This window comes from Henckelia pumila, chromosome 1, assembly GCF_033568475.1.
Source record: "Henckelia pumila isolate YLH828 chromosome 1, ASM3356847v2, whole genome shotgun sequence".
NCBI lineage: Eukaryota > Viridiplantae > Streptophyta > Magnoliopsida > Lamiales > Gesneriaceae > Henckelia > Henckelia pumila.
The window spans coordinates 117,447,745-117,519,833 of NC_133120.1; the positions used below are offsets into that span (position 1 = coordinate 117,447,745).

Here is a 72,089-nt window from a genome sequence, read left to right on the forward strand (position 1 = left end):
ATTCCTGATTATTCGAGCTGCTGACACAAAAATCCCTTTATGTCTATACTCATTTTGGGACTTCCACAGGAACCAAATAATAATGAATGGCATTCTTTCCCTAACGTGACCATTCTTTCTCCAATTTTCTTTGATCTAATTACGGAATGGATGAGGGATATGCACTCCAAAAATAGTAACAAAATAATTCCACACCGTTGCGGCCACCGGACCCGAAATAAATAAATGATCAAAAGTCTCTTGATTCCGACAACAGTGACAGGCAGATGCAAGAGACGGACCTCTCGACTGCATAACATCATCCACTGGCAATCTACGATAAACCATCTCCAACATAAGAAGGAAATTGAAGCTCTATGTAGCTTTGAACAGCCCCCACAAAACCATTCAATGACAGGTTTCTTGCTTCTAATCGACTCCCATGCAGATTTAGACGAGAATTTTCCATTAGAAGAGTGTTTCCACACCGGACAATCTCTGGACGATGGATGAAAACCAACCCCTAAAATTATAAGCAATATCTCCGGAGAAACCACTGAAGACAGTCGATCCATATCTGTAAGGCCCGGGATTAATTATATTAATCCGAACTTATTTAATTTTAATTCGAGTATATTTAATTTCTGAAATTTAGAGTTTCAATTTAAATTCTAATATTTTTAAATTATTTAGGATTGAAATTGAATTAAAATAAGGGTCGAGGACCAAATTGCAATTATTGAAGAGTTGAGGGACTAAATTATAATTATTATATAACTTATCAGATTTTAAGTTTATTACTCAGCATGAAACGTGTACATGCCTTAGAAATTTCAGAATTTTTGAAGCAGAGATCTCGTTCTCCTTCATTTTCCTTTGAAATGTTGAGATTCAATTTGCCGTAACTTTTGAACCGGTTGTCCGATTTCGATTCTGTGAATTGTTCTGGAATCCTTACGACGAGGGCTTCGATTTTGTATAAGTTTTATGATATGTTATATGGATTTCGAAATCAATTAAGGGCAGATATCAGATTTTGAATCATTGATCATGTTTTTGAGTTTATATCGCTTCTATTTTCGAAACCGGATGAAGAGCTTATGTTATTATGTTAAATCTTGATTCTATCATGTTATATGATTGTTATGGATATTTTTGATGAGGTTTTGAAGATTATATCAGCTGGTTTTCTTGATTGAGAGCACGTGCACATGGTTTGAATAAAAGAAATGATTTCGGGATTACGTCGGTTACCGATTTTGAATCGCTACGTCGTTTAATCGAGTTTTGGAACTGTTTTGATAGTCGATATCTGAGTTGAAGTTGTTGTTGAGATGTTATGAATGTTATAGTATTTTTCTTATTAAGTTTCAGTTGAGTTTGAAGGCTAAATGACACAAGACGCCGACTTGAACTAACGAAGAAAGAGTTGAGGTTTGAAATGCGATTGATTGATGAATTCTTGATGGTTTTGATTCGTTTCTGAAATAATAATCTTGAATGAAGTTTGATATGAGTATTTTGGTTGTTATATTTTAGATTGAAGAGTTCAGAACCGAGATATTAAAAGGTATAATGACGACATCGCGAAGTAGGGACTTTGAAACTCAAAAACGACTATTTTGAGTTTGCCCGCAAAAACCACATACTTGTTTATGTTTTTGACTTGATTGTGATGTTGTCGATCCATCTCAGGTAGTGGATCTTTAAATTTGATTTGATATGATGCTATACGGAATTGATTCTATGCCAAGGTTGATGTTAACCTTATTTGCGAGTCGGTTACGAATTCGTTAGATGGATATCCATGTCAAGATCAGTTATGAATCTTGATGGCCTCGAAGTTATGTGAATCAATTTGTATTTGAAGCGTTAATTTACTCTATTGTTGAGTCGAGTTAAATAGAGTCAATATGATGTATTTAACGCTTTTTATATGTTGGTTATACTGAAAATCATTTCTCATAGGAGTTTATCCGGTTGTTGTCTTGTTTTGTATGTGTGCATGACAACAGATGGGGCAGAAGCTAGTCATCGACATCATTGACAGCTGGGAGAGAGTCCAGCATGTGAGGACTCGGGTTATAGATGAGGTCTTGAACTTTAGAAGTATGAAACCTTAGTTATGTTGTTTTTGGAATACCTGTATGAAACTCGAGATAGTTGTTGTCGTTTACCAATCTTTAACGACTTGTTTGATGTAATAAAATGCATGTATAAATGCTTGAGACCTTGTTTATATGTAGATGCAAGTTTTGGAACTTTGAAACCATGCCTTGTATTGATTATGGTGATGAGATTTGATAGTGTATGGTTTTGACAGCAACAATAATCATGCAGAGTTTTCTGGAATTTGGGGCCGCTCGATCCGCAAGACTTCACCGATCGAGCGAGGCCTATATTTTGCAAACAGAACTTTTGAAGTTTCTTGGCCGCTCGATCGGCAGAAATTGGCGGATCGAGCGAGGCCAAGTTATGCTCAAACCCAAGAATTTTGATTCCTAGCCCGCTCGATCGGTAGAAGATTACTGATCGAGCGAGGTCCAAGTTTTAAAAAAAAAATTTATTTGGTCTGAGTATTCTTTAATGACATGATTAATTGTAATTAATCGTTAATTTCCCTAAGATGAGGTTAGAAACCCGAGGTCCCCACAACAGGTGGTATCAGAGCATAAGTTCTCGGACTGAGAATAGATGAGCAGGGGTAGATCGAGTATTTTATTCTGATTTAGTTATTCTTGAAGCATGTTTATTATTTGACTTGATTTACAGCTTTAATAATTGCATGTTATCTGTTATCTGATATGATTGGAAGCATGTATGATTACGACTGAATCAGATTCGATCTTTTGAGAAGGCATTGTGGATTGAAACAGAATGGTTTTATCTAAGATTGAATTGTACACTAATCTGTTTGATTATCAGATATGCCTCCCCGACCAGCACCAAGGGTTAGACAGACATTGACTATGAATGAGCCTGAACAGACGAATGCTGCACAGGTCCCAGTGACAGCAACTGAACATGGACAGGGTAGTACTTTTACTGATGAGTTTAGTGATGCTAATCCGATGGAGAAACTTCTGAAACGATTCCAGTCATTCCAACCACCGAAGTTGCAAGGAACTGAGAATGCTGTGGAATGTGAGAATTGGCTGGAAGATATTGAGCATTTATATGAGTCTATTGACTATGCAGATGATCGTCATGTGAGACTGATTATTCATCAACTGCATGGCCTTGACAAGAGTTGGTGGATAGCGACGAAGAAAGCATTGGAAAATCAAGGTACTGTTATTACCTGGTCTGTATTTCAAACTGCTTTCTATCAGCGTTTCTTTCCTGTGTCTTATCGTAAGGACAAAGGAGCAGAGTTTGCAAGTCTGCAACAGGGGCAGTTAAATATCGAAGAATATGTTGCCAAATTCACCAGCTTGTTGAAGTTTGCTCCACATATTGCTGTTAGTGATGAAGCTCAAGCCAATCAATTTATCAATGTCTTGAATCCTGATGTGTTTACACTTGTGAATTCGGGAAGACCGAATACATTTGCTGATGCTCTGAATCGAGCAAAGGGTGCAGAAGTAGGGATACTGAAATAACGAGGAGCACAGTTTATGCCACAGCCAGTGAGACAGTCCCAAGAACAGTCACAGATTCCACTGCCACCTCGATTTGAAGCTGGAGGTAGCAGTAGTGGAAAGAAGAACTTCTTCAAGGGCAAGAGTAAACAGTTCAAGAGATCTGGTGGTAGTAGCTCTTCGAGTTCAGGTAGTTCCCGACAGTCTAGGGCTGGACAGAAGTCTGATGTGTATTGCACCAAGTGTGGTGGACTCCATACCAATGAAAAAATGCCGAGGTGTATTTGGAAGCTGCCACATTTGCAACAAGATGGGACATTTTGCACGGGTGTGTCCACAACGAGGTTTTGAAGGTGCACAGGATGCGGGATCATCGAGACCAGTAGGTCAATCTACATCTTCTGTTCACTCTTTTCAACCACAGCCTACAGCACCAAGTAGAGGAGGAGGTCAGACGGTGAATCAACCTCCAAGGCAACAAGCACGAGTGTTTGCATTGACAGAAGAGCAAGCACAAGCAGCACCGGACGATGTGATTGCAGGTAACTGTTTTCTTTCTGGTTATCCTGCCTATGTCTTATTCGATATTGGTGTGTCGCATACCTTCATATATGAACAATTTGTTACGTTTTATTCATTGCATGTTGAGTCATTAGCTACTGTAGTGTCTATATCTTCACCGTTGGGAAAAGGTATAGTATCAGTGAAGTCTGTTGGAAACTGTGTACTACAGTACGAAGGTAATAAAGCTGAGCTTGACTGTATCGTTCTTGGTTTATCTGATTTTGATTGTATAATCGGTATCGATATGTTAACCAAGTACAGAGCAACAGTTGACTGTTTTCAGAAGATTGTGCAGTTCAGACCTGATATGACTGATGAATGGAAATTCTATGGTAAGGGATCACGAGCCAGAATTCCTTTGATATCTGTTATTGCTATGACTGATTTGTTACAGAAGGGAGCAGAGGGATTTTTTATCTATGCAGTTGATATACTGAAGTCTAGTTTGAAATTGACTGATATACCGGTGGTGAGTGAGTATGCAGATGTATTCCCTGATGAGATTCCAGGATTGCCACCGTACAGAGAGGTAGATTTCGGTATTGAATTGATGTCAGGTACACAGCCGATATCGAAAGCACCTTACCGAATGGCACCGATTGAACTGAAAGAATTGAAAGACCAACTTGAAGATTTGTTGTCCAAGGGATATATCAGACCGAGTGTTTCCCCATGGGGTGCTCCGGTATTATTTGTTCGAAAGAAGGACGGATCGATGAGATTATGTATTGACTACCGGCAATTGAACAAGGCAACGGTAAAGAATCGATATCCTTTACCTCATATCGATGATTTATTTGATCAATTGCAGGGTTCGTCGGTATATTCAAAGATTGATCTCCGATCCGGATATCATCAACTGAGGGTTAGAGACGAAGACATTCCTAAGACTGCGTTTAGAACCAGGTATGGTCATTATGAATTCATAGTTATGCCTTTTGGTCTAACAAATGCACCAGCAGTTTTTATGGGATTGATGAATAGAGTATTTCAAAGATATCTAGACGACTTTGTGATTATCTTTATCGATGATATTTTGATATACTCTAAGAGTCTGTGTGAACATGCTGATCATCTTCGAATTGTATTGAGAACATTAAGAGAAGAGAAATTGTATGTCAAGTTATCCAAATGTGAGTTTTGGTTGCAGAGAGTTGTTTTTCTTGGTCATATAATTTCAGGAGATGGCATTTCAGTTGATTCAAGTAAGGTTGAAGCTGTGATCAGTTGGCAAAGACCGACATCTGTGCTAGAAATTCAAAGTTTTATGGGCTTAGCTGGTTATTACCGTCGATTCATTCGAGATTTTTCATCGATAGTGAAGCCTATTACACAGCTTACACAGAAGAATGCGCCATTTATATGGTCTGAGGCGTGTGAGAGAAGTTTTATCGAACTCAAGAAGAGATTGACTACAACGCCGATTTTGAAAATCCCTACAAGTACTGGTGATTTTGTTGTTTATTGTGATGCTTCTCACCAGGGTTTGGGATGTATTTTAATGCAGAAAGGACATGTTGTCGCTTATGCTTCTCGGCAACTGAAACCACATGAAGTCAGGTATCCGATTCATGATCTTGAATTGGCTGCAATTGTCTTTGCATTGAAGATCTGGAGACATTTCTTATATGGCGAGAAGTTTGAAATCTTTTCTGATCACAAAAGTCTGAAGTATATGTTATCACAATCTGAATTGAATATGAGACAACGACGATGGCTTGATTTATTGAAGGATTTTGATTGTGAAATCAAATATTATCCAGGAAAATCTAATGCAGCAGCGGATGCCCTGAGTAGAAAGGTGTGTGCTTTATCCTTGTCTACGGTAGGTGTATCTAATTTGATTGAATATTGTTGTATTTTTGGGTATGTATTTGAGACAGATAGAAGGCCGATGAGAGTGTATGCAATCAGTGTTGAGCCAAAATTATTGATTCGAATCAAAGAAGCACAAAAAGCCGATCAGAATGTGCAGAAATCGATTGAAATGATCCGATCAGGACATCAGTCTGAGTACAAGATTAGTGACGATGATATTTTGTATGTGAATGACCGAATAGTTGTTCCCAATATTGCAGACTTGAGACAGAATATTTTGAAAGAAGCCCATTGCAGTCGCTATAGTGTTCACCCTGGAGGCAGAAAGATGTACAACGACTTGAAGGGTCAGTATTGGTGGAAACAAATGAAGTCTGATGTGACTGAATTTGTATCTACATGTTTGAATTTCCAACAGGTGAAAGCTGAAAAAAGAAACCAGGTGGCTTATTACAGAGTTTATCGATTCCTGAATGGAAATGAGACCATATTTCCATGGACTTTGACGAAGTTGCCACGATCATCTCGAGGATGCGATGGTGTTTGGGTGATCATCGACAAATTGACGAAATCTGCGTGCTTTATTCCTTACCGAATGACTTATCGTCATGATCAAATGGCGGATCTATATATTCGAGAAGTGGTAAGACTGCACGGTGTGCCAAAGTCGATTGTATCTGATCGAGATCCGAGATTTACTTCACACTTTTGGCATAGCCTACAGGAAGCTCTAGGTACGCGTTTACATTTGAGTACCGCTTATCATCCTCAAACCGACGGTCAATCTGAACGAACTACTCAGACACTTGAGGATATGCTCAGAGCTGTAGTACTTGATTTTGGCGTTACACGGCAAAATTCTATACCACTTGTGGAATTTTCTTATAACAACAGTTATCAGACGAGTATAGAGATGACACCATTCGAAGCATTATATGGAAAAAAAATGTCGATCGTCTTTGTATTGGGATGATGTTTCTGAAGTACCTGAGTTAGGACTAGATATGATTAGACAGATGACTGAGAAAGTGAAATTGATACAGCAGAGAATGAGAACAGCGCAGCATAGACAGACGAGATATGCAATGTACAACGACGGCCGTTATCTTTTGATCAGGGAGATAAAGTGTTTCTGAAGATTCCACCGTTCAGGGGCACAGTTCGATTTGGCAAACGAGGAAAATTTCTCCGAGGTATATTGGGCCGTATGAGATTCTCGAAAAGATAGGCAATCTAGCTTATCGACTCGCTCTTCCTATGTCTTTATCTGGAATACATGATGTCTTTCATGTATCGATGTTGAGGAAGTATATATCTGATGCGTCTCATGTGATTCGATCTGATAAAGCTGAGTTGGATGATACTCTTTGCTACTTCGAGCGACCTATTCAGATTCTTGATAGGAAGACGAAGCAACTCCGAACGAAGATTATTCCATTGGTGAAGATTCAATGGAGTAGACATGGAGTTGAAGAGGCAACGTGGGAAGTCGAAGAAGATATGAAGCAACGATTTCCTTATCTATTCCACTGATGTGAGTTCTTATTCAGTTTTCAGTTATTCTTTATTCTTATGAGCTTGCGGTTTGCATATCTATACTGTTTATGAATTCGAGGACGAACTCATGTCTTAGTTGGGGGAGAAATGTAAGGCTCGGGATTAATTATATTAATCCGAACTTATTTAATTTTAATCCGATTATTTAATTTGGGAATATTTAGAGTTTCGATTTAAATTCTAATATTCTTAAATAATTTAGGATTGAAATTGAATTAAAATAAGGGTCGAGGACCAAATTGCAATTATTGAAGAGTTGAGGGACTAAATTGCAATTATTATATAACTTATCAGATTTTAAGTTTATTACTCAGCATGAAACGTGTACATGCCTTAGACATTTCAGAAGTTTTGAAGCAGAGAGCCCGTTCTCCTTCATTTTCCTTTGAAACGTTGAGATTCAATTTGCCGTAACTTTTGAACCGGTTGTCCGATTTCGATTCTGTAAATTGTTCTGGAATCCTTACGACGAGGGCTTCGATTTTGTGTAAGTGTTATGATATGTTATATGTATTTCGAAATCAATGAAGGGCAGATATCAGATTTTGAATCATTGATCATGTTTTTGAGTTTGTATCGCTTCTATTTTCGAAACCGGATGAAGAGCTTATGTTATTATGTTAAATCTTGATTCTAGCATGTTATATGATTTTTATGGCTATTTGTGATGAGGTTTTGAAGATTATATCAGCTGGTTTTCTTGATTGAGAGCACGTGCACATGGTTTGAATAAAAGAAATGATTTCGGGATTACGTCGGTTACCGATTTTGAATCGCTACGTCGTTTAATCGAGTTTTGGAACTGTTTTTATAGTCGATATCTGAGTTGAATTTGTTGTTGAGATGTTATGAATGTTATAGTATTTTTCTTATTCAGTTTCAGTTGAGTTTGAAGGCTAAACGACACAAGACGCCGACTTGAACTAACGAAGAAAGAGTTGAGGTTTGAAATGCGATTGATTGATGAATTCTTGATGGTTTTGATTCGTTTCTAAAATAATAATCTTGAATGAAGTTTGATATGAGTATTTTTGTTGTTATATTTCAGATTGAAGAGTTCAGAACCGAGATATTAAAAGGTATAATGACGACATCGCGAAGTAGGGACTTTGAAACTCAAAAAAAACTATTTTGAGTTTGCCCGCAAAAACCACATACTTGTTTATGTTTTTGACTTGATTGTGATGTTGTCGATCCATCTCAGGTAGTGGATCTTTAAATTTGAGTTGATATGATGCTATACGGAATTGATTCTATGCCAAGGTTGATGTTAACCTTATTTGCGAGTCGGTTACGAATTCGTTAGATGGATATCCATGTCAAGATCAGTTATGAATCTTGATGGCCTCGAAGTTATGTGAATCAATTCGTATTTGAAGCGTTAATTTACTCTATTGTTGAGTCGAGTTAAATAGAGTCAATATGATGTATTTAACGCTTTCTATATGTTGGTTATACTGAGAATCGTTTCTCACCGGAGTTTATTCGGTTGTTGTCTTGTTTTGTATGTGTGCATGAAAACAGATGGGGCAGGAGCTAGTCATCGACATCATTGACAGCTGGGAGAGAGTCCAGCACGTGAGGACTCGGGTTGTAGATGAGGTCTTGAACTTTAGAAGTATGAAACCTTAGTTATGTTGGTTTTGGAATACCTGTATGAAACTCGAGATATTTGTTGTCGTTTACCAATCTTTAGCGACTTGTTTGATGTAATAAAATGCATGTATAAATGCTTGAGACCTTGTTTATATGTAGATGCAAGTTTTGGAACTTTGAAACCATGCCTTGTATTGATTATGGTAATGAGATTTGATAGTGTATGGTTTTGACAGCAACAATAATCATGCAGAGTTTTTTGGAATTTGGGGCCGCTCGATCCGCAAGACTTCACCGATCGAGCGAGGCCTATATTTTGCAAACAGAACTTTTGAAGTTTCTTGGCCGCTCGATCGGCAGAAGTTGGCGGATCGAGCGAGGCCAAGTTATGCTCAGACCCGAGAATTTTGATTCCTAGCCCTCTCGATCGGTAGAAGATTACCGATCGAGCGAGGTCCAAGTTTTAAAAAAAAAATTTATTTGGTCTGAGTATTCTTTAATGACATGATTAATTGTAATTAATCGTTAATTGCCCTAAGATGAGGTTGGCAACCCGAGGTCCCCACAATATCCCATCTTCCATCAATAAAGAACCATTTAACACGCCTGTAAGGATTCCCCTGGATATCGACAAAGGATGCTAACGGGCCTTCAGAGAGCCAAGAATCAAACCAGAAGATCAGATCCCCAGAGCCAATCCATCATATGCCATTTTCAGCTAATGTCCGAATTTTAGTCATTCTTCTCCAAGTTGGAGAGACTGCTTGCTTTAGATTAACCACATCATGCAACTCTGTATGGCAATATCTTGAATGAAGAAATCTGCTCCATATAAAATCGACCGTCTTGAACCGAACTAGAAATATTAAACCTAGCATATCGTATTGTGTCTAGGAATACAAAATACAAGGAATAAGTCTAATCAAATTATGGAAGGAATCGACAAGGAATTGATATTTCTTTCAAAGGTGTTGGTAATGAAAATCGAATTCTTGGCATCTGACCAAGTGCTCATCTACTTTATCAACTAGGACACCACTCGGTGACATATACACTATTTTCTTGATAAGTTCCAGGGTTTCATTGATTTATTTTTCTTTTTTTCGTACGTTTCTCTAATAATAAGATACATGTCAATACGTGTATACTTCCACGAATTTCTACAAACAAGCGGAAAAATATACAAAATTGGACAAGAGCTCGTCCCGAGGTTTTTACATGAAATATATATATATATATATATATATATATATATATATTATAAACTTATGATTGTGCAATAACTTAGACCAGACACAAATACATGACGCCGATAAAGTTTAAGTACTAGCTTCTTGTACAAAATTTAATGTTGGCCATTCATTATCTATAATTTGTAAATAATCTTTTAGGGAAAATTGTATTTTTATGCTGCCAATTTTCAGTCATAGATTGTTATCTTTGTTTTGTGTTTTAATTATTTTTGCAATTTTAATCGTAATTTTTTTATCTCACATATGTGACATCATCACATCAATGCAACACTAATATCAGGGGCGGATTTATGGTATTATATAAATTTTTTGTTTAGTATATATATTATTTGGCCCTTCCAATATGTCATATCTATGTCTAGACTAAAGGCTAAACACTTCCAAACATTGCATTGACTCAGGTTCGATTCGTGCACACACCTCACATTTTTTTAAATCTTCCTCTCGGCTTTGTTTTTTTTGCAACCATTTATTGGGCTTTTACATTACAAAAGACTCAAGTTAAAATATCGTAAACTTTTTTTTTAAAGATAAAATACCATAAACTTAAAACCATTTATTGGGCTTTTACATTACAAAAGGCCCAAGTTAAAATACCGTAAACTTTTTTTTAAAAGATAAAATACCATAAACTTAAAATCAGATATTATATTTTATAAAACAAATAAATAACAATCATCATCGTATTCAATCGACTTTCGAGTTTTTGACAGAAAAGAGGGGAGAAGAAAATTGGGGAAGAAGGACTCTCAGTCGTTTCTTGGTAGTTGGTTCTAACTTATATCACACTTAGGGTAAGAATAATTAATTAATATTCAAATATCATAATTTAATTTATTGAAATTTGGTTGGATACTTGGATTACAGACATTTTGTATTAGTTTTTTTTTTTAAGTCGAAGCTTGTAGGTAGGTCATGATTTAATTTATTGAGATTTGGTTGGATACTTGGATTACAGACCTTTTGTAATAGTTTTTTTTTTATTCGGAGCTTATAAGCCTTTTGTATACAGATTCGGAGCTTACATGCCTATTGTATTAAGTTTTTATTTTTTGAATTCATGTCCATTTTTTTAAATGGTGTGGTTTGGATTGCAAGGTTGAATTTTAGATGAGCTTGGAATTTGAAAATATTTGAATAGATAAATTCGATTGTTTTCATGGTCACAGGATTTGTATACTTTTCGTAATACTGGTATATATTGAAAAAGAAATTGCTAGAAATGTGAGCATAGAAGCTATCATTGAAGACTTTGAAAATATAAAAGAACGTCGAATTACTTTTAGTTAGGTAATTGTAATCGATACTTAATTGAATACATCATTCAAGGAACTTTTGGCTTCTTTTTTTTTTTTTTGTAATATATGAATATTACCTTTAAGTATTCTATTTTTTTATTATTGTATTTTTGTTATTGAAATTTATATGCAAACATATAATAATTATTTTTCTGACTTTGTGTGTATGTGCGGGGTCGGCCCCCAGACATATGATCCTGGATCCGCCCCTGACTAATATCACATTGACATGTATATCACATCAACACTCTTCATGCAAAATGATCACAATTTCAAAAAAGATAGGAAAATATGAGACAAAAGTTGAAATTTGTTAGCATAAATAATCATTAAAATAGCTAAAAAAACAGATATACAGAACCATAAATACAATTTCTCCTTATATTACGTTGTATAACATTTGAGGAATTAATTTAAATAATGTTTCCCAATATGAAAATCAATCAAAAAATATTAAAAATAATTTTTATTTGATATAGCATCTAAAAATATTGTTTGACCGGGCCCTGTCAACATAATTAACTAACAACGTTAGTTGGCTCCCTTCTATAAATTGAGATGCAAAACCTCAAAAGCCCCCCAAACACACACACACACACAACATAGAAATGAATTCAAAAGTAGCATCTCTCGCAATGCTTCTTGTAATGTTTCTTGCGGAAGTTGAGCTCGCGAGTGCCGCGGTGACATGCAACCCACGCAGCTGAGCCCATGCGCGGCCGCTATCACATCGTCCAGCAAACCGAGCGTCACCTGCTGCAACAAGTTGAAAGAACAGAAGCCTTGCCTCTGCCAATACATGAACAATCCCAATCTCCAGAAGTTCATCAATTCGATCTCCTGGAGCCAAGAAAGTTGCCGACTTCTGCGACGCCCCTTTTCCCACTTGCTAGTATGTATGTGTTTAAAATACGAGTAAATCTTCGATATGATCGAAATTCGAACGATATATCTCAAGCATTTCCCGGTGAGTGTATTCAGTTTAGTCATTAGTGATATAGTTTTATTGATATTGTGTTGCATTTATTTTTACCATATGAGATGTGTGTCAGTACAGGGAATTGCTAGCTGTGTGGTTTATATATGTGTGGTTGGACTTTGAAGAAGTGAAATTTTTTTATCTTTTTACTTTCCATTCAAAACATTGGCAACACAGTTCTTTTGATCAGCATTCCAGAACCAAAATCATCGAGTAAAAAACCCTTGACTAGCTTAGATATGTGGAAAGAGCACTTTAGATATATGGAAAGAGCAGGTGCGATGTGCGTAAAAATTTTATAATTAAATATATGTTTATTAATATCTGATATATAATAGAGAATATGTAGGACCGAGTATTTGTCACTTTAATAAAAACTATAGTTGGTGGTAATTGTGTAACTCAAATTTTTTAAATCGCACACCAGCCCAAGCAGAATATATATTTGATTGACAAACTTAATTAAGATACAATATGATTAAAATTAATGATCAGATAATAAAGTAGAAAATAAAAGATACAAAAAGAAATCTACAATTCAAAGTGTATATAAAATTCAAAATGTACATATATTTAGAGTAATATTCCTGTGAGATGGTCTTATTCGTGAAACGGATCAACCCTACTCATATTTATAATAATAAATTATATTTTTGACATAAAATGTAATACTTTTTAATGAATAACCCAAAATCGTCTCAAAAAATAATCTTTAAGACGGTCTCATTGGGATTTTTGTCATATATAAGCATGAACTCAAACTCAATTTATACTTCTTATTGTCTTAAAATTTGACATACCAAGATTTTACACATATTTTAATTATCTAACTATTCCCAGCTCAAACTGGGGTATGATGTTTTTTTCAAAAAAAATGTATATCAAGCTCGAAGTTGATCGATGACAAAACAATATTTCGAGCTTAGCTCGAGTTGAACTCAACTCGATTGCATGATGAAGAAATCCCCAGAGAATTATAAAACAGGGTTGATCATATCTGATGCTACGAATTCCAAAATGCCAAAGAAAAAGAGATGAAAACCATGAAAAAGGATAACCATTGCAACCACCTTGTCACCAACTTAGCTTTATACAAGAACTTGGTTTTGATATCAACACAGAGACACTGGACAACTTAATATTAGGTGTTTGCTTTTACAGACATACAACCAATATACGACACATCTATAATTTCAAACGCGAAACCAATCACTCGATTGCTGAGCTGAAAGGATGACCATTTAACTTGAGTTCACATCATACAAAAACGTTCCCAAAATTTTTAGCAGCAATATTCCAATTACGCAAAATCAGACCTTTTCGAAATCACCAGCCTTCCGTTGATGCTGATCATTTTCTGCAAAATGTGAAGAGGTCATCCCGAGTCCTTCATTTTGGTGCTTTTCCCATCCACCAGTGTCGGCCTTGGAATGAGCCCAGTAATACAAGGAGGAAGCCATCATCGACAATAATATTAGAGAAGCACCAGCAGCAAATACACCCTTCCTAAGAGTGGTACAGGACAACTGCTCGACGTGAAAGGTTGCACGGTATTTAGTGTGGTAAGCATTTCTAGCTGATCCAGCCAACAGACATGCCTCTGCTGCCAGAAAGCTGACCCTGTTCGTTTCAATTACCTTTTGTTTAGAAAGATTCAACTCTGTGACATCAATTATGTGCAACGTAGATAAAGAAATCAAAATTCTTCAAAAGGAGTGAAACAAAGAGAAGGATAACATACAGACAGTAATAACCTATATATCCCACTTGGGCCAATATTTATGCGTTTATAAGGTATGATGAACCGTTCTATCAATTTGGGCTTAATATGATTCGCAAAACAAGATCGGATATGAAGTAGTTAGTAGAACATGGTATCTCATGTGCACAGGCCCCACCATCGGGGCCCGGTCCTGTGTTTAGAACCGTCAAATGGAGCTGGACACCTCAGGTCGGCCTCCCCCGCCCTGCCTCGCCAAGTAGGTGGGTTGGGTTGACAATTTCTCAGACTGCTCCAACCCGCCAAATATAACTAAAAATTATGGTCCGACCTGTCCACTCCCGTTTGATGGCTCTAAATGTGATTCTTAAACTGTCAGATGCAATCCATAAATAGTAAATGCTACAGTATAGAGGAAAGAGATAAAGAGACATTGTTCCGAAGATTTAATGACTATAACAAAATTCATGAAAGGAGGCAAATTGAACAATAGTCTGGGACTCTGGATAAATTATAATTTCAAGCTATCAGTGAGGATGTTAAAAACACTACCCCACACACTGAAATTGTATCTTGCATTTGATGTCCCTCATCTATGATACATGCACCACAGCCAAATTTTAATATCTGATCATCTATGAGATGCATTTAAAAGATGATAGTGGAATGATAACATGAGCCCTTTTCTCGCTTATGATATACATAACAATCTGTGTGAGGTACTGTACCCCCTTTGTGCTCAGTAAATAAGCTTTTACTTCTACTGTAGTTCCCCCTTTTGGCCTGGAGAACTAGTTAACTATTTTCATACACTTGCTTCCGATAAAGAATTAAATTCTCCTAATTCCACAACTTTTATCATGCAGTATTAAGGTCCTTTCTTTCCGTTCTGTGATCTATTGATGAAGACCCATGGAACCAATGTACTAGAGTAACTGATAGTAACTGTTTAAAGAAAGCAGGTACAAGCCATTTTATGCATGAAGTTGAAATGAAGAATGAAAGATATACTGAAAAAGTTCTCACGGTTTTGTATGTATTTTAACATTTTCGTACTTAGAAGGGTAATGCAATTTTCTCGTGGAGAACAAATGCTACAATTGGAATTTTCAAGAAACATACCCCATCACAAATGTAAGCAAATCCAAGAACAGTATCACAAGTGAAATAGCAGCGTAAAAGCTCGGCTGAATAAGAATCTTGCAAAAACTCTTTGTACCATCATGTTTTCGTGTATTCACGGTGTAAATGGGCGTCTATCCATGTTGGGTCATGTTTCTTGGGCTTAAGTCTTATTGGATCTCCGTAAGCAACAAGATGCTATTGGACTTGAGCACTCAATCTTGGTATATAGTCCAGTTCGGTAGTTGAGAGTCGGTTGAACGGTTGAGGATATAAACAGCAGCTCAGAGAGTCAGTTGGAGGGTGAGACAATTAGACTGAGAGACTCGAGATTACAGAGAGGGAGGATCTCGAATCAAGAAGCACTGGGATTTGGAGGTGTTCATCCAGAAGCACAGATCGAGCAGGAGAAAGGTGTAAAACTTCATGTTCTTTGTAGAACTCAAGGATTCAATCTTGAGCTGTATTTTTTTCTTCTGGTATTGGTTGTAATCGGATTTCTACTGAAGTTTATCAATAAAATTGGTGGCTGGTTTCCCGTGGATGTAGACCTTGTTAAGAGGTCGAACCACGTAATTGAATTGTTCTTGTGTGACTGGTGCTGCGTGTGTTCTTCATTCTGATTGCTGCTATATTGCTGTTGGTTATACATTATCTTTACTCTGTGTAGAAAATATCTAAATATCTTCTATTTATTGTAAATTATTGAACATAATCAATTAGAGATATTTGATAGAATAGAATAGAATCATTTAGAATAAGTTATTTTAGCATAATAGTTTTCTTTCTTTATTTAGCTCTCTATTGTAATTATAAATTGATTGTCTTGTTTCATTAATAAAATAAGAGATTATTTTCTCCACATCTTTTTCTATATGGCATCAGAGACAGAGAACTCAACGTTCAATATGTCTGACTCAACCAAATCTGTCCCCATCGCTTCCCTCTCCAGCAGCGATGCTTACTCACTTCACATCACAGCCCATAAATTGGATGGTCGAAACTACCTACAGTGGGCACAGTCCGTAAAGATCGTCATCTGTGGAAGAGGAAAATTAGGCTATCTCACGGGTGAACTTCCTTCGCCTGACTCTAAGGATCCAGCAGCATGTTCAACCTGGTTGGCCGAGAACTCCATTGTCCTAGCATGGCTTATTAATTCGATGGAGCCCCACATTAGTCGGCGTTATCTCTGGTTCAAGACAGCCAAGGAGGTGTGGGACGCTGCCCGAAAGATGTATTCTGATCTGGGCAATGCTTCCCAAATTTTCAAGCTGCGGTCGAAGCTCAAAGAATTGAAACAGGGTTCAAAGTCAGTAACCCAGTATTTTTCTGATCCTCAAGATCTTTGGCAGGAACTTGACTTATTCCTTGACGAAAATCCGATGTGCGCAACATGTAGTATCAAGGCAAGCCACAACATAGAAAAGGAACGTGTCTTTGATTTTTTGGCAGGCCTCAATCGTAATCTGGACGAGGTGCGAGGACGTGTTGTTGCACGTGATCCATTCCCTTCTACCGAGGAAGCTTTTGCTGATGTTCGACGAGAAGAAGCTCGTCGCAAGGTTATGCTTACTGATGAGATAATTGCCCCAGAAGTTTCAGCTTTGGTCTCAAACAAAATAACCTCAACCGGGCATCGTCAAAATAGGCGCCCTTGGTGTGAACATTGCAATCGACCGGGCCACACCAAAGATAAATGTTGGGAAATCTATGGGAAGCCGGCGAATTGGCAGCCACGTAAAAAGAATGAAGGACGTGGATATCATGCTCAATCTAGCCAAGAAAACGCTCTTGCCTCTGGTATTTCTGCTCCATTCACGAAAGAGCAGATTGAACAAATTGAACAATACTGCAAGCTCATAAACCAGTCATGTCTCAATGCTCCTTCCAGCCCCAACATTGGCTCTGCTCTATGACGCAATCTGGTAATCCATATCCTTTTCTTCTCAATATTCGACAGCCCCTTGGATCATTGATTCCGGGGCATCAGACCATATGACAGGTGATCAAAGTTTTTTCTGCTCTTATTATCCTTGTTCTCGTCGAACCACTGTTAGAATCGCTGATGGTTCATTAACCGTAGTTGCTGGAATTGGTAACATCAAATTATCTCAGCACCTCACTTTGAAATCTGTCTTTCATGTACCTGCACTCAAATGCAATCTGATTTCAGTCAGTAAATTAACCCTCGATAATCATTGTGTTGCTAAATTTCTGCCTTTGTCGTGTCAATTTCAGGACCTACCATCGGGGAAGACGATTGACAATGCTAGGCTTCACGAAGGTCTTTATTACTTTGAGGATACCCATCTGAATGCTCATCAACATATGCTGTCTCATGCTGTTTTGAATTCTGTTTCTAGTGATAGGGAAATAATGACTTGGCATTATCGCCTTGGTCATCCTAGTTTGTCATATTTAAGACGGTTGTTTCCACCTTTATTTCATAATAAAAACTCTTTGCTTTTTCAGTGTGAAGCATGCCAGTTAGCTAAACATACTCGCATATTTTTCCCTCCAAAACAGTATAAACCATCTACCCCATTCTCTTTGATACACAGTGACATTTGGGGACCTTCACCGGTAAAAACATCTCATGGAAAACGATGGTTTGTTACATTCATTGATGATCACACTCGTGTTTCATGGGTTTACCTTCTCACTGACAAATCTGAAACAAGCACTACATTCAAAGCCTTTCACAAAATGATTCAAACACAATTTCACACCAACATCCAAATTCTTAGAACCGATAATGGTAAAGAATATTTCAATACCATTCTAGGTGATTATTTGTTGGAAAATGGGATACTTCACCAAAGTTCATGTGTTGAGACCCCACAACAAAACGGAGTCTCCGAAAGAAAAAACCGTCATTTGTTGGAAGTAGCCCGAGCTCTCATGTTTACTATGAATGTTCCCAAATACCTCTGGGGAGATGCGATTCTTACCGCTACATATCTCATAAATCGACTACCTAGCCGTCCCATTAACTTTGTCACACCTTTGTCCCTTCTGAAAAAAAAATACCCCCAAGTTTCCAGCTCGGATAATCTGCCCCTAAAAACCTTTGGGTGCACTGCCTTTGTGCATATCCATGCTCATAAACGTGGCAAATTTGATCCTCGAGCTAAAAAAACAGTCTTTGTCGGGTATTCACCTACTCAAAAGGGTTATCGTTGTTACTGTCCATACACGAAAAAAACATATGTGAGTTGTGATGTTTCTTTTTTTAAGGACACCTCTTATTTTTCGCTTCAAGGGGGGGAAAAGGATGAAGCTCGTCACTCTTGGGATACTCTACCTATACTTGGTGTTAGTTTGGATACCACAAATGTTTCCAATCCTACTCCGGTCAGTGTTTCTGTTCCTAGTCAACCAAGTCAAGGTGTTTCCAATCCTAGTCAAGTCCATGTTTCTGATCCTGTTCAAGTCAGCCCGCAAATCAATGAAATTAGTGATCAAAAAATGTTGGAAACAAGGGAAGTTCAACGACAGTGGGATATTGTCTATTCACGAAGGAAAAATCCCAAAGTTAATCAAGAGATTGTGACGCCTAGTCAAAGCCAAGAAGATGACTCGATGGTAGCACCCTCAAACAAGTCAGGTACATTTCTTGATCTTAACGTACCTATAGCAGTAAGAAAGGGTACTCGATCTTGTACCAAACATCCCATTTCCCAGTTTGTCTCCTACTCTAAATTGTCTCCCACATTTCATGCTTTTACCACAAAAATATCCAGTGATTTGATTCCCAGGTCTATCATGGACGCATTGGCTATTCCTGAATGGAAAGCTGCTGTTCTTGAAGAAATGCAGGGGCTGAAACAAAATAACACCTGGAATCTGGTTGAATTACCACAAGGGAAGAGTACTGTTGATTGCAAATGGGTGTTTACAATCAAATACAAGGCTGATTGCTCCATTGAAAGGCATAAAGCACGTCTAGTGGCAAAAGGTTTTACTCAAACCTATGGAATTGACTACACTGAAACTTTTGCCCCAGTTGCCAAACTGAACACTGTCAGAATTCTGTTGTCGTTGGCAGTAAACCTCGATTGGCCATTGCATCAGCTCGATATAAAAAATGCATTCCTCAATGGAGACCTTCAAGAAGAAGTTTATATGTGTCAACCTCCTGGTTTTGAAAAACATGTAGGAGGTAAGCTTGTGTGCAAGCTCAATAAATCTCTCTACGGGCTGAAGCAGTCTCCTCGTGCTTGGTTTGATCGTTTCTCCAAGGTAATAAAAAACCTAGGATATACTCAGGGACAAGCTGATCATACATTGTTTGTCAAACACTCTGACGAAGCAAAAATCGTCATTCTTATCGTGTACGTTGATGATATCATTATTACTGGGGACGACACTAAAGAATTGGCAGAAATAAAGCAAAGGATGACACGAGAGTTTGAAGTAAAGGACCTAGGACCTTTGAGGTACTTTCTGGGAATGGAGATTGCTAGAAACAAAAAGGGTATTTCAGTCTCTCAAAGGAAATACACTTTAGACCTGTTGACAGAAACTGGCATGTTGGGATGCAAGCCAAGCAGCACACCTATCGAACTCGGCAGTAAGGGAAAAATGTTTGAAGGGAAACCAGTTGATAAAGGCAGTTATCAGCGCCTTGTTGGAAAACTCATCTACCTTTCACATACGCGACCAGATATTGCATTTGCAATAAGCCTGGTAAGCCAATACATGCACTCACCATGTCAAGGTCACCTCAATGCAGTCTACAAAATCTTGAGATACCTGAAACAAACTCCGGGTAAAGGCTTATTTCTTGCCAAGACAAACGATCGTGGTGTGCGTGTGTACACTGATGCAGATTGGGCAGGGTCAATCAATGATAGAAAATCGACCTCTGGGTACTGTACTGTAGTTTGGGAAATTTGGTAACATGGCGTAGCAAAAAACAATCAGTGGTTGCAAGGAGTAGTGCCGAAGCAGAATACAGGGCCATGGCTTATGGAGTATGTGAACTCATTTGTATAAGAAGAGTGATGAAAGAGTTAAAAATCAATTTTGAAGACCCTATGGTTCTCTACTGTGATAATAAGTCAGCTATCAGCATAGCTCACAATCCTGTTCAGCATGATAGGACTAAACATGTCGAGGTGGACCGTCATTTCATTAGAGAAAAGGTGGATGAAGGCAGCATCAATATTGAATATATTCCCACATCTCACCAATTGGCCGATATCCTCACAAAAGGACTATCTGAACAATCTCATGAGTTTCTTGTTGGCAAGCTTGGTCTACTCAATATCTACGGCCAAGCTTGAGGGGGAATGTAGAAAATATCTAAATATCTTCTATTTATTGTAAATTATTGAACATAATCAATTAGAGATATTTGATAGAATAGAATAGAATCATTTAGAATAAGTTATTTTAGCATAATAGTTTTCTTTCTTTATTTAGCTCTCTATTGTAATTATAAATTGATTGTCTTGTTTCATTAATAAAATAAGAGATTATTTTCTCCTCATCTTTTTCTATACTCTGTGAATTGGAGATTGGAGTGTATTGGTTGTTGTAGTTTTGTTTCTATATTCATTATTAACAACTGGCGCCGTCCGTGGGAAACAAGGAGAAACAAAACAGATGGGAATCATGAAGTTCGACATTGAGAAATTCACAGGCAGCAATTATTTTGGGTTATATGGAGAATCAAGATGCGTGCAATCTTGATTCAGACTTCTCGAAGCACTGGAAGGAGAGGATGCACTGAAAGGAGAAGGTAAGGATAAAGCCCAGATCATGTTGAAAGCTCAGAGTGCAATCATACTTTGTTTGGGAGATAAACCACTCAGGGAAATCTCGAAGGAAACATCGGCTGCAGGGATCTGGTCTAAGTTGGAAAATCTGTATATGACAAAATCTTTGGCAAATAGACTTTACATGAAACAAAGATTGTATTCATTCAAGATTTATGATGACAAAGGGATCATTGAGCAGATTGATGAGTTTGTCAAGATCCTAGATGATCTAGAGAACATTGAAATCAAGTTGGAAGAGGAGGATAAGGCCCTGATCCTACTTAACTCACTGTCTCACTCTTATAAGGATTTTCGTGATGCTTTGCTCTATGGCAGGGATCAAACTATAACTTTAGATGAAGTTCAATCTGCTATCAAGGCCAAAGAGTTACAAAGAAAGCTTCAGTCACACTCTCAACCCCAAGGTGAGAGCCTTATGACAAGAGGCAGACAGGAGAAGAGATTTCATAAGGGAAATAGGGGTAAGACTAGATCCAAAAACAAGTCAAGACCACCTTTTAAGCTAAGGTGCTTCATCTGCCATAAGGAAGGGCATTTTAAAAGGAACTGCCCTGAGAGGAAGCAAAACTCATCAGAAAAGAGTAAAGAAATTGCAAAGGCTTCACTAATATCTGATGCATATGACTCAGCAGAAGCATTGACCATTACAAATCAAAACTCAGTAAATGAATGGATACTTGACTCAGGATGTTCCTTCCACATGTCTCCAAATAAGTCATGGTTTGAACACCTTCAAGAAACTGATCAAGGAGTGGTTATCTTGGGCAATGATAAATCATGCAAAGTCAAGGGAATAGGCTCAATAAGACTGAGAATGCACGATGGCATTGACAGAGTTCTGCATCAAGTGAGATATGTTCCTGAATTGGAGAGAAACTTAATCTCTTTGGGAACTCTGGACACTGATGGCTATTCCTTTAAATCAGAAATTGGAAACTTGAGGGTATTAAAGGGATCTCTTGTGATAATGAAAGCAGTAAAAAGAAATTCATTATGCATCCTACTTGGAAGCACTATCTTGGGAGATAGCTCATTGGCATTAAACTCAACAGAAATCACCAAGCTATGGCATTTAAGGCTTGGTCATGTCACTGAAAAGGGACTAATTGAGTTGTCTAACAAAATCTACTCAGTGGTGATGATATTCAGAACCTGGACACTTGTGAGTACTGCATACTGGGAAAATCTAAAAGGGCACACTTCAAAGGTGGAAACCACAACACTACAAGACCTTTTGAATATGTTCACTCAGATTTGTGGGAACTTTCGAAGACCACAACTCATGGTGGTGGCAGATATTTTATGTCTATATTAGATAGGGATGTAAATGAGCCGAACAGTTCGCGAGCTATTCGGGTCTCGGCTCGTTAAAAGCTCATTCGAGCTCGTTTAATGAGGCTCGTTAAGGCAAACGAACCAAGCTCGAACTTTACAATATTCGGCTCGTTAGCTCGTGAACATGCTCGTTAACAAGCTCGTAAGTCATCTCTTAGACGAAAAAATAATAGTATTGATATTTAATTTATAAATTTACACTTTACTTATGAAAAATATTGAAAAATTTATAAAAATTAATTTATTAGAATAAAATTACAAATTTTAATAATAATATTATATTTTTTTCAAATATATAATTTAGTTTTTAATTAATTTAATGAATATTTAAATTTATAATTTAAATATATTAAACTTGTTTAGGCTCGATAAAAGCTCGAATAAGCTCGTGAGCCATGAATATATTCGTTAAATAAGCTCGGGCTCGGCTCGGTTATAAATGAACCGAGCTTGAATATTCAAAAGCTCAGCTCGGCTCGGCTCGGCTCGGCTCATTTACATCCCTAATATTAGATTACTATTCCAGAAGACTTTGGGTCTTTATACTCAGGAGCAAAGATGAAGCTTATGAGAGGTTCAAGGAATGGTTAACATTGATGGAGAATACACTGGATAGGAAGCTAAAGTACTTAAGGACTGGCAATGGTCTTGAGTACTTCTCTGATAAATTAAATAACCTATGCAAGCTTAAAGGCATCACAAGGCATAGGACTAATCCAGGAACTCCTCAACAAAACGGAGTGACTGAGTTAGATGCATGTTACTAAATGCAAATTTACAAAGACATTCTGGGGAGAAGCAGTTGTCACAGCATCCTACCTGATAAATAGGTGTTCTAACAGTGCTCTAAAGTTTAAAACTCCAATGGAAATGTGGAATGGTTCTCCAGCAGATTATTCAGGTCTTAAGGTGTTTGGATGCCTTGCTTATGCTCATTTCAAGCAAGACAAACTGTAACCAAGGGCTCTGAAATGTGTATTTGTAGGTTACCCTGAAGGGGTTAAAGGCTACAAGGTGTGGAATCTGAAATCAAAGGGGCCTAGATGTTTTCACAGCAGAGATATAGTGTTTGATGAAGGAAAGATGGGCTTCAGTCAGTCCAGAACCTCTGATACTTCCATACCAAAAGCTCCAAATCATAAAGTTGAGGTGGAGCATGACTCCTATGTTGAACCTCGAAAGGAGGTTGAGGACAGCAACCAAAACAAAGACTCTCATGACAGTATGGAAGAGCCTCATCATGAAAGACGGGAAGACACATATATGTTAGCCAGGGACAGAGTAAGAAGACATACATCCACCCAAGAAGTTCGGAGAAGCTGATCTAGTGTCTTATGCTCTTAATGTAGCAAAACAGGTGGAGCTACATGAACCACTGTCATACCAAGAAGCTGTGTCATCAAAGCAAAGTACTAACTGGAAACAAGCCATGAAAGATAAAATCAGTGCCTTAGAAAAGAACAGAACTTGGGAATTGGTTGATAAGCCAAGAAATCGTTATAAAGTGTAAGTGGATCTACAAATTGAAGGAAGCAAATGAAGATCATGGAAAGGTGAGGTACAAGGCCAGACTTGTAGCAAAAGGCTTTACACAAGTTGAAGGGATTGACTACCATGAGATTTACTCTCCAGTGGTTAAACATACTTCAATAAGATTGATGCTAGCACTGGTGGCTCATCTGGACTTGGAATTAGAGCAGTTAGATGTCACCACTGCCTTCCTTCATGGTGAGTTAGAGGAAACCATATACATGGATCAACCTGAGCGCTTTACTGAATCTAAGAACAGCAATGAGGTGTGCCTACTCAGAAAGTCACTCTATGGCCTAAAACAAAGCCCAAGGCAATGGTACAAGCGGTTTGATGATTACATGATATACATACACTTTGGAAGAAGTGCCTTTGACAATTGTGTATATTTCCGAAGGTATGGTGAAGCAGTTAGAATTTTCTTGTTACTATATGTTGATGATATGCTCATAGGCAGCATGAGCAAGAGTGACTTAAATGGTCTCAAAGCAAAGTTGAGATCAGAATTTGAAATGAAAGAGTTAGGGAAGCAAAGAAGATTTTGGGGATGCACATAATCAAAAATAGAAAGGTAAAGTCTCTATTCTTAAATCAAAGTTCCTACATCAACAAAGTACTACAGAGATTCAATATGCATGAGTCCAAGGCTACTGGTACTCCGTTGGGACAGCACCTAATACTCTCATCTGATCCGTCACCTAAAACTCCAGATGAAAGGAATGGAATGGAAAGCACACCTTATGCCAGTGGAGTAAAGAGCATTATGTATGGCATGGTATGCTACCAACCTGATCTAGCATATGCTTTTAGTGTTGTCTCAAGATTCATGGCAGATCCAGGACAAGCTCACTGGGAAGTTTTGAAATGGATTCTAAGATACCTAAGAGGATGCTCAAGTCTTGGACTAATGTTTGACAGACAGGAAGCCGATACACAACCAATTGTGGGCTATGTAGACTCAGACTTTGGTGGAAATCTAGACACCAGAAAGTCAATTTCAGGGATGGTTTTCACAGTGTTTGGAACAGCTGTGAGCTGGAAAGCAACACTTCAGTCAGTGTTGGCTCTCTCCACTGAGGCGGAGTATATAGCCCTCACTGAAGGGATCAAAGAGGCTATATGGATTAAAGGAATCATGAAAGAGTTTGGGATTGAACAAGAACAAGTAGTGGTACATTGTGATAATCACGAGTGCAATCCACCTCACAAAGAACCAAACTTTTCATGAGAGATGTAAACATATTGACGTGAAACTCCATTTTATAAGGGACATCATATCAAAGGGGGAGATAGCCGTGGCAAAGGTATCTACACTTGATAACCCTGCTGATATGTGGACAAAACCAGAACCACAGGGAACATTCAGGCACTGCCTGAGCTTAATCAAGGCCGTGGAAGAGAACTGATCCCACTTGGTGAGGAATTGGAAGCCAGCCAACCTTGATAGACAAGGTGGAGATTGTAAATGGATGTCTATCCATGTTGGGCCATGTTTCTTGGGCTTAAGTCTTATTGGATCTCCATAAGCAACAAGATGCTATTGGACTTGAGCACTCAATCTTGGTATATAGTCCAGCTCGGTATTTGAGAGTTGATTGAACGGTTGAGGATATATACAGCAGCTAAGGGAGTCAGTTGGAGGGTGAAACAATTAGACTGACAGACTCGAGATTACAGAGAGGGAGGATCTCGAATCAAGAAGCACAAGTAACACTGGGATTTGGAGGTGTTCATCCAGAAGCACTGAACGAGCAGGAGAAAGGTGTAAGACTTCATGTTCTTTGTAGAACTCAAGGATTCAATCTTGAGTTGTATTCTTTCCTGGTATTGGTTGTAATCGGATTTCTACTGAAGTTTATCAATAAAAGCGGTGGCTGGTTTACCGTGGATGTAGACTTTGTTAAAGAGGTCGAATCACGTAATTGAATTGTGTTCTTGTGTGACTGGTGCTGCGTGTGTTCTTCATTCTGATTGCAGCTATATTGCTGTTGGTTATACATTGTCTTTACTCTGCGAATTGGAGATTGGAGTGTATTGGTGGTTGTGGTTTCGTTTCTGTATCCATTATTAACACACAGAATTGGGATCAGCTGATACAGGCTCATTGACAGTGGTCGCCTATACTATTCATTACTCAATTCACAGAAGTTTAAATGAGACCCTCGTTACTCAATTTACAGAAGTTAAAAGTACTCAACGAAGCTTCAGCTTTAAGGTGAATATTGGGAGTTGGCGCATTGTGGATGTGAAAGGGAAAGGCATAGCTTAGGTTAAAAACTTCAATGGGCGTCAAAATTTGAGCATTCACTTGAGCTCAAAGACATGCAATATCAATGACTGTGTCATGGAGCAAGTTAATGTGCATTAAAAACGGAGTTCTGTTGTTGACGAAGCTTCCATTTTCAACCTTTGGAAAGCTCGTCTAAAGTTGCAACTTGTACATGCTAATGTTGAGGAATTTCGAAAATAGTATAAGGATTTTAATTGAATCTGTATGGCACGTTATATAACGCTATCTTTTAAGAGATGTTTCTCGATCTCTCTCAGGATACAATGGAGTAAACAAAACTGATTCAAGACATCACATTGAATCTGACGATGCACATATTTATAGCATTTAGGAGTCGATTCCGAATAGTTAAGTATTTTTTCTGAATGGGCATGCATCCGTTCATGAAACAAGGAGTCCACAGAATGTTTGCTCAGAAGACGAAAGTTTGAATGCTAAAAACTCGAGAGATGTCAAATTCAATGATAAATATTGGTGTGTCATTGATGCCCTAGGATACATCCCGGGGTATCATCTGATGATATCTCGGGATGTATCTATTTTTTACATTAACTTAGGCCGGGATTTGTGAGCAATATAAAGATTGTCGGTGGTGGTTGTGTCAGATGATTATTATTGGATACGAGCTTGTCATATATTCAATATCTAAATTTAGCCCGGGATTTGTCAGAGTTATCATCAAGAGTATGGGTAACATCTCATCAGCTCGTGGGTCCTGTCCTCTCAGGTATGTACCAACATCATGGGACAGACGGTTTCAACAACCTAAATAAGAGGGAAGTTTCTAATATATATAAATATATATTGTTTTCTTCCTGATAACTCACACAACACTCACACAACACAGACAACATGAGAAGAGAGGTTTTTGCACTCTCTTCCCGAGCCGTTTTTCCCCACGCTTTCTTCTATTTTTCTCCCATGTTTTCTATGTCTGACTTACACATCGGAAAGGTCATGCACCGGGAGGAATTCCGGTGCCCCTACCTGTTTATTCGTGGTTGTCGGAAGAATCACAAAGACAAAGGAAGAAAATTTTGGGAACGCATCAGGCATAAAAATGCCACGGAAAAGGTTGAAAATACTGGCAGTTCCATTTTCATCCGGGAACTGATGTTTTTTCACTCAAAGGTCTATTTTCAACATGCAGACCAATAGTAAATCTCAGAAGACATAGGCATTAGTATTCGAACTTAAATATGAAATAAATTTGAAATTAGCAGCAACGATTTCTCAAAGAAATCGAAATTAACACAATCTTTCAAGATCAAAACTTCTCAGTTCTCCCGAGCTCATCAAAGTTCACAAAATATTATCAAATCGAATCAAAGTTTCCGAATAGCTCCCAGAATATCCAATTCAATGGCTTTCACTCAAATATGAGCTTACCTCTGAATCACTCACCAATAAATATCAAGGTCGCCCACCTCAAAATATATCAGCAGCTAAAAATATGAGAAGAAATGGAAGTGACCCAACTCAACAAGAAGAAAAACAGTAGCAAGATCACCATTACCATGAGAAAACGAAGAAGAAAACAGCACAAGTAGAAAACCTCCCACCCATCATCCCTCTCCCAAAGCACAGGCACTTGGTGACGCCGTTAACCAAAGACTGGCTGATCAAAAGCAGCCCAAACGCCGTTAATCCGTACACCGTCGACGCATCGGTCCCGTACACGCAGTAGCTCTTCTCATCGTACTTATCCGGCACCACCCGGGCCTGCACAAAATCAAAACAACCCAGAAACAAGAAAAGAAAACGAAGAGGAAAAAAAATCAAAACTTCGGAAATCCACCCAAGAAACAACAGATGAGCTTCGAAAATGCAGAAAAATCACCGTGCTGCGGCGTCGTTCAGCACCGACAGCGAATACAAAGGCAATGAGGTGCAGAGAGATGGCGAGTACAAGAATGGGAACCGAAACTCCCATTGCTTAAACTTGATTCTTTATTTGCTTTGGAATGATTGAGGTTGCAAATGGTAGTGTGCAAGAAATCAAGCTTTTTGTTGGTTCTTGGAAGAAGAAAACAGCAAAGCAAAGCTGAGCAGTGAGAGAGTGGCTTTTTGCGTTTTCACATTTGCTTTTCTGAAAACGACACAATTCTTTTTATTTTTAATCATTAATTATAATAAGTTATTAATCACAGACAACTTATAGATAACTCCCTAAATCAAACATATTTTTTAATTTAATCCTTATATTTGTCTTTCTGAAAATACCCTTGTCGTTAATTTAATCATTATTATTTCTTGAATTATCAAATGTGAAATCGGATTCAAAATCTGATTCACTTGATTCATCAAGATAATAAATATTTTCATCATCGGATGAAAATTCAATTGTTTCTACGGGATAGAATCAAATAGTATATATTTCTTCAAAAAGTTTAATTTTATTTTTCTTTTCGTTTCGTTTCGTTTTGGACATTCATTCGCATAATGGCCTTCTTCATTGCACAACCAACATGTGCAATTCTTTCCTTTATCCTTTGGGCAAGGTGGTTTTTTGTTATCAAACTTTTTATAAAAATTTTTTTTATAAGGTTTTTTGAAGAAATTCTTTTTAAATTTCTTTTTCTTATAGGGAATAAATTTCTTATTAAAAGATTTATAAGGTTTATTAAATTTATTCTGTTTCTGTCGTTTTAAATATTTGTATGACATGTTTGTTTTGCAACCGTATTCTTTTACTGTGAATTCCATTTTGTCACAACAAAGTTTATTGTTTTGTTTGTAGGATTTAGAGATTCTTTTATTTAGTGTTACTTCATGACATTTCTTTGTTATTATGTCTTTGATGAATTTAATAGCTCCTCCTAAAGTTTTAGCATAAGGACTAGTTAAGAATTCATCTTTACTGTGTATAGGTATATTAGGTATCTTATTAAAGATACTTAGTTTATAATCTTCCTTTTTATCAGCATCTATTAATTGATAATAGTTTGTTTCATAATCACAAATAAATTCTTCTAAGTAACATAAATTGCATAATTTAATATTATCTAATGTAAAGATTGCTCTATTTTGTTCTATATTCTTAGCTACCAAATTAGCATCATTATTAGAAACTCCTAAAAATTCTTGGTACAAGGCATCAAAAAATAGTTCGAAATATCGATGTCCTGTCATTCCTTGTGGTAGATTAGTAATTATTAGGTTTTCAGCCCAAGTTCTTACTGCTCCTACAAGTGTCATTTTTATCATCCCATGAGTTAAAACTTGAATATTCTCACTTTTGTCTAATAATGGTGTTAATTAAATTTGTACTGATAGTTCATTTTCCCAATGATCTATCTTTGATTTTCTTTCTTTGGCTATTGAACATCCTAAATCTAAGATATTTTGTTTCACAAATCCTGATGTTTTTGATTCTCTAAGAATATCTCTAACATCTTTATAAGATCCAGAGTATTGGTCTCTGTTATATTTAAATTCTTCATCATCTCTTCCACCACTACCTTCTACATTCGTTCGTAGATTTAATCGTGGTCTAGAATCATCTTCATATTCTGATTTTGAAATATTCATATCTCTGTATTGTTCTGAGTCCTGATGTGAATGATATAATTCTGAATGATATTTACTCCTATTTGTTTAAAATCAGATGAGTCGGTTTCACTAAACATCTTCATACTTATGTTTGCCATAACTAAGGGGATTTCTATACCATGATTCAATTTTGAATGATGGTTCTTCTTCCATTTTTCTTTTTCCTTTATCTATTGGAAGCACTTCGTTAAGATAGTTTAATATTTCATTACTATGTCTTTCTTGTTCAATTATTAATCTAGTCGTTGCTAAATCAATATATTCTTTGAAATTCTTCTCTAATTCTTGTATTGATAGATTGATCTTATTAATATTATTTTCTAAATCTCCTAGATCTTTTTCTAATTTTATTAAGGACGTCATTGCGATGAGGTTGACTCATTAACAATAGCTTGTTTAATTTTAAGAATATTTTGATTCATGGTTCCAATCTTATCAAGAATATCTTCATCATTTCTAGCAAATGATAATAATCTTCTTGGTACAGACTGTTTTGTGATTTGGAGGTCATCTGAACTCCATCTTTTATAGGGATTTATTTCTTCAATAAATGCTTTTCGAGGGTGTTCAATTCTTGTAATATTTTCAAACATTCTTTCAACAGAAATAGTTGGTTTTGTTGAAATTATTCCTGTTTGAGAATTATTACTTATTGCTAAACCGACAACATAGTTTATATTGATCGGATGGTTTTCTGTTAACATAAGATTATTTCTATAAAAGTAATAATCTAATGTTAAAACGTCATTTATGTTTTTATCAAAAAGAGATATATTGTATTGTGGATAAATACAAAATTTCATCTTTTTGTAACATAAATTTCCTTCAATTTTTCCAAGGATAGAATCCTTGAAATTACGTATTCTTTTGTCACGAACTGTTATTTCAATTGGTGTATCTATTTCTTCTCGGTAGTGAGCTGATATTATTATTTCAATTCCTCCGATATGAACATATTTCAGTTCAAATCGTTCTTTTTCACTGACTTTTGCCATGATGGTATTAATATCTTGAGTTGTTAATAACTTCAGAGTATTGGACCTTGATTCGTTATTTATTTTACAAGATCGTTCTTTTGTACGAATCGAATAATAAATTAAATTTTTTCTGGGATTAATAAAATTTGAAATCTTACTTAGTATTCCTGGTTGGTCTATTAGATTTGTTTTTGAATTAGAAAACTCTGTTTTCTGTATTTCAGCAAACTTGCTTTGATTGAATATAATATTCAAATTATACTCTTGGTTTTCTTCAGATTTTTCAGATTCATCGACCAGGTTGTTTTGATTTGGAATTGTTATTTCTGTCATTTTAACAGATGATAGAACTTCTTAATTTTCTTAAGGCTATTAAAAGCTTTTTTGTCGAATCTATCTGTTCTAATAAATTCTGAAAATCTTCGAAACTATCAATTGAAGATTGACAATTTTTAAGATGTTTCAAATTGTTTTCACAATTTTCTATATCAAAATTTATATTTTGAGAATATAAATTAAAGATATTCATTTTTGTATTTTCATACATTTTCCATTTAGTAAAAATTGTTACTTTTATTATTTTGTTTTTGTTGATCGGATTTCGATAACAAAATTTGTTCTTATTCATAACATATTGTTATGTCTTCAATTTCATCGTTTTCAGAAATTTGAATTATCATTTTCCAGTTGCTTAAAAAATGTTCTTTTTTATGATTTTTGAAATAAAAAATTTGGAGATCTTTTATTTTATTTCATAATTGATCTATTTGACGTAAATCTTTTAGTAAGATTATTTTATCAAATAAATTTTTAATCTCAATATCTAAAGTTAATCCAGGCATTAATAATTTGCTTTATTTAAGCTCTGATACCAGGTTGCGGAATTCTTCAAATTCTTATGAATTTTCTTATTCATGGATTTACAGATCTGATTCATGGATTTTCAGATCTGATTCATTTATAACAGATAAATGTTTTCATATTAGTTTGGTTCCATTCATGGATTATTAATACAAATTTTAGTTGATAAATTGATTCAAATATGGTTAAATCAGAAGTATTTAAACGATATTCACGAAATGTATCATATTCATGATCATCTTCTATTTCGAACTAGTTTTTTATTATTAATCTTCCATTTCTTATAAAGGATGATGACATGATTAATGTATTTTGACTATTTCTTTGAATTAAGGGCTGCAGGAGGTTTAGGAAGGTTACCTTGTTTGAATGAATCTTGGTTTTGAGCAGAGGCCAAATCCTTGCTTTCCCTTAACGATCACTTGATCAACTGGTACTTGCTCTATGGATCTCCAGGTTTACTCTTAACCATGAATATTCAATGATTGGTTTCCAAGCTTATCCTCCTTATGCCCTGCTTGTTTAGTTATTAGCCATAAGGCTTATTTTGTTTCTGATTTTATGTTTCTTAGTTTCTGATAGTTTTCATACGTCTTGTATGAACCAGATTATAAGAAACTTTAAGAAGAGAGAAATACTCAAACTTTACTTACTTTTTTACAGCACAAAACATCTCCTTTTATAGGCATGGAGAAACACATACATAATTAAAAATAAAAGAAAAGAGGGGGACCACCCGACACTACATAATGAAAACAACTCATTTTACATCTGAGTGGATGCCTTTAACATGTGGTGTGGTCCACGATTTCATTTGTTTTTACATTGTGTCACTTTCTGAATCACTGGTGCATTCGGACCATTTCTTTATTGGTTTGTCTTCTTTGACAGCTGGTTTGTCCTCTTTGACATCTGCTTCTTCTGTCTGAATGGGTTGGCAATGTCCACATTTGTGAGTGGATATCATTGTTCTTAGTTTTTGACATAACATTTGTTGGGTTTCTCGGGTCATATCAACTCTTGCTTCATAGATTGGAGCTTCGAATTGAGCTAACATGGTTTGTTCTTTCTTTTGGATTGTCTCCTTGTGTCCAGTGGTTAATAAAATTTTACTGGTTGCAAAATTTATTTTAACCTTTGAGTTTCCATCAATCTTTCCTGTCTTTGAGATCATATCAATCAATGTCTTTATTCTTATCTCAGGAAGTGTTGAGATATCCATTACTGGTTTCTCTTCATTTGATCCTTCGAATAAGAACTTGTCTTTTTGTTTTCGACATTGAATATATACCATTGGTTGATAGAATTTGTTATCATCCCAATCTGGAAGGGTTGAGTGAATACTCAATGTTAATACTGGATCGTCCTTAAAGACTGCTTTCTTGAACTGGATGATACTATTTCTCAACTGATATGAAAATAGTTCTATTTCTTGATTGTTGGGACTGACTTCCAATCCACTTAATAATCCATTTGAAAAGAATCTTGCTACTTCATGCGCTGGAGCACCTTGCAGTGTTCTTGCTCTTGATATTCTCTGTGTGTCACAAGTTTGTAGCCAAGATTCTGCAGATGGTTTGGCTATTCTCAAATAGTTTAGTGTTTCAAAGAATTCAGTCTTGAGTTTTTCTGAAAAATTTGTTTTCTCAAAAATTGGTTTTTGTGGTCACAGATTGACCATCTTTCTTTCTTTCTTTTCAAGGGCACTTTTAAACGTCCTTTCTTCTTTTTTATTTTTCTCGGTGCTGGCTGTGTCCATCGGTTCTTTTTTCTTTTCTTTTTCTTTGTCAGTGTTGGCTGTGACCACTGACTGTTTCTCTTTTATCTCCATTATTTTGTCAAATGGAGTTGCCATTTTGATTGGTGTTCTTGGTGAGATGATGATGATGAAGTTATCATCTTTTCTTCTGTCCTTTGAATTTTTCTACTCAAATTCCTTTCTTTTAGTTGAAGAATTTGAATTTCTTCCTGCAATTCAATCAATTGTTCTTTTAATTGACTTAGTTGCTCCATCTTGATTATACTATGCACAAGAAAACATATTTATATATATAATGGTTAGTAAAATAACTCTTTTCGTGAGTAATTCGGATAGTTTTATTATGCGTATCATTGCATTTATAAATTCTTTTGCAAGAATTGAATCAATCTTAAATTGATTATTTTACTCAAAGAGTAATTTATGTTTCTGAATATAAATCTCATTTCATCAATTTATATTCTCCATGCTTTCTGAGGCATGTTTGGATGACTAAAAGTCATAAAATAATTCATGTTTCTGAATATAAATCTCATTTAATCAATTTATATTCCACATGCTTTCTGAGGCATGTTCGGATGACTCACAGTCATTTTCTGGATCACTTAGGATCTCCTTTATTATTCCGTTACTACGGATAGTATAGTTTGGATGAAGTTCTCTGGTTAATGCGTCGGGTAATGAATTATCCGTTCCTTTGACATGTTGGATCTCGAACTGATAATGGTTCAATTCCAATTGCCATCTAATTATCCTTGCCGCATTTCTCCCTGCATTTTTTGATATTTTCCTTGTTTTGAAATATGTTAAATTTATATTATCTGTTCTTACTAAAAACAGTTTAGAAATAAGATAAATTTCATAAGTTCTAATTGTGAATATTAAAGCTAATAATTCTTTTTCATTCGAATGATAATTTAATTGTGCACCTTGAAAAGTTCCTGATGTATAGTTTCATAATTCTTCATTATTTCTAGTAGCTATTTTAGTAAGTTCTTCTAAATTTCTTTCTCCAGTATAGGCTTTTAAACATGCTCCCCAGTATTCATCTGAAGCGTTTGTTTCAATTATTATTATATCTTTATTTGAAGAAAAATATAATTCAGGAAGATTACTAATTATTTTCTTTTTAATAGTGTCTATGTAATTAGTATCTTCTTTCGACCATTTCCACTTATAGTCCTGTTTAAGTTTTACCTGAAGAGGTTTTCTGATTTCTGCAAGTTTCTTAATGTAATTTCTAGAATAAGTTAATAATCCTAAAAATCTTCTTAATTGATCTTTATCCTTGATTTCACTAGGAAAATCATGAATTTTCTTAAGTATATGCAGTTATAAACAATGTTTTTCATCTTCTATTTGTAATCCTAAATAATTTATTTTTGATTTGAATAATTGTGCTCTCTTTTCAGAAAGTATAATTCCATCTTTATGACAAATATCTAAAATTGTCATGAGATCTTTATAATGTTGATCTAGTGTTTTTGAATAAATTAATATGTCATCTATATAAACGCAACAAAAATCTATATATGATTTAAAAGATTCATCCATATATCTTTGAAAGATATCTGGTGCTTGTTTAAGTCCGAAAGGTAATACAGTCCATTGATACTGTCCTTTTGGACAACTGAATGCTGTAAGTAATTGTGTTTGTGGTTCTAGTTGAATTTGCCAGAATCCTGATTTACAATCTAAACTGGAAAAATATTTTATTTCTCCTATATAAGATAGTAAATCATTCTTATTTGGGATATAATATCCATCCATAATTGTTGCTTTATTCATCTTTCGATAATCAATTACCATTCTTTTCTTATCAGTATCTTTCTTACTGACATAAAAGGCTGGTGAAGAGTGTGGACTTTTACTAGGGATGATTATCTTAAGTTTTAATAATTCTTGAACTTCTTTTTCAAATATTTTTGCATCATCCATGTTACATCTTCTTGGTGCTTCACGGATTTTGATATTAGGGTCTTTGAGTTTTATTGAAGCAATAAATTGTTTTCTTTTCTTAATTTTGTCCTGAGGATTTTCAGAACATATATCATGAAATTTGCTCATGATTTCTTTTTCAGGATTAATCGTTAAAATATTTTCTATTTTTTGTTCTATTGGATTTGTATTTCGTTTATGAAAATTCTTTGTAAATCCTTCATTTCCTACGCGAAATGCTGTTCGTATTTTGGGAATGTAAATCATTGATGATCCTTTGTTTAAAGTTATGTGATCTTCAAATTGTGTAAAGGAAAGATATTCTCTTAAAAAGTTATTTTCTATTATAATGTCTATTCCTGATTCTATTTGATATATAATGGGTATTACAAATTTTGTTTCTTCTATTTCTATTTTTAATTTTTCTGCTACTGTATTAAACATGATTATTGATCCATCTCCTATTCGAACTTTTAATCCTTTATTATATTTCTTTCAATAATGATTTGGAAGTATATGTTTGCTTCCTAAATACATATTTGCTCCTTTATCAACATAAGCATGTATATGATATGATTTATATTCTTTGATTTTAATTTGAATTTTTATATATATACTATTTGGATTAGTTTTGTTTTTATTATCCATTCTCTTATTTTCTTTTTTTTTTATTTTTTTATTTTTTTTAAGAGAGAAGGGTAAAATTGGTATTTAGAAACAAAAGTTTCTCTCTCCAGGGAGTTGAAAGTAAGTTTTATTTATGTAGGGATTTATAAATAAGTTATAAAGTGTTTTAGGGAGTGATTGACAATTAACCCATAATCAAATATATTTTTGGACTCTATGAAATCCAAACTTGTCGAGTTTATTTTCTAATAATAAAGTAGAATATTAAAATTTGATAATTTTTGTAATGTATCAGTTAGAAGAATTATTTGCCATTTTTGAGCTGGTTGGTTACTGCTTCTTTAAAGATTCATTTTAAAACATGGGCAATATGCCGACGTCTACTAATGAATTTTGTTGCAAAAAAATACATAATAGAAAAGGGGGGTCCGTCGTTTTATGTTATACACTTATAATTTGACTACTTGAATAAAAATTTGAAAAAAAGAAAAAGAAAAAGGAATCAGAATACATTATTACATGGTTTTTTTAATAGAAAATCATCTGGTACACAGATTATTGATAAATTAAATTACTTTTAAGTTCAATTATTCTTGTTAAATTTAATTAGTTACATATTTTTATTTTGAAGATTATTTTCTTGGTTAATTCTTTTTAGAAAAATTTATTTATTTAAAAATATTATGATGATAAATAAGATCATATTCGTTGTAATGAAATATAGTTTGTAAGGCCCGAAAATATTAAGTTCTTAATGACGGGATTTAAGAGTTAAATTCCAAATAAGAGTGAAAAGATGAATTTAAGAATTTATGAAAATTAGATATTTCAATTTCGGGTCAAAAATATGTAATTTGAGGATTTTCGGATTTTAAGATTTTAATATCCAAAATACTTAAATTAAAAGATTAAAAATATTTGAATTGATATTTATGGAATTTAAGATATAAATTCCAAGATTATAAATATCAAGTATTTAATTTGAGGATGAAATCCGAGCAAGGGCCAATTTGCAAATATTGAGAAATTCAAGGACTAATATGCGATAAGGTTCGAAAGTATTTAATTTTAATCTGAGAATATTTAATTTGAAAATATTTAGAGTTTATAATAAATTCTAATATTTTAAATTATTTAGAATTGAAATTGAATTAAATCGCTTGTCCGGGGACTAGTTTGCAATTAGGCCAAAGTTCAGGGGCCAAAATGCAATTTTCTTGCAACTTGGCCATAAAAACGTGTAATAAGGATGAAAAGGGATCAGATTCCCAGCCAAGAAACCGAGAGAGATGAGAGAAAGGGTTCCAAGCCATTTTTGATATTTTAAGCTCCGATAAAAATCGATCCGCCCGATAGAATTTTTGATTGAGCATATATTTGCGATCACGGCTCCGAGTGCTACGTTTTGACGTAAGTTTTAAGAAGTTCTACCATGTTTGAACTTTATGATGTTCTTAGAATTAAGATTTGATTGTATAAACATGTTCTAGCATATACGACGATAGAATATCTAAGACGGATCGAGAAAAGATCGTCGTTTGAACATGATTTCGATTTTTGAAAGAATTTTTGAAATTCTGAATTTTTAGGGCTGATGATTTCGAGATTGTGCTGCTAATTTGGTGATGCTATCATGTTGAGATTATAGTATTGATGATGTTCATGTTTTAGAATTTCCGGTTTTGATCTGTTACGCCGTCGGTTTGAATTCCGGTCACGGGATCAAGTTATTAGATTGTTTGATCCTACATAAGAATGAAATGATATTGAAAGCTCATATTAAATTAGATATCAATGCATTTCAGATTTGAATTGCAAGAGATCGAGTTCGAGTCGGCGAGCTCGAGAAGTTAGCCTTTGAACCGAGAAAGACTGAAGAAGGTTTGAAGCTAGTTTGCCTTGAAGGATTGTAATGATTTGAGCAGATTTTGATAGAAGTTCTTTGATGTTATTTGTCCAGAATTGGAGCATCTAAAATTCGAGATCGAAAGGTATAAATAGACATTAATAAGATGAGCAGAATAACTCGAGATTGTTTCTGATTATCGAGTTGCCTAAAATCACATACATGCATGTTTAATATATGTTATTGTTTACGTTTACATAAATGAGATAGATTATTCAAGATAGATATCTTCTTGAATTCCCAGAATATTTATGTAAATGTTTACTTGTCTTCTTTGATTTATATTATTTTCTGTATTGAACATATTTTACGTATTCCATGTGACGCTTACAGTTTTGTAGGTATACTTGAGTGATTAGATGATCATATAATTATATGATTGATGTGTTCAAGATGTTGTGTTTAGCTTATGTATGATTTGATGCATCCAGATTTTGTTGCGTTCATCTTGAACCCTACCTTGATAAGCACAGAGGGCTGAATGGCCTAGAGTGCAGATGACATTTGGAGAACTGTAGTTGAGTGGCATGGAATGTAGATTTACTTCCAGAGTCAGATGACTCATGGCACGGAATATAGATTTATTTCCAGAGCTAGATGACTCACTATAGTTGCACCAAAGTCAGGGGAATTGAGATATTTAACACCACCTCGATTGGGAGAGTCGGTGGTTAGTTAAAGATTTTATTTCCCCGGGATCCCAGAACTACGATTTATTGATATCAGATTTGATAGTCTATTCCTTGGCACATGCATTGCATTTATGCATTAACCTAGAGATTTTTATGGTTTAGAATATGCGTTTATAAATGCTAACATGCTATTTTATGACATTCAAGATTTGAATGAGTTTATATGCTTGGTATTATTTTATTATAGATGAACGAATATACTATCATGTTTTACCTGTTATTACATGATTTGAGATTTAAGATTCATTTGGCATATAGATTTAATATGCTTAAATGATGTATATGCATGTCGTTCATACTGAGATTTATTCTCACCGTAGTTATACGGTTGTTGCTTTGTTTGTATATGTGCATTGCATCAGGTTGGGGCATAAGCAAGTTAGATTTGGCTTGGATTGCACGAGATTGAAAGATTAAAAGTGGAGACTCGGGTTTTAAGCAGATGACATGTGGTTTATAAATTTGGTAATCATGTTAGAACAACAAGCACTTTTGTATATGTTGTTGTTGAGTATTGATTTATACTTGAGATTTCATGTACTACAGATATGTAGATTGATGTTTAAATGCATGTCAATTATGTAGAATCATGTTGCATAGCTTATATGATAGATTATATCAGTTTTCAAACTTGATAGCTTAAGAAGACTGATTTTTATACGCAGGGCACGGACCCCGTGCATGCCATGTGCCTAGGTTCGGATGGACTCTGTCCCAAAAATATTTTGAGAAAAGAAGGCATGGACCCTGTGCAAGCCTCCGTGCAAGGGTCCGTGTGTCCTCTGTTCCGCAATTCCTTTGATTTCAATTTTTGCATGGGCACGGACCCATATCCAGAACAGGCACGGACCCCGTGCCCTGGTCTGTGCAAGGGTCCGGACCAAGGTCCATGTGTGAGCTGAAATTTTAAAAAAAAATTCAGTCTTTTATTTTATTCGTTGAAGTGTGATTCCTTTATGATTAAATGTTAATTTGCCCCTTAAGATGAGATTAGCACCCGAGGTCCCCACAACAGGTGGTATCAAAGCCTAAAGTCTTGGACTAAGATAGAAGTTGAGCGGGGTAGATTGAGTCGCATGCATTTATAGTATTGCATGAGTATGCTTTACTTGCTTTACAGAATTGTATGCGACGATGATTGTTTGATTGAATACTGCTTGCTTTACTGAGATGAGAATTACATCCTTATATACTGATATGTATGCCTGATTTCTTGAATTTATTAGAATAAATGAATTCGTTGCAAGCATGTTTTATTTGAAAAGCATGAGAATTTGCAAGCATGTGTTCTATTCAGAAGCATGAGATTATATGTATGTGATACTGACATTGTATTTTATAATCTCTGCCATATATATTGCTTTTGTTATCGAATAAGATAGATTGTGCAGATAGCATGAGAACCTCAGACAGAACAGAACAGTTTTGAGGTACGTTTTTGAGCCGATCGATATGATGATTGCACTGAGGAGTATGTTAGTTGAACAACTCCAAAGCTATTAATCATCAACTCAGAAAGACACAGAATATGCTATGTCTAAAAAGAGGTTGATTGGAAGAGCTGGATCAGTTGTTCAAGAGAAGAATATTCAGATGAACATAGAATCAGCTTGATTTTATATCAACTCCAGGACTTAGCAAGAAGTTGGTGAAGTTGCCAAAAGAAGTATTGAAATGTTTGGCAGGTAAGTAAACAGAATTGTTTCTTTCCGTATATGATAAAGAAGATAGAAAAGCAGACTTTACAGAATAGAAGCGTAACAACTTTAATGAGTTGATTTCAAGCCAGTAATAGAATAACGAAATCACGAACCGGTAGTACGAGGCAGAGTTGAATTTTTATTCACGCCTCTGTAATTGTGAAAACCTATGATCATCGCCTTCACTATAACTTTCATAGCAGTATAGCTATGAAGCAAGAGATAGTGACAATAGCAGCAAAGATCTATTTAGCCTAAACTCCAGCAGATGAAGAAATATAAGCATAGCTCCCATAACTGAAATAGATCAAGAGAACATTTGAATGACAGATAATTTCATAGGCAATAAGCCAATACAGAAAATAAGGCTCAAGTTGTATCAGATAAGAATATTACAGGTAAGTGAGTTAATTCTAGTTAACCGCTTATATATTGATTGCATAGCATACATTTATAGATCAGTGATTTGTTATGCTACAATCCGTATCTGATGAGCCTTTATTCATCGTATTTGCTGAAATTTTGCCTTTGAGTAGATAGAACACATTTGCAAGATTAGTCATAGAAGATGAAATACAGAATTAAGGAAATAAGATTGAATGTGCTGATATCAGGCATGAGATATTAAGCTAGAATGCATTATCGATATGAATGCAATAATTGAGTATCAGATAAGAATTGATTGATCTTGTGCAGTGATTCAGTTCGATCAGCAATAGAAATGAGTATTGATCTATTTGATATGAGTTTTAGAAAATAAACTTTATATTATTTTGGTACTGGTTATACCAAGAGGAAAACGTCGGAAGAATTTTAGTCGATGTACTGAATTAGTATAGAACTAACCTAGAATTGACAGATATGTCAGTGGTTAGAATATACAGAAATATTCAGAAGACATATTCCGACTTTTCTACGAAATGAAATGAGTTCTATAGAAAGTGATGTCTAGTATGAAAGTTTGATGACAACTCGTATAGAAGAGCATTACTTGAACTGAAGAACTCCAGAAACAGCTAGAAGATTGAGTAGAAAAGAGTTATTTAGTACCGAAATGATGATTAATTCTATGACAATAAGTTAAGTCGAAAAGATTATATTCGACTATTGTTAGCTGAGAATTAATAAATGAACTCATGTCAATAGAGAATAAGAAAAATCAGTTACAGTTGAGCTTTCTCTTCAATTTTGATGAAGCTATTACATCATAGAAATCACGATTCTTGAATTTCATGATATCGATTCTGAGGTTTTGTATTCGACCTCGATCGGTTTTGATTGACTCTTATTCCTTTGCTAGAGTCTGATTTGATTTACCCGCTTTAAGTTTTGATATGCAAGTGAGTTGTTTTCACTGTGCAGATTTTGTCATTCAGAATATTTGATTTTGGGTGACCTTGACTTGAGAGAGTTCCTTTGATTTGAAATTTGATAATTATTGATTATTTGATGTGTCTATTCAGTGTATCTTGAAGTATTTGGCTTGTAACTGATAGAAATTAAGATTCAGACCATCAACAAGATTTATGGGTTTTAGATAATTGTTTGATTGATTGAGTACAGATTTGTACTTGTTGTATGTTTGTGCTTGAGTTTCTAGACTGATGCTCAAACAATCAGAATTGTTGCAATCCAAGCTAAACTCGATTGGTTTGGAAAGATAAAAGCAACATTGATATTAGATCAAACAATAAAAATGTCGATTGAGAACGCTAGATTAAGATATAAGACAAGACAGCAGATTAGAACAGATGAATTTTGCGGTGAATAATCGCGTGAGTATGCCAGATATTCTAGATATGGAATATCAGATTTTGAAAGAGGAAGATGACAACAGATTTCAAATCCATTCAGTTGTCTAAACATGTATGACTTACATGTAGTCATTACTTGGAAATTAGTATTGGTGACAGAAATGAAAGCAAATACGACATAATTGACATTACCAATACTAAAATTTCAGTAAAAGAAGCAGAAAATAAGAACCCGAGTGGTTTCTGTAGCAGATTAGTTACATAAGAGTTGAAAGAAGATCAACTTTTCGAAAGATTTGAGTTCGAATCTACTCGAATCGTCATGATTTTGCGATTTAAATTGTAGTAGATTGCGACAGATTCAAGAATATGTTGTATTAGATATGATACAAACATACAGAGATACATGTTATAAAGTTAGCAAGATGATCAGATTACAGGAATTATTGAAATCTATTGTCGAGATAGAGACTTTAGATTTATTTTCTAGATTGTGGCATTGATTGTCAGAGGTTCTGAGTGTTTGGTTGTATGATATTTCATTATACCATCCTCCGATTAGTGGAATATCATAAGTGATTATCCAGATTTCCGGGGATATGCTCAGAACTATAGTACTAGATTTGGTACTAATTGATTGATTATGTGCCACTTGATTACCATAATTCCTGTGACAGCTATCTGATAGATATAGAGACAATATTTTGATGATTGATTGATAAGAAAAACAGAATTTTCTTTATATTGAAACGATATTTCAGAGGTATCAGCTATCAGACCAGATATGAGTCAAGAAAATATAGAAAATTTGAAGATTGATTTGAACATAATAAGAACAGAGCAGCATAGACAGAGTTATCAAATGAGCAATAGATATAGATTTTGAAACCTGAACAGAATGATCAGAAAAGAAGTTCTTTCCCGAGCTTCATTAGGGTCAGAACGAGATTTCAGAAGTGACATAATCATTGATCCCTATGAGTATTTGATCTAGCTTATGGATTCATACTCAAATGCATCGGCTGAAGAATATCAGCTAGAATATGTATGTGCATTCAATTCAGATAAAACCGAAGCAGATCAGATTTTAAGAGAAGCCGACTAACTTATGCAGAGTTAGATCACGAGAAAGAGCAACTTAGATCTAAGTTGACTCAGTGATTATATGTTCAGGAGAATAGATATGATTGCAGAAGCGATCAGAAAGAAGATTAAGATATGGTTGAAGAGAAGATATCAGAATAAATATCTAAAGCTCACAGAATTGAAGTCAGTATTACTCAGTTAGCTATACCGCTGACGAGAATCAGCAGTAAGATCGAATGCGATTTCGAGGACGAAATCATTCCTTAGAGGGAGGAATTGTAAGGTCCGAGAATATTAAGTTCTTAATGACGGGATTTAAGAGTTAAATTCCAAATAAGAGTGAAAAGATGAATTTAAAATTTTATGAAAATTAGAGATTTCAATTTCGGGTCAAAAATATGTAATTTGAGGATTTTCGGATTTTAAGATTTTAATATCCAAAATACTTAAATTAAAAGATTAAAAATATTTGAATTGATATTTATGAAATTTAAGATGTAAATTCCAAGATTATAAATATCAAGGATTTAATTTGAGGATGAAATCCGAGCAAGGGACAATTTGCGAATATTGAGAAATTCAAGGACTAAAATGCGATAAGGTCCGAAAGTATTTAATTTTAATCTGAGAATATTTAATTTGAGAATATTTAGAGTTTAGAATTAAATTCTAATATTTTAAAATATTTAGGATTGAAATTGAATTAAATCGCTTGTTCGGGAACTAGTTTGCAATTAGGCCAAAGTTCAGGGGCCAAAATGCAATTTCCTTGCAACTTGGCCATAAAAACGTGTAATAAGGATGAAAAGGGATCAGATTCCCAGCCAAGAAACCGATAGAGATGAGAGAAAGGGTTCCAAGCCATTTTTGATATTTCAAGCTCCGATAAAAATCGATCCGCCCGGTAGAATTTCCGATTGAGCATATATTTTTTATCACGGCTCCGAGTGCTACGTTTTGACGTAAGTTTTAAGAAGTTCTACCATGTTTGAATTTTATGATGTTCTTAGAATTAAAATTTGATTGTATAAACATGTTCTAGCATATACGACGATAGCATATCTAAGACGGATCGAGAAAAGATCGTCGTTTGAACATAATTTCGATTTTTGAAATTTTTTTTGAAATTCTGAATTTTTAGGGCTGATGATTTCGAGATTGTGCTGCTAATTTGGTGATGCTATCATGTTGAGATTATAGTATTGATGATGTTCATGTGTTTAGAATTTCCGATTTTGATCCATTACGCCGTCGGTTTGAATTTCGGTCACGGGATCAAATTGTTAGATTGTTTGATCCTACATAAGAATGAAATGATATTGAAAGCTCATATTGAATTAGATATCAATGCATTTTAGATTTGAATTGCAAGAGATCGAGTTCGAGTCGGCGAGCTCGAGAAGTTAGCCTTTGAACCGAGAAAGACTGAAGAAGGTTTGAAGCTAGTTTGCCTTGAAGCATTGTAATGATTTGAGCAGATTTTGATAGAAGCTCTTTGATGTTATTTGTCCAGAATTGGACATCTAAAATTCGAGATCGAAAGGTATGAATAGACATTAATAAGATGGGCAGAATAACTCGAGATTGTTTTTGATTATCGAGTTGCCTAAAATCACATACATGCATGTTTAATATATGTTATTGTTTACGTTTACATAAATGAGATAGATTATTCAAGATAGATATCTTTTTGAATTCCCAGAATATTTATGTAAATGTTTACTTGTTTTCTTTGATTTATATTATTTTCTGTATTGAACATGTTTTACGCATTCCATGTGATGCTTACAGATTTGTCGGTATCCTTGAGTGATTAGATGATCATATGATTATATGATTGATGTGTTCAAGATGTTGTGTTTAGCTTATGTATGATTTGATGCATCCAGATTCAGTTGCATTCATCTTGAACTCTACCTTGATAAGCACAGAGGGCTGAATGGCCTAGAGTGCAGATGACGTTTGGAGAACTGTAGTTGAGTGACATGGAATGTAGATTTACTTCTAGAGTCAGATGACTCATGGCACGGAATATAGATTTATTTCCAGAGCTATATGACTCACTATAGTTGCACCAAAGTCAGGGGAATTAAGATATTTAACACCACCTCGATTGGGAGAGTCGGTGGTTAGTTAAAGATTTTATTTTTCCGGGATCCCAGAACTACGATGATATCAGATTTGATAGTTTATTCCTTGGCACATGCATTGCATTTATGCATTAACCTAGAGATTTCTATGGTTTAGAATATGCGTTTATAAATGCTAGCATGTTATTTTATGACATTCAAGATTTGAATGAGTTTATATGCTTGATATTATTTTATTATAGATGAACGAATATACTATCATGTTTTACCTGTTATTACATGATTTGAGATTTAAGATTCATTTGGCATATAGATTTAATATGCTTAAATGATGTATATGCATGTCGTTCATACTGAGATTTATTCTCATCATAGTTATCTGGTTGTTGCTTTGTTTGTATGTGTGCATTGCATCAGGTTGGGGCATAAGCAAGTCAGATTTGTCTTGGATTGCACGAGATTGAAAGATTAGAAGTGGAGACTCGGGTTTTAAGCAGATGACATGTAGTTTATAAATTTGGTAATCATGTTAGAACAACAAGCACTTTTGTATATGTTGTTGTTGAGTATTAATTTATACTTGAGATTTCATGTACTACAGATATGTAGATTGATGTTTAAATGCATGTCAATTATGTAGAATCATGTTGAATAGCTTATATGATGATTATATCAGTTTTCAGACTTGATAGCTTAAGAAGACTGATTTTTATACGCAGGGCACGGACCCCGTGCATGCCATGTGCCTAGGTCTGGATGGACTTTGTCCCAAAAATGTTTTGAGAAAAGTAGGCACGGACCCCGTGCAAGCCTCCGTGCAAGGGTCCGTGTGTCCTCTGTTCCGCAATTCCTTTGATTTCAATTTCTGCATGGGCACGGAACCATATCCAGAACAGGCACTGTAACGCCCGGAATTATTTAATTTTAATCCGAGAATAATTAATTTGGGAATATTTGGAGTTTGGATTTAAATTCTAATATTCTTAAATTGATTAGGATTGAAATTGAATGAATTGAGTAATTGAGGACTGAATTGCTATTTTGGAAGAGTTGAGGGGCCAAAGTGCAATTAGGGGATTTGAGTGGGACACTTGTTATGTTTAAACCTCGCTCACGTGTGAAACACTAAATTCCATCAGATTTCTCAAAGTTGAAGGAGAAAGAACCGAGAGCAACTTTCCAAGAAATCTCCAATTCATTTCTTCTTCTTCAAATTGCTATATCTTGAGCTACGGTTATCCGAATTCGATTCCGAAAGATGTTTTGGAATCCTCTCGACAAGATCTTCGATTTGATGTAAGTTTTTCTGTCTTTCATGTTGGTTTGAGAATTCGAAATGGACAGGGATCAGAAGTTGGAATGAATTTGATTGTTTTGATCTTCTAGCTTTGATGTTCTTGAAGTTTGGTTAAAGAGTGATGTGTATATCATGTCCTTATGATTTCCAGATATGTTTCGATTGATATATACTTGCTGATACATTGAGTTGAGTTGTTGAACATCTGATATGAATGTTAGAAATGATTTAGAGTTGTTCGGGATCGCCGAAGTAATACCGAAATGCCGTCGAGCTCTTGAATCGAAATGATTTGCTATTGTTCTTGGAATCTGAAGTTGTTGAACTATTAGCTGATGATTCCTTGTTTGTTATGCTATGATTTCAGTGTGTAAACAGGACAAGTGAACTCGAGAACGTTGAATTCGAAACCGATAGAAGAACACACAAGGTTGGTTGAGTTTCCTTTGAAGTTCTTGTGGAAGGTTGAGTTGATATTGAACAGAATTTGAGTTGTGTTTGGTAATTGATCTTGGACAGAATTGGACAAGCTCAAAGACATCCTAGACATCACATTTGAAAGGTAAAAGTGGACTACTATTTGATTGGGATTACAACTCGAGATGGTTTGTATCGAGTTCCCACAATTCACATACTTGTTTGCTTAAGTGCTCTTATGTGTTTTACCTTGATTACTTGGATAAGTCTTTGATATAATGAATGCTTTGATTATGATATATGTTGCATTCATCTTGATGACTTATTCCTTGAATTTGAAATGAACGGACATGTTCGAATAGACGATTTGAGGGATTGTATATGTATGGCCTGGGTGGTTGTTTTAGCCTAGTGTCTGAACTACATATATAATGGCTTCAAAGTCTAGAGGAGCAAGATAGTAGCCCCACCTCGATAGGGTGTGTCGGTGGATTAGCTATGATATCTTCTTCTCGGGATCCCAGTCGATGAATGACGAAATGAACCTTGTTTTGAAAGAATGCATTGTATTTACTTCTATATCATGATTGTGATATTGATTATGCATGTTTAGTTGCTTTTACTGGGAAATCTATTTCTCACCGGAGTTATCCGGCTATTGTTTTGTTGTATGTGTCATTGCAATAGGAGGAAGTGGAACCGGGCAAAGGCGGACTTAAAGAACAAGGGATGAAATCGATATAGCGTGAGGATCCGAGTTAGGAGTTATGTGTGCTGTCATGAAGTTTATTGAGTCTTAAACATGATCATGTTAGAAGATACTTGTACCAAGACTTGTAGATGATTGAGTTGTGGTTTTGTTGATGTTCATAGGATTGGAAATATGTTGTAAATCCTTGAATCAACATAAGGTGTCTTGAACTTGATATATGACAATGTTATGAGAATTATGATTATGTTGTAAAGCCTTGGAATGGTTTATTCCTAACAATTATAGCATGTTAGAATGCATGTTAGATGTTATGATTGATTAAACCATGTCTAGACTTTGGTAGGACATGATCTTGAATCAATTATAGGCATGATCTCGTTTTTGACAGCAGCTGAGCCATATTTTTTTTCTGTTGGTTTGGCTGGCGCACGGGCGAGCTCCTGCTCGTGCGCGCGCGAGCCAAGCCAGGGGGCCTCGGTCCCATTGGCCGGCGCGCGCGCGAGGGGTGATGCCCGCGCATGCGCAGAGCAATTTATTTTAAAAAAAAAAAAATTTTTATTCTTTTGTTTAGACTTTGATTATTGTCTAACATGGTTTAATAATGATTAATGAGATTAATGAGAGATTAGAACTCGGGTCATCACAACAGGTGGTATCAGAGCAAGAAAATTCTGGACTTAGATAGACAGTGAGTGGGGTAGATCGAGTCATCTGCTTTGCTTCTTTATGATTCATGCTATGATTTAATTACGTGATTGCTTTACATGTTTTAAATGATAGCATGATTTACTTTCAAGTAATTTATTACAGTATTGTATTTATTTTATTTGAAAGTATGAGTACTATAATTAACGACACATGTTTACTGGAATATCTGGAATGATTAGAGGCATGTGATCTGTTAATTATGATATGCTACCTGATTATCGGATTTGATTGGAAGCATGTCTTGTTGAGTACTTGTTCTTCGATTATTTATTTACACCTGAATCAGAACCGAGTCTTGATCAGAGGTAAGATGATCAGAGGAGGACTGAGATAATTTGATGATTTGGTATCCTAACCATTTTGATAATCAGATATGTCTCGACGACCAGGAAGACCTTCTCTTCGACCACAGGTTCCTACTCTACCACAGGTTCCTATTCCTCTGCCAGAACAGACAGTTCATACTCCACCGACAGTTGTCACACCGATAGTGCCTCGAGCTACTGCAGTGTCGAGTAATGAACAAGGAAGTACGTCAAGAGATATGATTGATATGACAGCAACTCCTATGGAAACACTTCTGAAACGTTTCCAATCCTACAAGCCGCCTACTTTGAAAGGTACAGAAAATGCTGTTGAATGCGAGGGATGGCTTGATGATATGGAGATGTTATTTGATTCACTTGACTACGGGGATGAACGGAGAGTTAGATTGATTGGGCACCAGTTGCATGAAGTTGCGAAGAGCTGGTGGTTCACTACAAAAAGAGCTGTGGAGCGTAGAGGAACTGTACTGACTTAGAATGTCTTCAAAACTGAGTTCTACCAACGCTTCTTTCCTGTGTCTTACCGCAAGGATAAAGGGGCTGAGTTTGCAAATCTGAAACAGGGGAATTTGAATATCGAAGACTACGTTGCAAAATTCTCTACATTGCTACGTTTTGCTCCACATGTTGCTGACAGTGATGAGGCTATGGCTGATCAGTTTATCAATGGCCTGAGTCCGGATGTTTTTACACTGGTGAATACAAGGCGACCGAATACCTTTGCTGATGCCTTGAACAGTGCCAAGGGAGCGGAAGCTGGTTTGATACAGCAGCGAGGAGCTTCGTATACCGCACAATCTCTGAGACAGTCACAACCTGCAGCTCCAACTCCGCAACAGTCTTTTCGATTTGAAGGTGGTAGTAGCAGTGGAAAGAAAGGGTTCTTGCAAGCAAGAGGAAAACAGTTTAAGAAGTTTGGGAGCAGTTCTTCGAGTTCCAGTGGTACGAAGCAGAAGTCAGGAGTGTTCTGCAACAGTTGTGGTGGAAATCATCCAACCGATCAGTGCCGAGGTGTATCTGGGAGGTGCCATATATGCCAACAGACGGGTCATTTTGCAAGGGTGTGTCCTCAGAGAAATACTGGACAGGCAAGAGGTGCAGAGTCATCACGATCAGTGGCTCAACCTGGAAGACAGGCCTCTTCTGTTCATTCTTTCCAGCCAGCACATCCACAGCAGCAGACTCGACCAGGTGGAGGTCAGGCAGGCAATCAGCCTCAAAGACAGCAGGCTCATGTCTTTGCTTTGACTGAGGAGCAGGCACAGGGAGCACCTGATGATGTGATTGCAGGTAACTATTCTATTTCTGGTTATTCTGCTTATGTGTTGTTTGATACCGGTGCATCCCATACGTTTCTATCTGCCAAATTTGTTGCATTGCATTCTTTGCCTGTTGAGTCATTACCAGTTGTAGTATCTGTTTCTTCTCCTTTGGGGAGGGGTCTTATCTCGATTCAGATAGTAAAGAATTGTGTACTACAGTATGAGGGTAATGAGATTGAGATCGATTGTTTTGTACTTGGTATGTCTGATTTTGATTGTATTATTGGGATTGATATGCTGAATAAGTACAGAGCTACCGTCGATTGCTTTCAGAAGGTAGTGAGATTCAGACCTGAGATGGCTGGAGAATGGAAATTCTATGGTAAGGGTTCACGTGCTAAGATTCCTCTTATTTCTGTATTATCTATGACCCGACTTTTGCAGAAAGGAGCAGAGGGATTTCTTGTTTATGCGGTGGATACGTTGAAAACTAGCCCGAACCTGGCTGACTTGCCAGTGGTTAGTGAATTTGCGGACGTCTTTCCGGATGAGATTCCAGGATTACCTCCGTATCGTGAGATTGACTTCAACATTGAACTGATGCCTGGAACTGCACCGATTTCGAAGGCACCATATCGAATGGCACCAGTGGAATTAAAAGAGTTGAAAGAACAGTTAGAAGATTTATTGGCCAAGGGATACATTCGACCCAGTGTTTCTCCTTGGGGTGCTCCAGTTCTGTTTGTCAGAAAGAAAGACGGATCAATGAGATTGTGTATTGATTACCGGCAACTGAACAAGGCTACGGTAAAGAACAAATACCCTTTGCCTCGTATTGATGATTTATTTGACCAGTTGCAGGGTTCTTCTGTGTATTCCAAGATTGATCTGAGATCTGGATACCATCAGCTGAGAGTTAGGGATTCTGATATTCCTAAGACTGCGTTCAGAACCAGGTATGGCCATTATGAGTTTATAGTTATGCCGTTTGGTTTGACGAATGCTCCAGCTGTATTCATGGCTTTGATGAACCGTGTGTTTCAGAAGTATCTCGATGATTTTGTAATTATCTTTATTGATGATATTCTGATATATTCCAAGAATCTGATTGATCATGCTGAACATCTGAGAACAGTTTTGAAAACCTTACGAGCCGAGAAATTGTATGCTAAACTTTCGAAATGTGAGTTTTGGCTGAAACAGGTTGTCTTTCTTGGACATATTATATCTGGAAATGGTATTTCTGTGGATCCAAGTAAAGTCGAACCAGTGATCAATTGGTCAAGACCGACATCTGTTCCTGAGATCCGGAGTTTTATGGGATTGGCTGGGTATTATCGTCGATTTATCAAAGATTTTTCCAGTATTGCGAAGCCAATTACTCAGTTAACTCAGAAAAATGCTCCTTTTGTCTGGTCTGAAGCTTGTGAATCTAGTTTTCTTGAGTTGAAGACACGACTGACCAGTGCACCAGTCTTGACGATTCCTTCAGGTACTGGTGGTTTCACTGTTTACTGTGATGCATCTCATCGAGGATTAGGGTGTGTTTTGATGCAGCGAGGACATGTGATTGCTTATGCCTCAAGACAGTTGAAGCCTCACGAAACCAGATATCCGATTCATGATCTTGAATTGGCCGCCATTGTATTTTCTTTGAAGATTTGGCGACATTATCTGTACGGGGAGCAGTTTGAGATTTATTCTGATCACAAGAGTCTGAAGTATCTATTTTCACAGTCAGAATTGAATATGAGACAGCGGAGGTGGCTTGATTTGCTTAAAGACTTTGATTGTGAGATTAAGTACTATCCATGGAAATCGAATGCGGCAGCAGATGCACTCAGTCGAAAGGTATGTTCTTTGTCCTTATCGACGATTGGTGTATCGAATTTGATTGAAGACTGTTGTCTGTCTGGGTTAGTATTTGATACGAATTATCAACCTCTTTGACTCTATCAAATGCAAGCTGAACCAGCTTTATTGGTAAGAATTCGAGATGCTCAGAAACTTGATCAGAATATACAGAATTCGATTGAGAAAGTCAGATCAGGGCATGTATCTGAATACCGGGTTCGAGATGATCTTCTTTATGTTCACAATCGCCTTGTAGTGGCTGATATTTCTGATGTGCGACAACAACTACTGACAGAGGCGCATTGTAGTCGTTATAGTATTCATCCTGGAGGTAGGAAGATGTATAATGATCTGAAGACTCGATACTGGTGGAAACCAATGAAGTCTGATATCACTGATTTTGTATCTCGGTGTCTGAACTGCCAACAGGTGAAGGCTGAAAGGAAGAAACCGCCTGGCTTGTTACAGAGTTTATCCGTGCCTGAATGGAAATGGGATCATATTTCCATGGATTTCGTGACGAGATTACCTCGATCTTCTAGAGGTTATGATGCTATCTGGGTGATTATCGATAGATTGACGAAGTCTGCGTGTTTTATACCTTATCGTATGACGTACAGACATGATCAGATGGCAGAGATTTATGTCCGTGAAGTTGTCAGATTACATGGTGTGCCGAAGTCTATTGTATCAGATCGTGATCCTCGATTTACATCTCACTTCTGGCATAGCTTACAGAGTGCTTTGGGTACTCAGCTTCGTTTGAGCACAGCTTATCATCCACAAACAGACGGGCAGTCTGAGCGTACCATTCAGACATTGGAGAACATGTTGAGAGCTGTATTGCTTGATTTTGGCACGAGTTGGCAAGATTCATTACCTCTTTGTGAATTCTCGTACAACAACAGCTACCAATCGAGTATTGGAATGGCTCCATTTGAAGCTTTATACGGAAGAAAATGTCGATCTCCTTTGTACTGGGATGATATTTCAGAAGTACCTGACACTGGCCCTGATATGATACGTGATCTGACTGATCAAGTGAAGCTTATTCAGACAAGAATGAAGACAGCTCAAGATAGACAAGCGAAATATGCTAACATTCGACGTCGACCTTTGTCTTTTGAACAGGGGGATCGAGTATTCCTGAAGATTTCTCCTTTCAGAGGTACAGTCAGATTTGGCAAGCGAGGGAAGTTGTCTCCACGCTACATTGGTCCGTATGAAATTCTGGAGAAAATAGGCAATCTTGCCTATCGATTAGCTCTTCCTCCGGCGTTATCTGGAATACATGATGTCTTTCATGTATCAATGCTTCGAAAGTATCTTTCTGATGAATCTCATGTACTTCAATCTGATGAAGCTGAACTTGACGAGACTTTGAGTTATTTTGAAAAGCCGATTCAGATTCTTGATCGTAAAGAGAAGCAACTTCGTACGAAGACTATTTCGCTTGTGAAGGTTCAGTGGAGTCGTCATGGTATTACAGAAGCGACTTGGGAGACTGAATCAGATATGAGACAATGATTTCCAGAGTTATTTTCTTGATGTGAGTCTCCTTTAGTTTTCTGTTATCTGATATCTGTGATATGATTTGTTGATATTACTAAGATTTCGAGGACGAAATCGAGTCTTAGTGGGGGGGAATTGTAACGCCCGGAATTATTTAATTTTAATCCGAGAATAATTAATTTGGGAATATTTGGAGTTTGGATTTAAATTCTAATATTCTTAAATTGATTAGGATTGAAATTGAATGAATTGAGTAATTGAGGACTGAATTGCTATTTTGGAAGAGTTGAGGGGCCAAAGTGCAATTAGGGGATTTGAGTGGGACACTTGTTATGTTTAAACCTTGCTCACGTGTGAAACACTAAATTCCATCAGATTTCTCAAAGTTGAAGGAGAAAGAACCGAGAGCAACTTTCCAAGAAATCTCCAATTCATTTCTTCTTCTTCAAATTGCTATATCTTGAGCTACGGTTATCCGAATTCGATTCCGAAAGATGTTTTGGAATCCTCTCGACAAGATCTTCGATTTGATGTAAGTTTTTCTGTCTTTCATGTTGGTTTGAGAATTCGAAATGGACAGGGATCAGAAGTTGGAATGAATTTGATTGTTTTGATCTTCTAGCTTTGATGTTCTTGAAGTTTGGTTAAAGAGTGATGTGTATATCATGTCCTTATGATTTCCAGATATGTTTCAATTGATATATACTTGCTGATACGTTGAGTTGAGTTGTTGAACATCTGATATGAATGTTAGACATGATTTAGAGTTGTTCGGGATCGCCGAAGTAATACCGAAATGCCGTCGAGCTCTTGAATCGAAATGATTTGCTATTGTTCTTGGAATCTGAAGTTGTTGAACTATTAGCTGATGATTCCTTGTTTGTTATGCTATGATTTCAGTGTGTAAACAGGACAAGTGAACTCGAGAACGTTGAATTCGAAACCGATAGAAGAACACACAAGGTTGGTTGAGTTTCCTTTGAAGTTCTTGTGGAAGGTTGAGTTGATATTGAACAGAATTTGAGTTGTGTTTGGTAATTGATCTTGGACAGAATTGGACAAGCTCAAAGACATCCTAGACATCACATTTGAAAGGTAAAAGTGGACTACTATTTGATTGGGATTACAACTCGAGATGGTTTGTATCGAGTTCCCACAATTCACATACTTGTTTGCTTAAGTGCTCTTATGTGTTTTACCTTGATTACTTGGATAAGTCTTTGATATAATGAATGCTTTGATTATGATATATGTTGCATTCATCTTGATGACTTATTCCTTGAATTTGAAATGAACGGACACGTTCGAATAGACGATTTGAGGGATTGTATATGTATGGCCTGGGTGGTTATTTTAGCCTAGTGTCTGAACTACATATATAATGGCTTCAAAGTCTAGAGGAGCAAGATAGTAGCCCCACCTCGATAGGGTGTGTCGGTGGATTAGCTATGATATCTTCTTCTCGGGATCCCAGTCGATGAATGACGAAATGAACCTTGTTTTGAAAGCATGCATTGTATTTACTTCTATATCATGATTGTGATATTGATTATGCATGTTTAGTTGCTTTTACTGGGAAATCTATTTCTCACCGGAGTTATTCGGCTATTGTTTTGTTGTATGTGTCATTGCAATAGGAGGAAGTGGAACCGGGCAAAGGCGGACTTAAAGAACAATGGATGAAATCGATATAGCGTGAGGATCCGAGTTAGGAGTTATGTGTGCTGTCATGAAGTTTATTGAGTCTTAAACATGATCATGTTAGAAGATACTTGTACCAAGACTTGTAGATGATTGAGTTGTGGTTTTGTTGATGTTCATAGGATTGGAAATATGTTGTAAATCCTTGAATCAACATAAGGTGTCTTGAACTTGATATATGACAATGTTATGAGAATTATGATTATGTTGTAAAGCCTTGGAATGGTTTATTCCTAACAATTATAGCATGTTAGAATGCATGTTAGATGTTATGATTGATTAAACCATGTCTAGACTTTGGTAGGACATGATCTTGAATCAATTATAGGCATGATCTCGTTTTTGACAGCAGCTGAGCCATATTTTTTTTCTGTTGGTTTGGCTGGCGCACGGGCGAGCTCCTGCTCGCGCGCGCGCGAGCCAAGCCAGGGGGCCTCGGTCCCATTGGCCGGCGCGCGCGCGAGGGGTGATGCCCGTGCGTGCGCAGAGCAATTTATTTTAAAAAATTTTTTTTTATTCTTTTGTTTAGACTTTGATTATTGTCTAACATGGTTTAATAATGATTAATGAGATTAATGAGAGATTAAAACTCGGGTCATCACAGGCACGGACCCGTGCCCTGGTCCGTGCAAGGGTCCGGACCAAGGTCCGTGTGTGAGCTGAAATTTAAAAAAAAAAAATCAGTCTTTGATTTTATTCGTTCAAGTGTGATTCCTTTATGATTAAATGTTAATTTGCTCTTAAGATGAGATTAGCACCCGAGGTCCCCACATAGTTATTAATCTATATCTATACCACCACCACCACCATCATCATCATCATCAATTATAAAAGTATAAACCATGGTCTAAGTTTTTTATTGTGTATTTTCAACTTTGTCATTGTTTAGTACACGATTGATAAATTTTATGAGGATACTTTTGTAAAATCAATTATTATGATAAGGTCAAAATTGACATTGTGTGCATATTAGATAAGGTTTCAATTTTCAAAAAGATTGAAATATCAAAATACTTTAGTTTTTTATTTTCTTATATATAAAGTGAACATATTTTTTCTACAAAAATTTTAATTAAATTAAATACTTATCCAGTTTCCTAAAAGATTGAAACACCAAAATAATTTAGTTTTTATTTGTTTATAGATGGAATGACATACTTTTTCAACAAAAAACTTTATGTATTTTAATTTGCGTAAGGTCCTATTGAACTAAATAATTATATCATGAGTTCATAAATATAACAAAATATAAAATTTTTAAACGTTATTAATTTATATATATATATATATATTAAATCGGTGTTGAAATAAATCAATTCAAGTGGAGTCAAATTTTAATCCAAATAATAAATAAAGAACAAAACCAACACACAAATATTATATATGTAAAAGTTGAAATTTAAATAATTAACTATTTTCCTCCTCAAAAAATCTAAAAACTATAACAATTATTGTATGAGATAATGTTACAATTAACGAAGGAATATTTTTACAAGAGTTGGAGATGAATATCTTCAATTTTTTTTAGCAAAACTATAATATTGATATTATTTAAATATTATTAAAATCTGTAAATATATCTATGTTAATAAATCTACAACGGGTTAGTTAATAAATCAAAAAAAGAAGTCTAGAAAAATTATGGATGACACGTCTCATATTAAATTAAAAATCCTGGAAAAATTACATTGATGCAAATTTTCAATCATGTAAATAAATAAATAAAAAGTGCAACAAAACGATTGAGATAAAATATGGAATTTAACATTTGTAATTAAAAATATTCAAAATTCAATCAAAAATTTCAGTAATGAGAGCATTGTAAGCAAAAAAGAGATAAATAGATTTTGAAAAACGAAAAATCAAAAAAGAAAGAGGATGTTCAACAAATACATTTATCGTTAACGATACTAACATACAAGTAATGGAAGACGATAACATACCAGAATGCATATGAGAATGATGAAATTATTGTTATTCTTTGCAAGTAAATACTTTTAGCATAAAAAAGACCATTGGATTAAATAATAACGATAGAAAAATGCAAATGATTGATGAAGATAGTATCGCAAGAATTGTTATTAAAGATGACGATAATAATGATTCTTTCATGGAGAATAAAAAACACATGATATGAAAAATCGTTAAAGAGAGAAAAATCTCAAATATAAAATAAAAAAAATATTTGACGCAATAATTTAAATTAAGGTTTAGAATCATTATCTATACTAATTTTTTTTCCATAAATTAATAGTGATCAACATATAACATAGAAAATTGCAAAATCATATTTAATATAATTTGATTAACATATCTCACTTATTAATAAATAAAGAATAAATCATACAATACATGAGATAAAAAATAAAACAAATTCATTGTACGAAGCATGTCATAATTCTCAAGATTAATAAAAAAATAGAAAACTCGATCGAGCTATAATAATTACATAAGTTTCAATATCAATATTGTGTTAATGTAAAACTACAATAAACGTAACATTTATATTTATAAGCTTACATGAATTATTGATAATGTCTTATTTCTAAACTGTTAATGTGGATGTAAAATAATCATGATCGTAAATAATACAAACATTGAAACTGCAAGTATTACATTGTCGAAAATGTTGCAAATATTTTTATGAGTTGCAATATCAAAAATTATATTGATTACATCACTAAGACATGTAATAGGTTTTTTTTTCAAAAAATATATATTATTACCATGAAAATCATTTATTAACTGTATGTTAATATCTTCTCATCTTAATTAATTTATTTAACAAACTTTATCGACAAAAAAAGATATTCTTATGCACGTGACTTTTACTAATTACTACAAATATATTGAATAGATAAGTTATATCTGTGAGACCCCGTTTCCAATCGTCTAATCCCGAATAAGCAAACAAAATCAATCACAAAGATCCGCGGAAAAACTAATCAATTTTTTTTTTAAAGGGTCGCGCGCCCGGGCCGAGACCTCGCAAAACCAGCGCGCCCGCGCTGTCCATTCGAGCTGCAGAAAAACCAGGGCAAGAGCAATCTTTACAAACTCAAAATCAACAATCCAAGCCACCAAGGTTCAATCCATAGCTCATACATGAAATAAGGGATTCGAAATACCATCAAAACAATTAAGAATACAAGTTCGACAACATAATTCAATCGACTAAACAAAACAATACAAGTCCAAAGGCACAACCCTACGACTCACGGTGACTCACTTCTATCACTTTCAACTCGACCTAATCATGCAGCTTCTGACTCGATCCTGCACCACCTGCCGTCAAGTACACATACAAACAAAATGACAGCCAGATAATCCGGTGAGAATATAATTCCCAGTAAAAGAGACAAATAAAGCAATTCCAAATAATATAACAAATCATGCTATATAAAACCACGAGTCAATCAATTCAAAAAGGCATATCAGCACTCAACTCGAAATGCATTAAAATGCAATGCATGACTTCAAAACTCGGGATTATCTAATCGGATAATCGAATATCAATAGGTATACAGTTGGGATCCCAGGGTCAAGTTTTCACGAACAACTCACCGACACAACCCATTCAGGGTGGATGTCGCTCAACTCAAACCCCTAGAGTTCAGAGCAACTATAAGAAGTATTCTAGCAATTGGAAAATCTCGAAATCTAAAGCCACTTCAATATAGCTCCCTAAATCGTCTAAGTTCAAAACGAATCGAATCTTCGGCTCAAGATGTATGCAAGTGAAAATAAACTCATCCAAGTAAAAAAATCAAATAATTCAAATAGCATACAAGTATGTGATTTCTTTTGAGCACTCGAATTAAATCAAATTCGAGTTAATCGTCTCAATCATTCAATTATCGTCTTCTTACCTTTCAAGTTCGTCGAGGATTCAAATCTGAAAATAACAACAAACTCAAATAAATAATCAATCGAATCAAAACAATCGAAGCAACAGAAACTCAATCAATATACCGTCTTCGATTCTCAATCGATTCAACTCCCAAGTTCGATCCAAATCTGAAACTTCAATCCAAATCTGAAAATGAAGATTATACGGATTCGATGTCAATTCATCAACTCAAACAATCCTGGAAATCAAACCGAAACAAACAACCGATAATCCAAAACTCGATTTCGACGGCATAACGGCTATAAACGGTCAAACCAAAAATCATCAACATCATCAAACCATTCCAAACAACTCATATCATCTTCCAATCCATCAAAACACAACAAATCCAACCAAAATCATAAGACCCATTTTCGAAATTAACCTCCAAAAATCATATAAAATCCAAACTTCGTTCTTTATCCGAACCGACTTCAAATACACGATCTATGCTAGCTCGAGAACAACATACTCCAAGATTATCAAATTCTAACAACCCAACAAAATTCAAAGTTTGTGGATCGTAGCAAAACTTACGTCAGAATGAAGCCCTCGATGCGATGATCGTGAAATTCAACTCGGAAATAAAATCTAACGGTCGGATCGCGCGAATCGGACGGAAGAAAAGCTCAAAATGTCGTTGGCCATGGCTTCTCTCTCGGTCGACGTGAAGGAGGGAGGAAGAAATGAGGGAGGGATGGTGATGAGATGATAATAATAATAATAGTCTTTCTTTGACCAAGTCCAACCATCTAATTGCAAATCGGCCCCTGAAAGCTCCAAATTAAATCAATTCAATTTCTGCTCAATTAATTCCCATCAATTCAATTCTAAAAATTAATAAATTCCACTAATCCCAAAATAATTAATTTCAGGGTCTTACAATTCTCCCCCTCTAAGAATCGATTTCGTCCTCGAAATCAAAGCAGTTTCATCTCAGAAAACAAGATATAGTTCGAGGACTGCTAAAATAATTCTTCTTTCAATTAACTCTGAAATTTCGGTTCTAATCAAACTCCGGTACTAGTATCGTTTCTTCAAATTCGTATCGGCTCAACTACACAAACTCATCTGAATCGGTCTCGCTAAAGAGCTGTTACTATGTTCTGTCAACTCTGAATCGGTCGTCTCAAACAAAACTGGCGACTCATCAATTTCCGTCTCAACATCAAAGAAAATCTGTGAATTTAGCAACAAAAGACGTGAAGCACGTCGAGAATACCCAAAGAATACGGAAGAACAAAGTAGTGGAAAAATAAGGAGAACTGAAAGAGTAAAAGTCGATAGACGAGATCGCCTATCTCCTCTAGAATCTCAAAGGAACCCGTGAGTTCATCGAGACAGTTCTCTCTCTTATCATAACTGCCACAGCCCCCAAAAGGAGGAATCTTCTGAATTACTCGGCCTCCCTGAACATAAGTACAGAGATCTGCGTCGGAAACCGAATACTTCATTCATCTTTCTTCTCAAGTCGTCTACATCTTAGACAGAAAATCTTCATCCGTCTATCAAAACTCGAATCAAATCCGATCCCAAGTCAGAGAACTCAGAAAATCATCCCAATTCAACTGGGATTCTCATTCCTTCTCGTACAACTGATTGGCAAAATTGATATCAAGATATTCGTCTGATAACTGTTGTACGGAAACTTTGCAAAAGATGAGAAAACCATCCAGCTAGTGCCAAAATCAATCACTACAGCTCAACATATCCTCTTAAGGTCTATATCGCTTATTCTTGGATGTCCGTCGTTCTGAGAATAATAACTAAACTCAATTATAATCCAATAATAAAAGTCTCTTAAAGGCTGAGTTCAAGGTGAGAGTTAACTCAAAATCTCATTCTGAAAGGACAGACTTTGACAAGTCAACTATCTGAAAATTCTCCTGACAACAATCCCAATCATATCGTCGTGTCTGGAATCCATTCTGTACGAAAACGGAAGCAGACTACAGCTATATCTCGGTTACAATCAGATAGCATCTCCAAATTAGACAGTTCTATACCTTCGACCACATGCCGAACACTCCCAATTCTATTCTGCACGGGTAAACTGCGACAGAGCAAAACAATCTGATATTCTTTCTGACCAACTTCTCAACATCGAGTCGAGTCTGGAATTCATTTTGTCCGGAAAAACAGAAGCAGATTCTGCAATCGGTCTAATAAAACTCAGATAAATTCAAATTTCCAGACTGGTCGATAGCTTCAGAAAGGTATTCGTCGAAAAAGTAATCTTCTTTTCAATATGACAATTAACTGTACCACAGATAGTCGGTTCCTTCTCTCTATCAGCTATCAAAATTGGATAGACTAGCAATTGCGAAATCATACTTCAAACCTCGTTCTTCATCTGTTACTATAAAGGTCGATTCCTCAATCCTCTGAATATCTTTCGGTCGTCTGAAAGAATAATGAATAAGTGCGAAGTGTCAATCTCAAGGTACTCTGTCTCAATCAAAATCTCTGGCACGACAAAGCAATTACTCAAAACTTGAGGTATCGTCACTGTCCCGAAACTCAGACTGTGCCCAGTTCTGACTCTTCTTCATTAAATTCTTCAATTCGATCTGTTTATGCGCTATCTCCATCTTCTAATTAAATTTTGGCTCAGTTCGGATAAGAGAATTCTGATATAATTCCTATCTGTTCCAGACTCTAAATCAGAAATGCAACATTCATCGGTCGGCGAAGTCAAGGATAGTAGATAAAATAAGAACATATTCACCGGCTCAAGAGAATAACGGTAGTAGATAAAATAATAATAGATCATTCTGTTCAACTTCAATTGCTGCACTGTTCTACTTCGGATCATACTGGAATTCACCATCAGATTCTTCATCATATCCAATCTTCTCCTCAATCTCAAAATCAGTTCGGTTGCGAAACTCATACTTTGACTTCTCAGTTCAGAAAAGACTTCGAAAATTTCACTGGAGATAGAGATGTCTGATCTAACAAACAATAAGATTACTGCCAATTCAATATCATGAATCGGATGTTGAGTCTCATCCTGCTTCAGCTGTTACTATGACTGAGCTATCACAGTCTTCCTCTGAATAAGAATACCTCCCGAATCTGGATAAGACGATGCAATGCACTGAAGATTATCAGTACAGAGGAAAATAAAAAAAATACTGAAGCTCGGGTCGATCTTTTCTTCATGCCAAACAAACTGAACTCATAAGATTCGGTTCAGGTACAAGTGCATTCTCTGGAGTTAGATGAGAAATTGGCTCCACGACGATAAGAATCTCTCGAAAATCTGCTATAGAACTCAAAATATTCAATTCTCAGGTACAGATGTCGGTTTGGCTTCAATCAAAACAGCTTCGGTCTGGCAATGATCACAGAAATTCCAGATCTAAAATTAATATGATCGAGGAAAGGACATCTCGATACAATCAAAATTCAGACTTCAATAGCATAGCATGCAACGTCTCGGCACGCAATTTTGTAAGACCATCCTCCAATACTCTGTATGATCAGTACTATTCTTCGAACAAAACCGAAAAGATCGATAAGAATTTTTAATTCCATCTAAATACCTCTGATAGATTCAATTCAGAAGATCTACAATACTGTAGATGAGTTTCACTACAAACGGTACGACCAAACTCCAAAGCAATCATACCTCGATCCAAGTTCAGCCTTCAGTACTTCTTTCTATCCAACTCTCAGCTGATGATGTCTGATCTCAAGTCATTGCTGAATCTAACCTCATGACTCAGAGGTAATCCAGAAATCTCATCTAGATGATAACAGCAACTCTCTAACCACTGGTTTATCAACCAATTCAGGCTAGATTCTAGGACATCAGCGGAGGATTTCCGTTCGTCTATTGACTCGGATCTGAATCTGTCAACTTTCTGAAACAATCATCAGTAGTCCTGTACTGAATAAATCAACTAACAGACAGTCAAATCACAATATGATAACTGAAGTACGATACTGCTCAGTTACAATCAAATCAAAATCTCAATCAAATCAGAATCTGAAATACAATACTGTTCGGTTCTAACTCATCCCATCAATTCAAAGAATTGCGAATACTGATAATCAAATTTCAAAAAACTGGGATGCATCAATAAATATCAATAAGAAGAAAGATAAGTGTAACCGATCATATCAGAATAAGAATAGAAACCATACTCTACTGTTTCCTGCAGTCGTCATCGGTGAAATCTAAATCTGATCCTCGAAAAGAGTACAACTAGAATCTATTGCCTCGAAGATTGATTCGTCATGTGATTAAGTTCTCATAAATTCTGTTATTGTGGCCAAAAGGAGCAATGAAACGGCTAGTATCTTTGTCGGAGTTAGAGACACAAGGAAATTCTCTTCGGAGATCCTTCGATAATATCATGATGACGAACTCTGGCATGGTGTCCGGGCTCATGACAGACCTAACAGTGTCTTCTGATCTCCAGGCACTGCTTACTGATCTCATAAACTGCTTTCCCTTCGATAAAAGATGATCTCTAAGTCCCTCTAACTCTGATCACACAGTGAAAAGGAATCTGTCGAAGAAATTCGGATTAAAGCGGATTCCAAAAAGTGATCGAACCTTGACTCCCTAATGCTCTCTTCTCCAATTTCTACCAACTTTTATCGATCCTCTAAGTTGGTACCACACTAACCGAATTCTTTGGCCGTCTGTGTAGTTTGGAGAATCACCCAACTGATCGATCCCTTCTATTCAACTCCTGCATCCAACAGCATTCTCGGCACTCTTCAAATTCAGTAACCTAAACGACTAAAACTTCCTCGGTAGAACTCCTATCGATGTCAGAGTGACATCTACCAGGGCATTAGTGGTACGATCTAAATCAGTCGAAGGAGTTACTGCTGGTTGTCGTCTGCTAAAATTCTTCAGGAGACAATTCTGATATTCAGTATGAAAGGATACCAAATCTCCATCTCAAAATTCGGTGTTCCACATCTCTGTCCTAAAAGTTCGTTCTACTACAAATCACTGAATTTTTGGATCTCAATCGGATTCTAATTCTCATCGCAACAATCTCTGATCTGCTAGCTCAAGCAGATAGTGGAACTTGGATCCGAAATTTAAAAAATACAGTTTATATTTCAAGTAATTCATGCTTTAAAATTTAAATCACATAATCATGTAATTCCAAGTAACTCATAAATAATAAAGATGCTCTCAATCAAATCAAATAATCGTGATTCAAAAATGAAATCACAACTCATGTAATTCAATTAATTCAAGAATCAATAAATCATGCTCGCACGTATTTAAATAATCATTTAAATTAATCAATTACATGCGAGAATTCAATTCATGCGGACTCGATCTACCCCGCTCACTCTAGTTCAATTCCAAGAATCTTATCGCTCTGATACCACTTAATGTGAGACCCCGTTTCCAATCGTCTAATCTCGAATAAGCAAACAAAATCAATCACAAAGATTCGCAGAAAAACTAATCAAATTTTTTTATTATTATTATTTTAAAGGGTTGCGCACCCGCGTCGAGACCTCGCAAAACCAGCGCACCCGCGCCCAAGCTTCGCAAGAGCTAGCGCGCCCGCGCCGTCCATTCGAGCTGCAGAAAAACCAGGGCAAGAGCAATCTTTACAAACTCAAAATCAACAATCCAAGCCACCAAGGTTCAATCCATAGCTCATACATGAAATAAGGGATTTGAAATACCATCAAAACAATTAAGAATACAAGTTCGACAACATAATTCAATCGACTAAACAAAACAATACAAGTCCAAAGGCACAACCCTACGACTCACGGTGTCTCACTTCTATCACTTCCAACTCGACCTAATCATGCAGCTTCTGACTCGATCCTGCCCCACCTGCCGTCAAGTACACATACAAACAAAACGACAGCCGGATAATCCGGTGAGAATATAATTCCCAGTAAAAGAGACAAATAAAGCAATTCCAAATAATATAACAAATCATGCTATATAAAACCACGAGTCAATCAATTCAAAAAGGCATATTAGCACTGAACTCGAAATGCATTAAAATGCAATGCATGACTTCAAAACTCGGGATTATCTAATCGGATAATCGAATATCAATAGGTATACAGTTGGGATCCCAGGGTCAAGTTTTCACGAACAACTCACCGATACAACCCATTCGGGGTGGATGTCGCTCAACTCAAACCCCTAGACTTCACAGCAACTATAAAAAGTATTCTAGCAATTGAAAAATCTTGAAATCCAAAGCCACTTCAATATAGCTCCCTAAATCGTCTAAGTTCAAAACGAATCGAATCTTCGGCTCAAGATGTATGCAAGTGAAAATAAACTCATCCAAGTAAAAAAATCAAATAATTCAAATAGCATACAAGTATGTGATTTTTTTTGGGCACTCGAATTAAATCAAATTCGAGTTAATCGTCTCAATCATTCAATTGTCGTCTTCTTACCTTTCAAGTTCGTCGAGGATTCAAATCTGAAAATAACAACAAACTCAAATAAATAATCAATCGAATCAAAACAATCGAAGCAAAGAAACTCAATCAATATACCGTCTTCGATTGTCAATCGATTCAACTCCCAAGTTCGATCCAAATCTGAAACTTCAATCCAAATCTGAAAATGAAGATTATACGGATTCGATGTCAATTCATCAACTCAAACAATCCCGAAAATCAAACCGAAACAAACAACCGATAATTCAAAACTCGATTTCGACGGCATAACGGCTATAAACGGTCAAACCAAAAATCATCAACATCATCAAACCATTCCAAACAACTCATATCATCTTCCAATCCATCAAAACACAACAAATCCAACCAAAATCATAAGACCAATTTTCGAAATTAACCTCCAAAAATCATATAAAATCCAAACTTCGTTCTTTATCCGAACCGACTTCAAATACACGATCTATGCTAGCTCGAGAACAACATACTCCAAGATTATCAAATTCTAACAACCCAATAAAATTCAAAGTTCGTGGATCGTAGCAAAACTTACGTCAGAATGAAGCCCTCGATGCGGTGATCGTGAAATTCAACTCGAAAATAAAATCTAACGGTCGGATCGCGCGAATCAGACGGAAGAAAAGCTCGAAATGTCGTTGGTCATGGCTTCTCTCTCGGTCGACGTGAAGGAGGGAGGAAAAAATGAGGGAGGGATGGTGATGAGATGATAATAATAATAATAATAATAATAATAATAGTCTTGCTTTGACCAAGTCCAACCATCTAATTGCAAATCGGCTCCTGAAAGCTCCAAATTAAATAGATTCAATTCCGGCTCAATTAATTTTCATCAATTCAATTCTAAAAATTAATAAATTTCACTAATCCCAAAATAATTAATTTCAGGGCCTTACAATATCTCAAATAAAATTTATTTTAAAATTATTTCTAGACATACTAAAATAATATTATTTTTCTGTCAAAATTAAAATAATCTAATTCTATATTTAATAAAATAATAAACTCAATAAATCTTATATAACTAAAAAACACTTAAACATATTCCCAAATTATATAATAAAATAAATATGTCATCGGACTCCAGAAGTACTACTTTTGGACGATCACAACAAGCTAAGTTTATTTATCTTTCAAATTTTGGCATTGGTATATTGAGAATTAAAAAATATATTCAACATGAAAGTTGTAGATCTCGTATTGATCCATTTAGACGATCAACATATATTTATTTTATTTTATTTTTATTAATATATCAAAATCTATCTTGGTTGTTCAATTTATAATCTGTTTATTGAGTTGTAAGTTGAAGCTTATTAATGTGTAATATACAATTGTGATACTATAATATAGAATGGAGAAAAATATAATTTTATTATATATTTATAGATATTTTGAAATATATTTTCTTAAGAATATAATTATAAATTGATATATATATATATATATATATATATTTATATTGATTAATAATTGATATTATTAATAATACAAAGAATATGATTCTTATTTATCATATGTAATATAATTTTTTAAATTCCCATATTTTTTTAATTAAAAAAATAATTATGAAAAAAAATATGCATCTATATTGAATTTTTAAAATTAATTGAACTTAAAAACAATTTATGCTAAGGTAAAATAAAAAACTTTTTAAATTAATCATGTATCAATTGAGTCAAATACACTAGTTAAATGCCAGTTTTGTCAATTTAGCAATAGTTTCTATATCAAAATAATTTTTACTCATTTTTCATGACAATGAACGTCTATAACACTATCTTTTCTTTACACGTAAACTTTCAAGCTAACAAATAGTCGAGTAAACCATACTGGTCAAATCTCATACTTGTCTGGTACAGTGTTTGTAATTAGAATAAAACTCATGACCATTAGTTATTGTCTCACATATTTTACCAACTCGAACGCCCTTTAAAACAATAAGAAACATAATAGTTTCTATTAATTTTGTGTGTATAATATACCTTTCTATTTATTTTTTATTTATTTATTGCGTCTATTAAATGAGTACATATGATATATTGACGATGAATGTATATAATATAATAATAATAATAATAATAATAATAATAATAATAATAATAATAATAATAATAATAATAATAATAATAATAATATTTTATTATTAAATAAAATTATAACAAAAACAGAAAAAGAAAAACACCTTACCTCGGAAGGCCAAAGGCACTTTATAGAAGGAATCATGTTGTTAAGCAATAATGACTTAAGGAACGAGTTTATGCAGCAAACTTGTGATCAAACAAGGATCATTGATCGTATCAAACTCACACGTGTACTAAGATAAGAGATCTAAGTGGCTATATACAATAATTAGGTTACACATTAACATAACATAATATATGTGACATGCCCAATATACCCATAGCCTGAAAAAAGAGAAATCAAACACTTTGTCTAACATTATCAGCTATAACTTTATCAATATCACAAAATTATTATGAGACTCTTCTAAAAGTTAATTTTATGATATAAATTTCAAATCCGATCTTACTCATTAAAAAATATTTTTTTATGTTAAAAATGTTATTTTTACTATAAATAAAGATAATATTAACACGTCTTACAAATCTATATCTATATCTATCTATATCATACCAATTATAAAATGTGTGAACCAAGGTCGATTTTTTTTCATTGTGTATTGTCAACTTTGTCATTCGTTTGTACATACTTGACAAATTCCGTGATTATGTTTTGTTAAATAAACTATTATGATAAGCTCAAAATTGCTAATGTATCTTCATATGACATAAGAATCCAGTTTTCTAAAAGATTCAAATATCAAAATACTTTGGTTTTTATTTTTTTGTAGATAAAGTGCACAGTAGTTTTTCACAAAAAAAAGTTAAAAAAATCCACAAAAATATTAATTAAATACTCATTCAATTTTTTAAAAGATTGAAACAACAAAATACTTTGATCTTTATTTGATTTAAAGGGAATGAACAAATTTTTTAACAAAAGATCTTTTGTATTTTAATTTGTGTAAGAATATATTGAACTAAATAATTACATCATGAATTCATAAATATATCTTAGAAAATATCATATTTTTAAACGATATATACATATATATTAAATTGCACACTGATGTTGAAATAAATCAATTTAAGTGGAGTCAAGTTTTTAATCAAAAATAATAAATAAAGAACATACCAACATAAAATATATATGTAAGAGTTGAAATAAAAAAAGGTAACTATTTTTTCCTCCTCATAAAAGCTAAAAACTATAGCAATTATTTTATGAAACAATATTTCAATTAACGAATGAATACTTTTACAAGAATTGTAGATGAATAAACCGCTTATATCTTTATGTAACTTAAAAATACATGAAGGTAAGTTTTCTAATTTTTTGTAAATAAATCTTTACAAAGATTATTCATTAGCATTACCCGCATCAAATTAAAGATCTTGAAGAAGATTACCTCAATACAAATTCTCAATCAGATGAATAAGTTACAAAATGTATAATATTATTTATTATTTATTTATTTTTATCATCCCACGAGCAAAATTTTGAATATTTTATTGTTAGACAAATATTTTATAAATGATATTTATAAAACATGAGATATGAAATTATAAAATAAATATTTAATTTGATTTTATGTATATTACTTAGTTAGTGTTTGGGAGAGCTTCTAGGAAGCACTTCTCAGCTTTTCGTTAACAAAATTTTACAAAATTTTTAATTTTTGTTAACGAAAAAGTTGAAAAATTCTTCTAAGAAGCTCTTCCTAACACTACCTTATTAACAAATATATAACAAATTATATTCAAAAGGGTTGACCCCGAAGGGGATCTCATCCCACATGAGTCAGAAACTCATTGGCTCATGCTGGGTTAAATCGAAGGATGTGCACGAGCGGCAGGGTCATAGGGGTGCAAACGAATTGAACCTGTTTGTGAGTTTTACGAGCCCGCTCAAAAAAAATTTGATTCGTATTCGAGCTTATCGAACTCGAGCCGAATTCGAATATGTTCGAACTTTTTTTCGAGCCGAGCTCAAGCCGAAATTATTCTGTTCGATAGTTCGCGAATAGTTCGCGAGCTTAAATATTTAATTAATATAATATAATTATATAATAAATATATATACATTTCGAACTTTTTCGAACATTTCGAGCTTTTCGAACCATAATATCCGAATAGTTCACGAATAGGTTCGAATATTTCGAGTCGAACTCGAACTCGAACTCGAACTTTATTTCGAGCCGAGCTCGAGCCAAAATATTTGAAATTATCGAATTTCGGATCGAGCTCGAACTCGAATATACTCTTATCGAGCCGAATTCGAGCCTTAAAATTTTACCATTATTCGGCTCGATTCGGTTCGTTTGCACCCCTAGGCAGAGACCTAAGGGAGAGAGCAACATGATCAACCCCCAGAGCATACCCCACAATATTTCAGCAGAGAATATGCTCCACACGAGGATCGAACTTGAAAAGCTGGGAAATTTCTTCTTATGTCACCTCAATCCTTACCAACTCGCCTATGCCGCTGTGAGCATATAACAAATTATATTGATTCAAGTCATACATATATGAGATAAAAATAAGACAAATCCATGACACGAAGCATGTAGTAATTACTCAAGACAATCAACAAAACAATAGGAAATTCTTCCTGTAATAAATGAAAAAGCTTCGATATTAATGTTGTGTCGAGGTTAAACTACATTTAAACATTATATTTATAAACCTGCATGAGCTATTGAATATCTTATCTTAAAATGTTAACATAAATCTAAAAAAAACAATGATAATAAATGATGACATTAAAACTATAAGAGTCACATTGTTTGAAACTGTGCAAATGTTCTTATTGGTTGCAGTAAGTAAATATATTCAATGTGGATCGTGATCATTCTTGTTACTCTTCATGTGCTTTGTATCCTAAATTCCTAATGTAACAAAATTCATTTATTTTAATATAAAATATATGATCACGCGCTAAGCATAATATTTTTTTAATCATGAATTATATTCTATCATGGACGTGACACGCACTCTTTTCTTTTTTTAAAAAAAATATATATATTACACGATCCTACAATCTCATTTGTAAATGAGGTACAATGTCAGATAGACCTTTTGACTCTGACATCGCAAAAAATCCTCTGCTACACTTGGTGCTACATACTGTGCTACACTTTGCTCAAAAACACCCTATTTACACAAATTATTAAAAATTAAATCCACTATAAAATATAGATAAACAAAATAATAAAACATTTCATTCACCTGTTTTTTCAATTTAAAGTAGCACTTATTTCATCACTTACAGTGCAGAACTAAATCATAACCACCTACAATTATTAAAGGAGAAACAGATATATAACTATCATATAACAAAAGAAACAGAATAAATAATTTGAGAAAGATTAGTATACATTGAAGTTTGAATGAGTAAAGATGTCGCTTGTACAGTTCAGCTCAGGTTTGATCAGTGAATTCAAATTGTTTTTCTCTCTTTCCACAACAACCTTTCATGTTAATCTACCCAAAACGCAATACAAATGATCAATTTCTTCCCCATCGAGGAGATTGCTTAGGGCTGTGTATTGTTTTGCATTTTGGCTCATCATACCTAACAGACTGACATAAAATGCAAAAAAAACAAAAAACAAAAAACAAATGCGCTTACCCTTGCTCACAGTCCCCATACCCGCAGCATAAAAATGGGTAGAGATCCTCCTTTGCAACAATAGGAGGTGAGAAAGGGAAGCTATCTCGAGAATTTACCGACGGCAGAAGAAAGTGAAGTCTGGGTGATTGACCTGGCGTGTATTTAGCCAATTATCGGCATCTTGCAAGAGAGAATTGGCCAAATGGCGCTGATTTCCTGCATCGGGAGTCCACAAGGATGCTCTATATCTGTACGAGGCAAGCCCAAATACCGGAAGCAAAATCTGGGGAACACCATCAGTTTCAGTTGGATATTTTACAGTTGGAGCTTTCACGGTTTCACTTCCTGCAGATGCAAATGCCAAAAACCAGGTAATTGAGATAGGATGCTTAGAAGCACCAAGAAACACGGATATTCCGGAGACTAGGCACACAACATTGAGTACAGCTTATCTACACGAGTACCGTGGAAAAATAAGTTATATCTGGAAGGACGAAGATAACTGTCACAATGAGTCCAATTTCTACTAGCAAACAACACATTAATGTATATGCATATGTGAATAATTATACATTATATTTCGCTTTGGATTCATGATCATAGAATCTAAGGCGCATTTATGCATACATCAAGCCTTTAACTATCACGCCATGTTTCACCTTTAATTGATCTCATGTGCAATTGAGCATGCATTCAAGTCACACCTCAATCTTGTAAGGCGAGTACTTTATTAAAGTATCACGCCTTGAACTTAAGTATTTGCCTTGTCCACCTCTAATAATTATGGTTCAATCGCTAGGTTAAGCCATTGAAATTCTCTACGCTCGCAGTTTTTAAGGCAGAGACATAAAACATGCACACAAACAAATAGAGGTTAAGGTATATATCCACCTGTCAATGGCGTATGAAGGGAATGGAAGGTTAAAAAGCAAGCATCCAGATCTTTA

General features: G+C 35.2%; 2 protein-coding genes, 1 long non-coding RNA gene, 1 other non-coding gene and 1 pseudogene across 4 annotated transcripts in view; 3 read left to right on the top strand and 2 right to left on the bottom strand.

Moving 5' to 3' along the window:
- The first annotated feature begins 12,254 nt into the window (after positions 1-12,254).
- Positions 12,255-12,539, top strand: LOC140873507 (non-specific lipid-transfer protein 2-like; annotated as a pseudogene).
- A 1,121-nt stretch (positions 12,540-13,660) lies between these two features.
- Positions 13,661-28,483, bottom strand: LOC140884758 (uncharacterized). The gene is made up of 3 exons (XM_073291608.1): positions 28,252-28,483; positions 27,928-28,133; positions 13,661-14,245 (listed from the first exon to the last, which is right to left on the bottom strand). The coding sequence occupies exons 1-3, from the start codon at positions 28,342-28,344 to the stop codon at positions 13,936-13,938; spliced, it is 609 nt and encodes a 202-aa protein (XP_073147709.1). The 5' UTR covers positions 28,345-28,483; the 3' UTR covers positions 13,661-13,935.
- An 18,527-nt stretch (positions 28,484-47,010) lies between these two features.
- On the top strand, positions 47,011-47,921 carry LOC140888257 (uncharacterized). The gene is made up of 3 exons (XR_012152078.1): positions 47,011-47,080; positions 47,170-47,212; positions 47,755-47,921. It is a non-coding gene; the product is annotated as an uncharacterized lncRNA (long non-coding RNA).
- A 22,965-nt stretch (positions 47,922-70,886) lies between these two features.
- Positions 70,887-72,089, bottom strand: part of LOC140879771 (uncharacterized) — a 4,530-nt gene continuing 3,327 nt past the window's right edge. The window contains exons 5-6 of the mRNA XM_073283668.1: positions 72,034-72,089; positions 70,887-71,487 (exon numbers count right to left, since the gene is read on the bottom strand). The exon at positions 72,034-72,089 is cut by the window's right edge and continues 36 nt beyond it. Coding sequence (XP_073139769.1) covers positions 71,255-71,487; positions 72,034-72,089 — 289 coding nt within the window. The 3' untranslated portion in view covers positions 70,887-71,254. The remainder of the gene's footprint in view (positions 71,488-72,033) is intronic.
- LOC140876723 (U7 small nuclear RNA) overlaps positions 72,073-72,089 on the top strand; it is a 57-nt gene continuing 40 nt past the window's right edge. The window contains exon 1 of the small nuclear RNA XR_012148960.1: positions 72,073-72,089. This exon is cut by the window's right edge and continues 40 nt beyond it. This is a non-coding gene — a small nuclear RNA (U7 small nuclear RNA).

Coding starts and splice junctions, on each gene's coding strand:
- LOC140884758 (XM_073291608.1), bottom strand. CDS start 28,344: ATGGGAGTTTCGGTTCCCATTCTTGTACTCGCCATCTCTCTGCACCTC. Junction 28,134..28,251: donor CTGAACGACGCCGCAGCACG/GTGATTTTTCTG, acceptor GATTTTGTGCAG/GCCCGGGTGGTGCCGGATAA. Junction 14,246..27,927: donor TTCTTCTTCGTTTTCTCATG/GTAATGGTGATC, acceptor TGAAACGAACAG/GGTCAGCTTTCTGGCAGCAG.